The 72,089-nt window shown below is 44.1% G+C and overlaps 2 protein-coding genes across 10 annotated transcripts; both read left to right on the top strand.

The window, feature by feature from the left end:
• Window positions 1-37,276: 37,276 nt before the first annotated feature.
• LOC136539257 (stearoyl-[acyl-carrier-protein] 9-desaturase 1, chloroplastic-like) lies at window positions 37,277-39,003 on the top strand. Its single transcript, XM_066531192.1, has 2 exons — window positions 37,277-37,395; window positions 37,487-39,003. The coding sequence occupies exon 2, from the start codon at window positions 37,545-37,547 to the stop codon at window positions 38,718-38,720; it is 1,176 nt and encodes a 391-aa protein (XP_066387289.1). The 5' UTR covers window positions 37,277-37,395; window positions 37,487-37,544; the 3' UTR covers window positions 38,721-39,003.
• A 1,923-nt stretch (window positions 39,004-40,926) lies between these two features.
• LOC136527128 (uncharacterized) lies at window positions 40,927-46,767 on the top strand. Of its 9 annotated transcripts, none has more exons than XM_066519766.1 (9): window positions 40,927-41,458; window positions 44,514-44,537; window positions 44,653-44,755; window positions 44,835-44,890; window positions 44,977-45,040; window positions 45,200-45,300; window positions 45,385-45,465; window positions 46,205-46,275; window positions 46,406-46,767. In XM_066519766.1, the coding sequence occupies exons 1-7, from the start codon at window positions 41,358-41,360 to the stop codon at window positions 45,440-45,442; spliced, it is 507 nt and encodes a 168-aa protein (XP_066375863.1). In that variant the 5' UTR covers window positions 40,927-41,357; the 3' UTR covers window positions 45,443-45,465; window positions 46,205-46,275; window positions 46,406-46,767. The 9 variants fall into 9 exon arrangements, 5 of the variants coding, with proteins under 5 accessions (XP_066375863.1, XP_066375859.1, XP_066375854.1 ...); XM_066519762.1 differs by having other exon boundaries at window positions 46,165-46,275; XM_066519757.1 differs by having other exon boundaries at window positions 46,156-46,275.
• Window positions 46,768-72,089: the final 25,322 nt, after the last annotated feature.

Here is a 72,089-nt window from a genome sequence, read left to right as displayed (position 1 = left end):
ACCCCCCACACCACGATGACTACCACGGCAACCATGGTCAGAATGACAATTTTGACCGCCGCAACCAGCGCAATGACTCCCATGACCACCGTGATTAACGTAATCAGCGGCATAACCGTCGTGACAATTATAGGGGCAAGCATGCTCGGGAAGACGACGGTGCGGTCAACACCGTTAAAAAAGGTGGCGGACGTCGTAACTACGAAGAAGACTACACCAAAGCATTGAAAGGGCCCTGCTAGCTCCATCCTAAATCAAACCATACCATGGAGAATTGCCATGTTCTCAAGTCTATCTACACGCGTCAACAGGCTCCAGATACATCCGACAAGCCTAACGACATAGGGGAACAGTGCAACGAGGACAACAATGATGAAGACGCAGATCCCTATCACAAGTACATCAAGCCAACCGATCGCGTGCACACCATCATTGGAGGCAAAGTGTCCATCAAGACCAAATGAGAACACAAGCTGCTCGCCCGAGCTTGCTTGAACGTGGCCAACACCGACAACCTCATTACCGATCCATGGCTCCCCCCTTGGTCTCACCATGAGATCTCCTTCAGTAGAAAGGACCAATGGGCCATAATACCTGAACCAGGATGTTTCCCCTGGTCCTCAATCCTTGTATCAACAAGGTTCAGTTCAACAGAGTGTTGATTGATGGCGGTAGCTCCATCAATATACTATTCAAGAATAGTCTACCAGCCCTGAAGATAACCTAGGTGGATCTCAAGCCATACGAGGCATAGTTCTGGGGTGTTCTCCCTAGACAGAGCTCTACACCTCTTGGGTAGATCACGCTACCTATGTAATTTGGTAACCCAGACCACTTTCACACCGACTACATCAACTTCGTGGTCGCTGACTTCGACAGCACCTACCATGCTATCCTTGGTCGACCATCGCTCACCAAGTTCATGGCCATACCTCATTATAGGTATTTGGTGCTCAAGATGCCTACCGAGAAAGGAGTTCTAACTCTTAGGGGCAACGTATACGCAGCTTATACCTACGAGGATGACAGCTTCAAAATAGCAGAGGCTCACGACCTCTCTATTTCGCATGGCTGAGACCATGCTCGACGCCAAGAAGACCTTAGCCGACCACCTAGAGATCCTAGAGCTCGAGGCTCCACGCAAGAACATGAAGTCTAAGGAGCACAAGGTGATCTAGCTAGTCGACGGTGATCCTAGCAAAACAGCCCTTATTGGGGCCAACCTAGATCCCAAATAGGAAGACGTGCTCATCAGGTTCTTGAGGAGCAACATAGATGTGTTCGCATGGAAACCTGCTGACATGCCCGGTGTACCTCGGAACTTGATCGAGCACTCCTTGAATGTCAATGGCAAGTCCAAACCTATCAAGCAGAAGCTACGACGGTTCACTCATGACAAGAAGGAGGCGATTAGGGTAGAAGTTACATAGCTTTTGGCAGCTGGATTTATCAAAGAAGTATATCATCCGGAGTGGTTAGCCAACCCAGTTCTTGTACGCAAAAAGAATAATGAATGGAGAATGTGTGTTGATTACACTGATCTCAATAAACACTACCCTAAGGACCCCTTCGGCTTACCTCGCATAGACGAGGTCATAGATTCAACCGCCGGTTGCGAGCTGCTTTCCTTTCTCGATTGCTACTCTGGTTATCACTAGATCGCTCTCAAAAAGGATGATTAGATCAAGACATCTTTTATCACACCTTTCGGCGCCTACTGCTACACGACCATGTTGTTCGGGCTCAAGAATGCTGGGGCTACCTACCAACGCACCATACAGGCCTGCCTCAAAGACAAGATAAAAGACGACCTCATCGAGGCTTATGTTGATGATGTAGTTGCCAAAACCAAGAAAGCACATACCCTTGTTGACATCCTAGAACGCACCTTTGTAGCCCTTAATACATTCCAATGGAAATTAAACCCAAAGAAGTGCATCTTTGGTGTTCCTTCTGGTATACTACTTGGCAACATCGTCAGTTACGATGGCATATGCCCTAACCCAGAGAAAGTCAAAGCTGTCTTAGACATGAAGCCGCCCAAAAAGGTGAAAGATGTCTAGAAGCTTACCGGATGCATGGCTGCTCTTAGTCATTTCATATCAAGATTAGGAGAAAAAGGACTACTATTTTTCAAGCTGCTCAAAGCATCTGAGAAGTTTGAGTGGTCGGAAAAAGTAGACGCTGCCTTCACATAGCTGAAACAATACCTTACATCACCTTCGGTCCTCACTGCTCCCAGAGAAGATGAAACTCTCCTACTTTACATTGCGGCAACTAATCGGGTGGTCTCCACTGCCATGGTGGTCGAGCACAACGAGCCTGGCCACACCTATAAGGTACAGCGACCAATCTATTTCATCAGTGAGGTACTCAATGAATCCAAGACTAGGTACCCATAGATTCAGAAACTGATCTACGCCATACTGATAACATCCCAAAAGTTGAAACATTACTTCAACGGATATCATGTGGTGGTCATGACCAAGTACTCTCTAGGAGACATTATTCATAACAAGGATGCGAATAGGTGCATCGTCAAATGGACAATGGAGCTATGCCCTTTCTCTTTGGAATTTGCAAGCCATACTACAATCAAGTCTCAGGCACTCGTCCATTTCATCGTTGAGTGGACAGACTTAAGCACACCAGCCTCTTAGGGGCTCGATGAGTATTGGAAGATGTACTTCGATGGCTCTCTCAACATTAACGGCATAGGAGCAGGAGTCCTTTTCGTGTCACCATCCAAGGAGCAGCTCTGGTACGTCCTCAGGATTTATTTCCTAGCATCTAATAACGCCGCCGAGTATGAAGCATGCCTACATGGTTTGCGCATTGCGGTCGAGCTTGGTGTCAAATGTCTCTATGTCTATGGAGACTCAGCTCTGGTCATCAACCAGCTCAACAAGGACTAGGACACGACCAGCGAAAAGATGGATGCATACTGCAAATTGATCAGAAAGCTGGAAGGCAAGTTCTATGGCATTGCGTACACACATGTGGTCTAGGACAAAAATCAAGTAGCAGATGCACTGTCAAAGTTAGGATCATCCTGAGCCAAAGTCCTACATGGCGTATTCGTTCAGGACCTGCTCACGCCTTCCATCAAAGAGGAAGATCCCACGGTCGACAAGCCTCCAGACCAGCTATTGGTGGCTATGGTTTTGGCGTCGAACACCACTGAGCCACCTCCGACCACTAATGAGCCTAACTAGAGAGTACCTTTCATCAAGTACCTGACAGATGGTAGCGGTTACACTGATAGGATGGAAAACGAGCGCCTGATGCGTCGTAGTAAGCAATATATGCTCGTCGATGGCAAATTATGGCGCAAGAACACAAAGGAGGAAATCTTGATGAAGTGTATAACCCAGGAGGATGGCAAACATCTCCTGGACCAAATCCACTCTTGCTCCTGTGGCAACCATGTGGCCTCGAGAACGCTGGTTGGCAAGGCTTTCCGAGCAGGGTTCTATTGGCTGTCAGCGGTAGCCGATGCAGAGAAGCTAGTCCGCCATTGTGAGGGTTGTCAGTTCTTCGCCAAGAGAATCCATGTACTGGCACATGAGATCTAGACAATACCAGCCTCTTAGCCCTTCGCATGCTAGGGACTGGATATGATCGGGCCCTTCAAACCGGCCCCTAGGAAATTTACATGTGTCTTTGTGCTGATCGACAAATTTTCTAAGTGGATAGAGTACATGTGTAACACCTCTAGTGTTTTGACCTAGCACTAAAACTTGACATGTCATCATATGCATTGCAAAGCATTCATAAAGTTGAAAATTTTGAATGCATTCACTAAATAAGCTTTATTTCATAAGTTGTTATTTTATGTGGTGGAATGGGATTCAAACTTTAAATAAAGATCATGACCACAAGGGTCAAATTTCATATGATCATGTGAGGCCATGTGTCATTTGACTCAAATAACCCTAATGGGCCATGTTACTGGTCAAAAATCAAAGTTAAAGTAAAAAGGTAAACAAATCAAATTTTAATTCAAATTCAAATCGTAAAAGTCCTTTTTGCCCCTTTTAACTAATTCAAAATCCATTTGAAATTTGGGGTTGAGGCAAAAAGCAAAGTTGAAGATTATTTTATAAGGATCAACTTTGGTATTCAAAGTTGTTAAAGTTTACATATAAAATTTGGAGTAATTTTGAAATGATTCAAATACTCAAATGCACCCCAAATTCAAATTTCAAAATGGAGGCAAAATTTGAAAATGTTCCTTGAAGCAAAGTTGTAGAGTTTGAAAAGTTGAGCAACTTTCATTTTTGGAGATTTTCAACTTCTTTAGAAAAATTGTGAGTAATTTGCAAAATTAACACAGTGGCAATTCTGTAAATACTTCAAAAATCAAAATCAGCCGAGCGCCACCTCTCTGCTTGTCGCCGGCGCCACGCAGTTGTCACCGCCGATCGATTTGCGCCGCTTGCTCGTGCATTGACACGCAGCAAGCTTCGTGGCGAGCTCGTGCATGAGCTGTCGACACCGGGCGCGTTCTCCCCGGCTATAAATAGGAGCACCACCGCCGTCGCTCTCCGTTTTCCCCTCTGCTCTGCTCTGCCGCTCGCCGTAGCCACCATTGAACCATGTTCGTCGTGCCCAGCTACGCCAATGCGATCGCCTTGGCCTTGCGCTCCTCTTCGGCTTGCTCGCGTCGCTTGTGTTGGCTAGAATCACCCGGCGCAATGCGTTCTTCCCCGAGACCGGCCGGAGCTCCACCACCATCGACCTTGCCGTGGCTAGGATGTTCCAGCCCATCTCCGTCTTCACCAAGCACACCGGTGTGATCATGGTGAGCTCCTGAGCATGATGCTTGCTTCGCTTTAGTCTCTACAGCTTCGTTGCCGAGGTTACACCATGCGTCGTCGTGCCCGCGCTGCCATGGCCGGCGTGGAGCTTCCTCCGGTGTGCCTGCTGCCGTTTTGAGGGCTGGGTTAGATTCACGGCACATTGTAGATCATGTAGGTGCGGTCTGCCTCACCGGAGCATCACCACCTGCGCGTTTTGGCCGACCAGTGATGGCAGCGCCATCGTATGCCTTGTTCGTGTCACTGACAGCGGGGTTGGGTTGTCAGTGAGAAAGAAAGAGAAGAACAGTAAGGTTTTGATATTTTTTGAATTTTGAATAGTGCTGAAACTTTGGGAATTTGTAGGAAAATAATCATAGCTCCAAAAATTCTGAAAAATTGTGTGTAGATTCTGTACATGTTCTAGTATGGTTTAAAAATATGAAACTTGAAATTTGAATAAATTTTTAATGTTCAAATATTCAGTCCATTAATTGATAAATGCAATTTCCATAATTTTTGTAGGCCACTGTATAATTCCAACAATTATGAAATTTGTTTTGGTATACTAATTTGTCATGAGGAAGCTTACATAAAATTTTGAGATCATTTAGAACAAGTTCATTTTTGGGCTTATTTCCAAATTAATTCAAAAATAAATAAAAGCAAACCCTAAATGTTTGATTAGTGTTTGGTCTTGTTTTAATCATGTTTTCTAACTAGTAGGGTTTCAAGATCAGTTTGGTCAAGTTACATGTGTGGTTCTTGATGGTAGAATTGCAAGTTGGTTTTGTTGGCATGCAACTGTACCGTGAAAAATGGTTGTATTCGAAGTGTTGTTATATTTCATGTACCATGACAGCATCGTGTTTACATTATCATCATGATAAAGCATATGTTATCATTTCATGTAGAACCCAAGAGTGAAACAATTCTAGTTGAGCAAGTTTTGGAAGAATCCTCGGTTGTCACGGGATTCGATAATTGCGGTACTGATCCGAAAGCTGAGATCGTCAACGAAGGCAAGCCCCGGTTTATGCATTAACCATTACCTTGCTTACTTTGAAAAGTTTATCACCTATGTTACTTATTGCATTAAGTTGATTTATTCAAATGTTACCTACTTGATGCATTGCCTACCTTGTTAATTGTTTACCATCCATGAAGATGATTTTATTTACAAAGGTGTAGAATGCTTAGTATGCTTTATGGTTGGCTTTCAAAGTAAAAGTTTCGATACAATCAAAGATGGCATACTGGCCAAAGAAAAAAAGAAGATAGAATAAACTAGAGACTAGTCGGGTGACTTATCTTGAATGTTGGGTAATGTTGCCGACTATGTCGCTTAAAGGCCACTCATTGTGGATCTTCTGAACGAGACACTTTGTAGTACTGGTCACATACTCTGGTAAGCCTACTTCGGCTAATCTAATACTAAGACAAATGCCCACGCACTAGGAGTGGAGAGATGGCGGGAGTAGCATGTACCCTCATGGCTAGAATGTGGCTAGATTTGAGGTGTGCTGTGCTCTCGGGTGGCGTGGAGACGGCTTAGTATAGGAGGATCCAGTAGCGAGGTTGATATATGCAAGATTAAGTTCTACATATGTCATGTGATAAGGAATCCCCAGCTAGGACTTGAATCAATTTGAATTGCCGGTGCTTCGGGGATATGGAGACTCAATTCATTACAGAAGCAGTGTAGGACTGGTGAATTACTAAAATTTGAGAAAAGGAATGGAATGAGAATGTTTGGAACATGGGATATGAACACTTAGTTTGAGATAATGAACCAAGAAGACTTAGGGGTAAAACGTGAAAATAGGATGAAGAATAGTAAGCTTTTGGCAAAGAACTTTTGAATCTTGCTACATCCTTACCTTGACCCAACACCTGCATCTCTAAAGTCCTTCACCCCTTATACGTTGGGTTAGTCTTGTTGAGTACTTTTGTACTCAGGGTTTGTTAATCCTTGTTGCAGGTGAGTCGCATGCGCAGGCTTGTTTTGGTCCTTGCGGCATGTCTGTGTTTGAAGTCAATGATGATGAGGAGTGATGAATGGCCTTTGGACAAGGCACTAGTTTGTATGATAAATAAAGTTAATGTAATATTATCCCGCTACTATGGTTGCATGACACTTATGGTATTGTAAGTTTGAAAATAACTAGTTTGTAAACTATGTTATCTTAAGACTTCCACTATCTTTTACTCTGATGTATATATTTGAATAAACTGTTGTAATCTGCAATGTCTATGATTGGGATCCTGTTCGAAAAAGAATCGTGGATGATTCGGGTTTCCCAAGGACACCCGATAGACCTGTTAAGTTGTTGGGAACTCGTATACGCTATCAAAGGTCTGTTGAGACAACGATAGATGCACGTGGGCCTGATTTCTTAGGAGGTTTTGCCATAGCTGGTATCAGAGTAGTTCCCATCTAAGATCATTGTAGGTCACTTTGGAAAACCTTCAAATTGATTTGGATCAAAGAAAGTAAACTTGATATTTTAAAGTTCAAATTTCTTTCTTCTTACCTTTGATCTAGACTCAATCCTATCTTATTTGAAAGTTCATGGCGGATAATATGATTAGGTTTGTCCTATATATTAAAAATCTAGTACTTATGATTATATAAATCTTTTGTACCTAGATTCGTAAGATCGATTCATGCATCATGCTTGAACACCTTGCATAATAATTCCCCTTAAGAAGTGGTTGGGTAAGTAATGTCAATCCCATTCTTGCTAACCTCCGTTATCCTCAAGCTATTCTTATAGTCCTACCCTAAATTCTATAGGCTATGGCAAAGACCAAGGTAACTGCATGCAAGTCCACAGGACCTCATGGAGTCCCTCATCACCAGTTGGCACCACGAAACCATGAGCTTGGTGAAGGAAGTTCCAAGAAACTAAGAGATGAAGGATCTTCAAGCAAACCCGCCAACATCAAGAACCTTAACAAGGAGCTCGATACTCTTCGTCGAGCTCATGCCAAAGATATGACCGACCAACTATCGGTCTAGGGGAGAGTTAGCTGTGGTTACTGGAATATTTACATGTTATACACATATATATATGAAGGTACTTAATTGTGGGTATATCTATCGGGTAGCTATAGATACCGAAGTATATATATCTGGGGATGTATATATGGAGAGTATCTTAGTTTACCGCTTTCATTGTGTGCTTATTTATCTCTTGTGGGGGTGGGCTACAATGAATTTGCCTGCAGGTATGCTAACCACGAATGCGTAGATTGAATGTAGCTGACGACTAGCTATATACCGAGAGAGTACGTGTTATGCCACCGACATAGAACGTGATTGCCACCTTAGGTTGGCAATTTTGTGAGGACGAATAGGACGAGCATGCATCATGATTGTGCTTGTGCATAAATATACTTCCCTCACTTTGTTCTAATACTAAGTAATGTTACTATCTTCCCTGTGTGAAGCTAGCCAAAATACCTTGTCCCATGCTGCTTGAATAACTATGCTTGAAGATAGTGTGTGATTAGCTTTGCCTTGTATGTTTGCTTCTAAAGGAAATAAAAGATAACAGTACCTTATCACCATGTTTTGCATGATATGTGTAGTGGTGTTGCAGTAGGTGACTGCTTGTTATGTGCGAGCTTTGTGCTTAGTAATAGTCGCTTAAGCTAATTAGATTGAGTGTTTCGAAATGCTTGCTTAAGACCATGATGTAGGTGTGGATGCTCGTTATCTAGGTAGTGCCGTAGTTGTCACCCTTGTGTCCTCGGTAAGCATACGAGTGTTGAAGATCACTATCCTAGAACGACGTCCAAGTTTTGATGATCTCATAGTTGTCGTCTCCAATTAAGTTCTCTCTTAGGAGCCTGAGCCTATATACGTGGTTGTTAGCCCTTGAACGTTGCACTACGAAGATCTTTATCTATGCCATTGCTTGACCTCATGCCCAAGCTTAGTTTCCTTGAATGCTTGCATGTTTCATGGTTGCCCCGCTCTAGTGTGGGAGGACCCTGCTCGAAAATCCTTGTTGGACCTTATTGCTCCTTCTCCTACTGATGATCTGGTGCAACGCTAATCGCTATCTACCCTGCTTTGGAACCTTTTTTCTCATAGATCGTGTTATTGCTTTATCAACTAAATCCCTAGTCAGTGCTTTGGCTCTGTCCCTCAAATCTCGTTTCTTTTGTCTCCAACTCTCTCAAGTCTCTGGACATTTATTAGTCTTGATCTCATGTTGCTGCTCGACAAGACCAAATCTTAGGTTAATCATTATCTGGTAATCACTTGGTGTACACAAGGCATATATGGAAATTCAGCAAGAGTCTCCTGCTTAATTGCCTTTGGCAATTAGGCTATGCTCTCTTGTGCTGTGTTTTAATCTTTGGATCCCCTGCTTGTTGACTCCTAACCTTGTGACTACCTTTGTTTGCTATTCCTCCTTCGCATAGTGCTTGCTCATATGCAACCCAATTTGTGCCATGTGAGATTTCTTGTGGGTTGTATGTTTAGTAATGGTGCCACGATTAGCGATCTACGGTGCCACGACGAAACCGAGAGCCCCTAAGGGTGCACACACAAGGTTGTGCTGCTCGGCACGTGTTGGTATAGAGGTTTCTAGTCATGATCCATTGCAGAACTACACCTGTGTGTTATTTTCACATGAGCTCTTCCTTGGTTATCTTTCCTCATCATGGCAAGAGATCTAAATGTTGAACTAGATGCAATAGGACACCCTTCTGAAGTCGTCCAAAGGATAATCTTTGAAGAATAGGTCACTAACAGGAACATAAACAGACTGCAAGAGGTGGTAGACAAGTGACTCTACTTGACGGTCCCGGTAATGACGTCTGTCATCTAGTGAGCAACTTATGTCATTTCCGTAGGATCAGAAAGGTGCACCACACTTAAGGTTGAGCAAGTTATCAATCGGATGATAAATGGACCGGGATATTATGTGCTGTAATAGGTCACCTGGTACTTATGAGTTTCCTGTCCAAGTTTTCAATCTTTAGGTGCATAAGGATCATGTAGACAAACTGACCTTCTTTGGTGTGACCCCTTTCTGCTGACTTCAATGGCGACCATCTGTATGCTTCGACCACAATTTTTATTATCAAGAGTGAAGATTTGGAACCTTTTTAGTGTTGAGGGACAACTGATTAGTTGCCAGTAGGAAAATTAGTCTTCAGTTAGGTAACGACTATTTGGTAACTATGAAGACTAGATCTCACAGAACAATGTTGATCAAGGAAACAACAAACCTGGCCCTACAATGCAAGTGCTACTTCTTCTCCAAATGTGCTATCAAGTCAATTCCATCTTGGACAATCATGTATATAGTGCAAGATGTTGTATCAGCCAAGTGAAGAACTAGAGAAAGCATATCCCTAGTTTCGATCAGCATCATTGTGCCCCTAGGTACCACAAATGGATTTGTTCAAGGCTCTATTGGACGAAGTGCCAGAGAATATTTAGAAATGGTTCCTTATCTATATAGGGATGCCCTCCATGTGGAGTAATGCTTTGCGCCCTGTGAAAATAGCCCACAAGTCTAATGTTTGTGCATCATCGAGTTGGTGTCTAAATCAACGGTTGAGGTTGTTTCCTAAGAGGCATGTAAGGAAAATCCTAGCCTCCATCCTCAGCGAGAAAGCTACCGCTGTCATAAAAAGAGAATTAGGGAGAGTGCAGAACCCACTCCACAATGCGTGAAGCAAAGAAAAAGAAGGGCAGGAAATCTATCAAGGTTTTATGGCACTCCATTAGTTATCTTAAGCCAGTGATTAGTGGCTCAAATCTGGTTGAATTCACACCAAACTTGGTGATCTCATTCCTCTCTTAAGGTACTTCGATGTCTTAAGTTGGTTTGAGGATTGGTTGAGTAAAGCATTGGATTTAAGAAATGTTTTGACAGTTCAGTCCCAAAATTTCAGAACCAAGCAGTTTTGGTAGATGATTTGTTTGGATAGTCGAATGGTGTCCGTTTGAGCTAAAATTTGGCTAGTAGATAAAGGACTCTTGGATATAAATGCCTACCAAAATTTGTGCACAATGGAGCAGTAGTTTACAAGATATGAACTGATTATCGAGAGGTACAGAATCTATGATTTCTCTGCTGACTACTTGCATCCCTCATATTAGTAGGTTGTGTTGTAGCTCAGGTCATGTTGGCAATGTAATGATTGCTAATACTTTAGATGCCCTAGAGAAGACTCCTTGTACCCGTTTGTACCTTGTTCTTGGCCTCTTCTATCAACAATGTTCGAGCAATCGAGGTGTTCTACGAGTCAATTTGTACCATTTAAAATCGGAAGCAATTTGAAAGGTATCAAACAGCAGATTTCAAAATTGTGATTTGGAGATATTGACTGACATTAGAAATGAAGCTCCAATGTCAAAAGTAGTTCCACAAAGATAGTTTTGATATAGTGCAAGTCAACTCAACGTACTGCGCCACTGCACCATGAAGGCAAATTGTGCTCAACCTGCTTAGTAGTGTATTGTTTTTCAGTCGATGTATACTTGCAACTTTCGTTGACCTCCAGGCCTCGCTATCATCCTTCTTCAGCAAGGATTTCTAAGGTGGACTTGTCCTTTGGTACCGTATATGTGTTTTTACCCAAGAGATTGCATTAGATTCAACCCAGATAACTGTGGCCGCTTAGATACGTGGATTCCCTTAAATAATGGTCGTCGAAAATGTTGAGTCAACAGAGTCAGCTATCACATTCACCGCTCACTCAATGGACTCAGGTAATACAGTGTTGTTATCAGAGAAAGAGCACTGCACACTTGGAGCATTATGTAGCTTTCCACCAGTTGACATCTGAGTGATTGCACCACTACAACCAGCTTGGCTTACCCCATCTATGATCACATCCTTTATGAAAAGTTGTGCTCAAGCCACTTTAGTAGAGAACTGCTTTTCAAACCTTAGGAACAAGTATAGCACCGTTGCAAGGAATATCCGTCAACAGACTACGGTCTAGTGCAAAGTCCATAAGGTATGTGCTATATCCACTAAGGAAAATAGAAATTGTGGGAAATTAGTTTGTGCTTCGTAGTACTCTCCGTACCCCAAGAACAAAGTATTGTGTTGTCTTGGGTTTCTCCCAAAGTAACAATGTTTCATGGACGCCAACAAAGGAAATTCTTCAAATAAAACTTATTACGAAGAGCAAGTATCAGAAAGTGTCTTGACCAAATTAGCCTCTCTGATACTCTAAAGCTGTGTAGCCTAATGCTATCACTGAGCTTGGAAAATGGATGACATGTTTCTCTTCCCTTAAAAGTCTTTTGCACCGAATCTCAGGGTGAGATTCCTATAAGGGGGGAGGGCTATAACACCCTAGGTGTTAGGCTTGCATAATTTGACTTGCATTGCATGAGCATGAGCATCAGACATTCATATATAAGCTTTTATATTGGAAACATATGATTGAAACATATGAAACATGCTTTGTTATTTCATGTTTTCTTTGTGTATACTTATGATCATGTATGAATGAGTGCAAGTGGGTCATGTTAGTCACTAAAACACCTTAGCTATGCTTAGGATGGCTAATGGAACATTGTTCATGTAGATCACTTTGCATTATTAAGCTCCTAAGTGATGATATGCATGTTGACCTAGAAAGTAAAATATGTACCCAATGTATAAAGTGCTCGTGTGACCTTAGGAATACATTAAACATGTTTAGAGTGTCATTATGAACAACTTTGGTATACATGGCTAGGGCTAATTTGGTCACTAAGTCATAGTTTAAGTGTAAGTCATCATTTAGATGTAGTATGTTTGACCTAGTTTGAACTATGTCATAGAAACTTTGCATGGATGTGTTCACTAAAGAAAAGTTGTAGTATTTGGTGAGAGGAACAACTTTTATTTTTGGGTCATAGGCTAGTTCAGCTCCTAACATGCTTAAATTTAGCTCACAAAGATCAACTTTTCACTGTTTTCAGCACTTAGCAAATTCTTCCAAGTGTTTAGCATTGACAGTATGACGAGCTCAACTTTGGGCTGTTATATCTTCCTATACATTGAGAATTGGTCTTTGATTTCTAAAACAACTTTGTAGCTGGTAGGTAGATATCCAACTTTGATTAAGGGATTGAATGCTGAATCGCTAGAGTTTAGGAGATTGAATGACTTGAAATCACGTCGTTAGGTCGGTTTTTAGTGGCTGAAGAACACCGCGCATGTGCCGGGTCATGGCCGACCACGGTAGAAACATGCCGCCACATGGCCACCGCGTGGCCATAGCTGGCCGACGCCGGGCCCTCAACGCTGTGCGCTGGCATGCGTTAACTGAGACGCCACGCTGCCCAGTTTAGTCGCTCGCACTCACTCACTCCCTCTCCAGCTCTCGCTCTCTCATCCACCGTGGAACCGCCGAGCACAGCAGCTCGGCTCCGCCGCGTCCCCGCTGCCTCCAGGCTCCCTCGTGTCCCTCCGCGTGCGCTGTGGCAGAACCTCCTAAGTCATAGGGCCCACATGCACCTGTCACTGTCCGACGACCTTTGACATTTTATGCATATGTTTCCATTTAACTTAAAAAGACTGTCGGGTGTCCTCGGGCAACCCCGAATCATCCATGATTTCCGAGCAGGATCACGTTACAGAGTCATTGTAGTATTACAACATTTATTCAAATATCAAAACCAGATTAAAAACAGCGGAAGTCTTACGATAACATAGTTTACAAATCAGTTGTTTCAAACCTTACAAACTAAGTTCGATAATTATTACAAACCATAGTAGTAGTGGAGTGGCATAATAACATAATACAAACACGCAAGTAGATTGCCCTGCCCAAGGGCCACGCATTTACTTATCGTCATCGGATCGAACAAACGTCATGCAACACGGCCCAAAACAGACCTGCTCATGAGGCTCACCTGCAACAAGGGTCAATGAACCCTGAGTACAAAAGTACTCAATAAGACTTAACCAAAATAAAACTGATAGAATTCAGGAATGCCGGTTCATGGGATTCAAGGTATGGCTTTAACAATAATCAAAGTTCTTTTGCGTAAAATCTCTTTAATAAAATTCTTTATATAGAAAACTTCATAAAATCATATACAAAGCTGACACGATCCATGTTGAGATCATGAAATTTCATATCCAACACCTTCACAAGCCTTATTCGAGTTCCAGTTATTAGTACTACGATGATGAACAGAGAAGTGAGTCTCCATAACCGAGGAGCAACGACGATTCGAACCGATTAAAACCCAGCTGGGGATTCTAGACCACACAACATATGCAGGTCCCCGACCTACATATACCAACCTACCCTCGGATCCTCTAAACAAGAACGGGTCCACGCCACTCGAGAATACAGTACTCCACCAATCCAGCCCATTGCCACATGGGTACACGCTATTCCCGCCATCTCTCCACTCCCAGTGCGCGAGTAGCCATTCTCGTAATAGAATCGCCAAGTTCAGGCTTACCAGAGTATGTGGTTAGTACTACAAAGTCTCACCGCACACAGTTCAACAACGGACGTGCCTTAATCGACCCAGGCGGAAAGAACCCGCTCACAAGACCTCCATGTCTTGTGGCTCACACACACCGAGTCCGCTCGGTCTAGATTTATTACTCCACATGCTCATATTTCATGATAACATAAGTAACCAAAGATCCATTTAAAACCTGCAAGTGACAGGTAATCACCTGGCTAAGCATGACTAAGCATATCTAGTCATTTTTGAATTAAAACTAGTAACAAGGTAGATATGGAAAAACAAGGTTGGTAATGCACCAATTAGGTTTCCACTTAACCCCTAATCACTTAATGCAGTAACGGAAAGCAAAAGTGAAATTAATTTGTAAAACACAAGGTAGGGTTGTATGCATCCGAGGCTTGCCTTCGTTGACGGAAAAGTCCGGCTCCTGCGACGTTACACAAGTATTCGATCCGACCTCAATAGACGGATTAACCTCCTCCACAACTTGATTAACTACCACGTGCTCACCTTCGTTCACTACACGTAGTAACAATGCCATGTTTAACATGATGTGAGATACAAAATATGATGCTCGATGATGGATGCCAATTAACAACTAATTAAACATATTCATAAAACTTATTTCAATTGAACTCAAAATTTTTTGTAAAGGTTCATCACATGATAACTAAGTGGCAAAACAATTTTCATAATTTTTGGATAATTAATTAAGCCTAGAAAAATCATGGAAACTTATTTATTAATTAATTGAGCAATTTTTTCACATTCAAAAATTACTAAAAAGTAACATTTAATATTTTTCCTAAATAATATACATCACAGAGAGGTCACACAAAAATTTTCATAATTTTTGGAGCTCTAAATAAATCTACACAAAAATAACAAATTACAACACTATTCAATCATTTCTGAAAAAGGAAAAATTCCATTTTGAACTCACCCGCTCACACAAACAACTCGGAAAGAACCAGGAGTCACACAAACAACTCGGAAAAGAACCTGGAGCTCATACAAACAACTCGGAAAAGAACCTGGAGCTCACAAAAACAACTCGAAAAAGAACCTGGAGCTCATACAAACAACTCGGAAAAGAACCTGGAGCTCACAAAAACAACTCGGAAAAGAACCTGGAGCTCACAAAAACAACTCAGAAAAGAACCTGGAACTCACAAAAACAACTCGGAAAAGAACCTGGAGCTCACAAAAACAACTCGGAAAAGAACCTGGAGCTCACAAAAACAACTCGGAAAAGAACCTGGAGCTCACAAAAACAACTCGGAAAAGAACCTAGAGCTCACAAAAACAACTCGGAAAAGAACCTAGAGCTCACAAAAACAACTCGGAAAAGAACCTGGAGCTCACCCCGAACGCACTGGAGCATAAAGCTAGATCGGAAGAGCAACGGATGAGTGGTTCGACGTGCACAGGAAGCACCAGTAGCTCACCCTAAACTCGATGGAGCAAAGAACAGGGCTGGAGAAGCAACGGTGAAGCATGTCGACGATCCGAGCAACCATGGTGGAGCAAAACGTCGATGGTGGCGGTGCTCCGGCGACTATGGTGGACAAAACAGAGAGCTCTGGCCACGGCGACATGCTCACGACGGCGGTGCTGCCGGCCGCGAGGAAGAAGAGCAACGAACGGGGGTTCCTGGTGAAATCAAGTGACCAAAACTGGCTGGCTGGGTGCGCAAGAATTAGGTGAAGCTAGGACAGGCTTTGCTAGGACGGCAACGACGCTGAATCGACGGTGAAAGCTCGACAGGGCAGCGGCTATGGCGACGGGAGAAAACAGAGGAGAAGGGAAAACGAAGAACGACGACTGCACAGGCTTTATAGGACGGCCAGGAAGCAAAGAGAAGCCACGCAGGGGCCTTTCCCATGCCAGCACAAAGCCAAGGGTGGCCACAGTCATGTCTGGAAGCAGAAGGAAGATCGTAGACGGTGAGTTGGCTTTCGTGGTTACTGTTCATCAGAATTACCAAACTGCCATTCGATTTAAAAATCCAAATTACTCCCAAATTTATGTAACAACTCAAAAATCTCCAAAAATAAAAGTTGTTCCAAATTTAAAGTTCTACAACTTTGCTTTTATAACCATACCCAAATTCGGTTTACATTTTGAAATGCAAATTTGAATTCAAAAAGGGAACATTTAAAGAATCTCGCCTTTTCAAATTACTTCAAATTTTTCTAAACAACTTTGAAAACTCCAAAAACAAACTTTGTATAACTTGACAAGCTCTACACTTTTGCTTTTAGGCTCAACCCCAAAATATGCTTAGATTTTGAAATGAGTTTTTTTAGGGTAGGCTTTAAATACTGAAAAATCAAGGTTTTCTTGAAAATTCAAAATCCAAACCAAATTTTTAACTCAATTCAAACCATACAAGGCAACACTCATAACATAAATGTAAACTTGTTTTAGTGAATGCATATCAAAGTTTTCCATATGACCAAATGCTTTGCAATTCATATGATGACATGTCCTGTTTTAGTATTTAAACACCCGAGGTGTTACAATCCTTCCCCCTAAAAGAAATCTCGTCCCGAGATTCAAAGTCATAGGGTAAGTAATGGAAAAGGAAATGTGTCAGTCCAAAAATATCCAAAATCTGTTCATAAAACAGCTAAGGTTCCTTTACAAACTTGATTGGTAACAACATAGTACACTAACATTATTCTATATTGCTGCAAGAAACTCTGGAAATTTTTCTAACAAGTAATCTTCGGATTCCCAAGTAGCTTCTTCTTCTGAATGTTGATTCCATTGTATTTTGTAGAACTTGATTGTCCTCCTTCGAGTGACACGATCTTTCTGATCTAACACTCGGATAGGATATTCGGAATAAGTTAAATCTGGTTCTAGTTCCACTCCTTCAACTTCAACATTCTGTTCAGGCACTCGGAGACACTTTTTCAATTGAGAAACATGGAACACATCATGCACAGCTGCGAGATGTTCAGGTAATTTCAAGCGATATGCCACTTTTACATACCTCTCCAAAATTTGATATGGTCCAATGTATCAGGGTGCCAACTTTCCTTTAATACCAAAACGGTTAACTCCCTTCATTGGTGATACTTTCAGATATACAAAATCTCCTTTGTTGAATACCAATGGTCTCCGCTGTCTATCCGTATAACTCTTTTGGCGGGACTGGGCTATCTTTAGATTACTCTGTATTTGCCTAACCTTGTCTTCTGTTTCTTTCACAAGGTCAACTCCAAAGAATCTTCTTTCTCCAGGCTCCGACCAACTCAACGATGTTCTGCATCTACGACCATAGAGTGCTTCAAATAGAGCCATTCTAATGCTTTCCTGATAACTATTGTTGTATGAGAACTCGGCCAAAGGTAAGCACTCATCCCACTTATTGGAATAGTTAAGGACACAACACCTTAACATATCTTCAAGTACTTGATTGACTCTTTCAGTCTGTCCATCAGTCTGTGGATGATAAGCTGTACTATACAGAAGTTTGGTACCCAATGAAGAATGCAATTGTTTCCAAAAGTTGGAGACAAACTGTGTACCCCTATCTGACATAATAGTCTTGGGTACTCCATGGAGACTCACAATTCGCTCTAAATACCTCTTGGCATACCGTATAGTAGGATATGTATTCTGGACTGGAAGAAAATGTGCTGATTTGGTTAGTCGATCTACAATAACCCATACTGAATCAAATCCCTTTGATGTCTTGGGTAGACCAACAATAAAATCCATACTTATGTCCTCCCATTTCCAAGATGGAATAGGTAATGGTTGTAATTCACCAGCAGACCTCAAATGTATAGCTTTCACCTTTTGACAAGTATCACACTTTGCTATATATCTAGCAATCTCTATTTTCATTTTAGTCCACCAGAATCTTTGCTTTAAGTCATGGTACATCTTGTTGCTTCCTGGATGGATAGATAACCTAGTAGCATGTGCCTCTTCTAGAATTAACTGCCGCAACTCAGGAACTTTTGGTACCACCAGGCGATCCTTGAACCATAACACATCTTCATCATCTATGCTGAAGCATTCTGCTTTTCCATTCTTGACTCTTTCCTTGATATGAGCTATACCCTTGTTTTCCTTCTGAGCAACAATAACTTGATCTCAAATAGTGGCTTCAACAATTATGTTGGTCAAACTACCTTGTTGAATTACTTCTACATTCAACTTCTCCATTTCTTGACATAGCGTCAAACCCATTGTTCTCACTGCTAGACAATTGCAATAACTTTTGCGACTGAGGGCATCTGCAACCACATTTGCTTTACCCGGGTGATAATGTACTTCCAAGTCATAATCTTTAATCAATTCTAATCATCTTCTTTGTCGCATGTTCAAATCCGATTGAGTAAAGATATACTTTAAACTCTTGTGATCTGTATAAATATGGCACGTATTACCAAGCAGGTAATGCCGCCAAATCTTTAGAGCATGGACAACTGTGGCTAACTCTAGATCATGAGTCGGATAGTGTTCTTCATGTTGCTTAAGTTGCCTGGATGCATAGGCAATGACTCGGCCTTCTTGCATCAACACACATCCAATACCAATACCTGAAGCATCACAATAAAACATCAAATGGCTTCTCGATATCAGGTTGGGCTAATACTGGTGCAGTGGTTAACAGTCTTTTCAAAGTTTGGAAAGCCTCTTCACAATCAGATGACCAGACAAACTTGACTTGGTTCTTTAACAACTCAGTTATGGGCTTTGATACTTTAGAGAATTCTAGAATAAACCGACAGTAATACCCCGCCAATCCAAGAAAACTCCGAACTTGATGAACTATGGTTGGCGGTTTCCAATTAAGCACATCCTTCACTTTGCTAGGATCAACTGCAACTCCTTCGGTTGATAAGACATGTCCAAGAAATTGCACTTCCTTAAGCCAAAAATTACACTTGCTGAACTTGGCATATAATTGATGTTCTCTCAAGCGGGTCAGAACAATTCTGAGATGTTCCACATGTTCTTTCTTATTCTTGGAATATACTAAGATGTCATCAATAAACACCACTACAAACTTGTCTAGCTCAGGCATGAATACTGAATTCATCAGATACATGAAATGAGCTAGAGCATTTGTCAAACCAAAAGACATTACCAAGTATTCATACAATCCATATCTTGTGGTAAATGCCGTTTTGGGAATATTCTCAGACTTAATCTTGATTTGGTGATAGCCTGACCTCAAATCTATCTTGGAGAAAACATTGGCTCCGGCCAGTTGATCAAAAAGCAAATCTATCCGAGGTAAGGGATACTTATTCTTGATAGTCACTTCATTCAACGGGTGATAGTCAACACATAACCTCAGGGTCTCATCTTTCTTTTTCACAAATATTGCCGGACATCCCCAAGGTGACGAACTAGGTTGGATAAACCCCTTATCAATCAATCCTTGCAACTAAGTCTTCAACTCGGCTAATTCCTTAGGTGGCATCCTATAAGCTCTCCGGGAAATCGGAGCTATCCCAGGTTGTAACTCTATGTTAAGCTATACATCCCTATCAGGTGGTAGACCGGGTAAATCTTCAGGAAACACATCCAGAAATTCACACACTACCAGAATATCTCTAATCTCTTTGACAGTAGTTGCACAAATCTTGCCCACTGATCTTCTTAGGGTTGGAAGTTGGATGAGAAGTTGAGAATTACTATCAGGCAAACTTACTCTTAAAGTCCTATTCAAAGCATCTATAACAGCCTTATGCTGATACATCCAATTCATTCCCAAGATTACATCTATATCCTGATCCTTAAGGATAATCATGGTAGTGGGAAAAATATGCCCACCCAGGTTTACGGGTATCTGGTATACCATTTTCTTAGTACACAGACGTCCCCCGGGCGACTGTATAAAGAAACTTTCCTTTGTTGCCCCAATTGAAATTTCATGCTTCACGACAAATGTTCTATTGATGAATGAATGTGATGCGCCAGAATCAAAAAGTATAACTGCAGGGTGATTGGCAACATGAAACATACCCATCATCACTGGCTCCCCTTCTGGAATTTCTCCAGCTTGAATATAGAACACCCGTCCTATCTTCCTCTCATCTTTGCCCTTCTGAACATTCTGATTGGGGTTCTTGTTTGGTGCCTGACCTTGTTGTTGATTGGCAGGGGCCTTCTGATAATTTTGATTAGCCTACCTAGGATATGGACATTCCCTGGAGAAATGACCAGTCCTTCCACAATTATAACATGGATAGTTGTGACCCTGAGACATTGGAGCATTGCTACCAGGAGCATTGGTCGACTGTGAGTTCAGATAGGTTATAGCAGGATGGACATTTGACTGTTGCCCGGCTTGAGACTATGGTGGACGGTAAGGAGGACGATTATGATGTACTGGATGATAAATCACCCTCTGCCTCTTCTGATTTCCCCCAAAAGATCCAGACGGCATACTCTTTTTCTTTTTGAGCTCCTTATGCTGCCGATACTTTGACTCTGAAGCAATTGCAATATTTACTACCTCATGATAAGTGACATTGGTGCAAGTTGTCATCATTGTTTGCAGCTTGGTATTCAAACCTCTCATAAACCACCTCTTCTTCTTGGCATCAGTATTAACATGTTCAGATGCATATTGTGACAGGTGATTGAATCTTCCCACATACTGCATCACTGTTTGATCTCCTTGTTTCAAAGCAAGGAATTCATCTAGCTTCATTGCCATCACTCCTTCAGGGATATAATGGGCTCTGAAGGCAGTACGGAACTTAGCCCAAGTTATTGGAATGCCAGCTGGTTGCATAGCCACTAAGTTTGCCCACCAAGCACTTGCTGCTCCTCTAAGTTGCTGTGCGGCAAACGCAGGTTTCTAATACTCCATGCATGGAATAAGGTCAAATTTCTGCTCCATAGTTCGAAGCCAATCATCAGCCTCCAATGGTTCATCTGCCTTAGTGAACACCGGTGGTCTTGTGTCTGTAAAGTCAATATATGTAGCCTCCTGTCTATTATGGTGACGACCACGGTTTCCTTGCATCTGATTCTGATTACTTAGGGCAATCTCATGAAGCAAACGGGAATTTTCAGCCGTCACATTGACAAGTGCAGTTATAGCATCAGCTAGATTTGTTGGAACTGGTGGTGGATCTGGAATACCATCCTCATCTTGTGAAGTTCCAGGAACATACGAACCCCACGTACGACGCATCTGCTCATAACAAACCAAACTTTATTCACAAGCCTTTATTGAATTGCACAAAAGCTTACTCCAGACATATTACATAGGGTTTACTACTATAAACACCAGACCCTATAAGTACCAAAACAAGATACATAGCTTAACCATAATTAACTATTATACAACTCTACTCTTTTCTGTGATTACTTCAAACTTCAGGCTCGGTATCCATTCCAGAATTATTACCGCCTTCATCATCACTTTCATTGATCATTACTAATTCTTCAGGATCTTCTTCTTCTTCCTCTTCCGATTCGTTATCATTGGCAAGGATGACACCGGGATCCATGGCATCAGCTTGAGGCTCATGATTCGGGTTTAGTAGATTGCTAAGCCTATGAACTTCCTCATGTAGATAGGTATTATGTTCTTCTAAATCTTCTACATAGAATTCTAGCTCATGAGTTCTAGCTCTAGCTACATTTTCCCTATGCCAAGCCTCATTTTGTCCCTCCACCATACGAACTAACATGCTTTCATAGTTCCTGTGTGCGGTGGTGAGACACCTCAATTGATCCTGTAATTCTCCTACCTATATAGCATCCAAAGCCCTATCTCTAGTAGCTTGTGCTAATTCTGCAGAAATTCTCTGTATCTCCGCCTGGGGATCAGGCCTAGAGCTGCTACTACTAGCACCGTCATTCCTAGGGGCAAGTTGGTGATGAGGAACTCCTTTGGGTCCAGTGCACTTAAGGGGCATCATCTTGGTACGAGCCATACTGTAGGAAGCTAATTTAATCCAAGTAAGACCACTTGATCAAAGTCTAAAGAGCAGCTATGATGGATTACATTACTCAAACCAGACTCACTACTCAACTCTAGACTCAGAGGTGAAGGAAGTAACGAGTGAATTAATAATGATGCATGAATCGTTCTTACAAACCAAAAACATCAAAGTTTATAATGCACATAAACAACATTTATTTTTATATAGGGCATAGTAATATTACTACTCCACCACACAAAACCTTTTTAATCAAATACGGAATAGGGAGAAAGAAATAAGATAAGTTAGAAGCAATTTGAACCAAATTATCAAGTTAAATTTAGTCATCCCAAATCAATTTGAAGTTTTTGTAAAACAATACAACAAAAACCTTGTAACGATCGCTCCGATATCATTCTATGGCAGAACCTCCTAAGTTATAGGGCCCACATGCACCTGTCACTGTCCGACGACCTTTGACATTTTATGCATATGTTTCCATTTAACTTAAAAAGACTGTTGGGTGTCCTCGGGGAACCCCAAATCATCCACGATTTCTGAGTAGGATCACATTACAGAGTCATTGCAGTATTACAACATTTATTCAAATATGAAAACCAGATTAAAAACAGCGAAAGTCTTACGATAACATAGTTTACAAACCAGTTGTTTCAAACCTTACAAACTAAGTTCGATAATTATTACAAACCATAGTAGTAGTTGAGTGGCATAATAACATAATACAAACATGCAAGTAGATTGCCCTGCCCAAGGGCCACGCATTTACTTATCGTCATCGGATCGAACAACCGTCATGCAACACGGCCCAAAACAGACCTGCTCATGAGGCTCACCTACAACAAGGGTCAACGAACCCTGAGTACAAAAGTACTCAACAAGATTTAACTGAAATAAAACTGATAGAATTCAGGAATGCTGGTTCATGGGATTCAAGGTATGGCTTTAACAATAATCAAAGTTCTTTTGCGTAAAAGCTCTTTAATAAAATTCTTTATATAGAAAACTTCATAAAATCATATACAAAGCTGACACGATCCATGTTGAGATCATGAAACTTCATATCCAACACCTTCACAAGCCTTATTCGAGTTCTAGTTATTAGTACTATGATGATGAACAGAGAAGTGAGTCTCCATAACCGAGGAGCAACGACGATTCAAACCGATTAAAACCCAACTGGGGATTCCAGACCACACGACATATGCAGGTCCCCGACCTACATATACCAACCTACCCTCAGATCCTCTAAACAAGAATAGGTCCGCGCCACCCGAGAATACAGTACTCCACCAATCCAGCCCATTGCCACGTGGGTACACGCTATTCCCGCCATCTCTCCACTCCCAGTGCACGAGTAGCCATTCTCGTAATAGAATCGCCAAGTTCAGGCTTACCAGAGTATGTGGTTAGTACTACAAAGTCTCACCGCACACAGTTCAACAACGGACGTGCCTTAATCGACCCAAGCGGAAAGAACCCGCTCACAAGACCTCCATGTCTTGTGGCTCACACACACCGAGTCCACCTGGTCTAGATTTATTACTCCACATGCTCATATTTCATGATAACATAAGTAACCAAAGATCCATTTAAAACCTGCAGGTGACAGGTAATCACCTGGCTAAGCATGACTAAGCATATCTAGTCATTTTCGAATTAAAACTGGTAACAAGGTAGATATGGAAAAACAAGGTTGGTAATGCACCAATTAGGTTTCCACTTAACCCCTAATCACTTAATGCAGTAACGGAAAGCAAAAGTGAAATTAATTTGTAAAACACAAGGTAGGGTTGTATGCATTCGGGGCTTGCCTTCGTTGACAGAAAAGTCCAGCTCCTGCGACGTTACACAAGTATTCGATCCAACCTCAACAGACGGATTAACCTCCTCCACAACTTGATTAACTACCACGTGCTCACCTTCGTTCACTACACGTAGTAACAATGCCATGTTTAACATGATGTGAGATACAAAATATGATGCTCGATGATGGATGCCAATTAACAACTAATTAAACATATTCATAAAACTTATTTCAATTGAACTCAAAGTTTTTTGTAAAGGTTCATCACATGATAACTAAGTGGCAAAACAATTTTCATAATTTTTGGATAATTAATTAAGCCTAGAAAAATCATGGAAACTTATGTATTAATTAATTGAGCAATTTTTTTTCACATTCAAAGATTACTGAAAAGTAACATTTAATATTTTTTCTAAATAATATACATCACAGAGAGGTCACACAAAAATTTTCATAATTTTTGGAGCTCTAAATAAATCTACACAAAAATAACAAATTACAGCACTATTCAATCATTTCTGAAAAAGGAAAAATTCCATTTTGAACTCACCCACTCACACAAACAACTCGAAAAGAACCAGGAGTCACACAAACAACTTGGAAAAGAACCTGGAGCTCATACAAACAACTCAGAAAAGAACCTGGAGCTCACAAAAACAACTCGGAAAAGAACCTGGAGCTCATACAAACAACTCGGAAAAGAACCTGGAGCTCACAAAAACAACTCAGAAAAGAACCTGGAGCTCACAAAAACAACTCGGAAAAGAACCTGGAGCTCACAAAAACAACTTGGAAAAGAACCTGGAGCTCACCCCAAATGCACTGGAGCATAAAGTTGGATCGGAAGAGCAACGGATGAGTGGTTCGACGTGCACAGGAAGCACCAGTAGCTCACCCTAAACTCGATGGAGCAAAGAACAGGGCTGGAGAAGCAATGGTGAAGCAGGTCGATGATCCGAGCAACCACGGCGGAGCAAAACGTCGATGGTGGCGGTGCTCCGGCGACTGCGGTGGACAAAACGGAGAGCTCTGGCCATGGCGACACGCTCACAACGGCGGTGCTGCCGGCCGTGAGGAAGAAGAGCAACGAACGGGGGTTCCCGGCGAAATCAAGTGACCAAAACTGGCTAGCTGGGTGCGCAAGAATCAGGTGAAGCTAGGTCAGGCTTTGCTAGGACGGCAATGGCGCTGAATCAAAGGTGAAAGCTCGACAGAGCAGCGGCGATGGCGATGGGAGAAAACAGAGGAGAAGGGAAAACGAAGAACGACGACTGCACAGGCTTTATAGGATGGCCAGGAAGCAAAGAGAAGCCACGCAGGGGCCTTTCCCATGCCAGCACAAAGCCAAGGGCGGCCACAGTCGCGTCTGGAAGCAGAAGGAAGATCATAGACGGTGAGTTGGCTTCCGTGGTTACTGTTCATCAGAATTACCAAACTATCATTCGATTTAAAAATCCAAATTACTCCCAAATTTATGTAACAACTCAAAAATCTCCAAAAATAAAAGTTGTTCCCAATTTAAAGTTCTACAACTTTGCTTTTATAACCATACCCAAATTCGGTCTACATTTTGAAATGCAAATTTGAATTCAAAAAGGGAACATTTAAAGAATCTCGCCTTTTCAAATTACTTCAAATTTTTCTAAACAACTTTGAAAACTCCAAAAACAAACTTTGTATAACTTGACAAGCTCTACACTTTTGCTTTTAGGCTCAACCCCAAAATATGCTTAGATTTTGAAATGAGTTTTTTTAGGGTAGGCTTTAAATACTAAAAAATCAAGGTTTTCTTGAAAATTCAAAATCCAAACCAAATTTTTAACTCAATTCAAACCATACAAGGCAACACTCATAACATAAATGTAAACTTGTTTTAGTGAATGCATATCAAAGTTTTCCATATGACCAAATGCTTTGCAATGCATATGATGACATGTCCTGTTTTAGTATTTAAACACCCGAGGTGTTACATGCGCCACCGGCTCCACTGCCCCCTTCTTAGCCTCGCGCGCCCCTCCCCAGCCTTCCTTCGCCGCCGTAGCGCGCGGCCACTAGTGTCGTGGCCACCGTGAATGCCTGTGTGCGCGGCCAGGCCAATCTGGCCTGCCTTCAGCCTAGATGAGCAGCCCCACGTGTCTGCGCCGGCCCTTGGATGCTCCCCCGCAGCTTCTCCGACGCCGACGACGACCACCGCTGTTGGAATCATGAGCTCTGGCGAGGTGTCCTGCTTCCGGCCGGATGAAGAGAGACCAAGGACCACACTCATGAATATGATGTTCTCCAGGGGGTTAAGTGATGAATCAGTGACTCATATGAATAGTGCAGTAAACGATCTATTTGTCCGGGTTTAATTTGTGGAAATTTCAGGGTCCCTGATGCAAGATTTACTTTCCTTTCTTTTGATTTTTATAGATTTTTGTGCTGAACTTTGAAAATTTATAGTAATTAGTAGAAGAATCGTAAAATAGTAAATGAGGACTTTTTGGAATCCTTATGAAATTATCTATGCAGTAGATCTATAATATGGTATGTTTTAGTTTAAATATTTTGCTGTAAAAATATATCTATGCAGCTAGGTTCTTGATACTTGTCATGTCTTGTCTTTTTCATAACTATAGTTTTTATGCTCAAATAAATGTGAAATTTTTATGTAGTGCTACTAAGGTTATGGTTGATGTCTGGTAAAGATTTAAGGGTTTAGGAATTATATTTTAAGAGTTATAAAAATAGCAAATGCCCTATATTGCTTTGCTCCTACTCTGAATAGTTCTGCATGTTTGAATTAATTGGCTCAGTTAAGTTATGAATCATGACTTGATGAAAATACATGAGTTCTATTACTCTTATTAAGATTTTCAAAAAGCTAAATATCATGATTTTTGGTTAAGTAGATCTTGAGTTATACTTGCTTAAATCTCTGTGGCTGTTTCTGCCCAAACCCAGAGAGGGTTTCCTTGTTCTTACTGTGGGGCCTTCTTAATAGTAGAATTAGCTGTAGGTGTTTACAACAAAGTTGTTTAGAATTTGCTAAGATTTCTAAAAAGTCTAGAACCACGTTTATTGGACATGTATAACTCCATTTGTAGATGTTTGAAGTGGCATATCAGTTTATGTCCATATTTTAGACAGAGATTTATTCATTGGATTAATTGACCTTGCTAACTATAGAATCATCTTAATAGAAGAATAATAAAGTTGTAGGTAACTTTATAAGCTTTTCAAAAAGTTATGATTCATGTTTGTTGGAGGTCTAGAACTCCAGTTATGCTTCTCTGAAGATGCTATCAGTTTTCTATACCACTGTTGTTGGGCTGCATGTGTAGTTTTGCTTGTGTAATTATTTTCGTGGTGTAAATGATGTTTTCTGTGGTTGTAGTGAATACAAAAGTTGTAGCAAATTTCATAATCTTGCTTGTGTTCAAATTGGAAGACCATAGGACTGATAGTTTAGGAGTTACATGACTTTAAATCTTCTGTCAAGTTTTGATTGTATTCGGAGCATATCTGAAAGATGCTAGTGTTTGATCTAGTTAGGATTTGAATCACACCTAGATGATAATAAGAAAGTTGTAGATAACTCACTTAAACATCTTGTGTTAAATGTTCCTGGCATTTGGCCAAATATTTTGTGAGTTATGCCTGTTTAAAGTTGGGTTTCAGAAATGGCTGCTCTCTGTCAATTGTGGACCAGTTTCTGTAAATGAGTATATTTGACTTAGTTAACTTGAGAATCATGCTAAGATGATTAAAGATGAATTGTAGAAAATTCCATAAGCTTTCCAGAATGTCTTGTTTCATGGCTATTGGATTCGTATAACTCTAGTTATGATCCAAACATGAAGCTGTTGTTTCCAGTCCAATAATAGACATATGCTAGTTGTGATTGTTTCCTCCATGTGTTGCTAAGTGTGGCTTATGCCCTTGTTGATGGTCAAGTTATGATACTTGTGACCTTGTTAAACTTGTGTCATGCTTGATGTGCTTGCTCTCTATAGTTAGTTGGGTGAGGTTAGTTAAATAGCTATTGGTGTCTATGTCTTGCATAATCTTGTGTTTGTCTTGAATGTTTATGTATGCATCTTGTGTTACCATTCATACACATGCATCTTGCATCTCATTTAGGTACGCTAGATGAACCACGTGCCGGATGGGATGTTGGAGCCGAACCCGAAGACGGTGTATGGTGGACCTATCTCGAAGATGGAAGGACTGAACGAGTGCTAGGATGGGTGATGCTCACCAAGCAAGTGTCGTCTAACAAACACTGACCTAGTGTTGGTTTCTAGGCAAGCCTCGGAGCATTCTAAGTCTCCCAGTGTTTTACAAAATATTACTCGAGTCTTTTATGATTGATGCATTAGGTTATAAGAGTTGATTGAAACCACTTGATGCATATAATTTCCTTGTCCAAAAATATACCTTTAACCTTGTGTAGGTCTAGGATCGAACTCGTGCTTAGCCATGCTTAGACCGGTAGAAGTCAGGTGATTTCCTGTCACCTGTGAGATATAGGTGGATACCGAAGCATGGTTGGCTATATTTGCTATCATAGAAAAGAACCATGGGATAATGTAAATGGAGACCGGGCGGGATGTTAATAGAGAAGCAACAAGACATGGAGGTCTTGAGTGTGAATCTATCCCTGTCTGTGTTGATTAAGGACCGTACCGTTGTTGGCACTTCTGATAAGATTGAACGCATGCCTATCACTTAGTTGGCCGGATAACTCATTCCGACCATGAAGCCGAGTAGCTCAACTCAGGCCGGGCCCTGTTCTGTTGTGCGCTCCTTGCAGGGAGCCAGACTGAGCCCAAGGGCAGGCTAGGCCTAAACGTCCTGCCATTTGGTGTCCCCAATTGTGCGACGTGGTATGAACCCATGAAATGTGGACCTGAGTTGTACCAAAGGTGACTATTGATCTGGTCTGCCTGGGTTTATGTTAGGAATAAATTCCTGACTGGTTGAAATCAATTCGAATCGCCGTCTCTCCTGGATAGTGAGAAACTTGGCTAGCCCCAATATCGTAGTAATTGCATTATGGAAGTTGATGGTTCGGATAAATATGGAATTACTACACCTGCTATGGTTACTATTGTATGCTTTTAAAATGATATACCACATGTTTGGCACAGGATAGTTGCTAATTTAGAGATGGATAGTTATAAATAACTTGATAACGGAATTATAATTGTATAACCGAGTTAATCGCTTTTTATGCAAAATGTTGTCGAGCTACCTCCACTTAGACAGCCTTGCATACTCCTTGGAGTCAAATTTTATTTCTAGTTTATGACGGGCAAGTCTAGTTGAGTACATTCGAGTACTCAGGGTTTATCCCACCATGTTGCAGGTGAGGTTTTGGCTTGCTGAAGATGGTGGTTAACCGCCGGTGGGCTCGGTAACTCTATATTTACTTCTCATCTACATGCTTTTGTCTGAGGATGTCACTTATGCTAGCAATGTATTTGGAACTTATATTAATGTAATCCTTTGAAAGCAAATGTTGTTTTCACTAATCGATTTTAAAACCCAAACTTATACTATTATTGTGAAACCATTTGTAATATTATTTCCGCTGCAACTCTATGTATGTGATGTGTATTTACTTAATCATGCGATCTTGGATGTGATGTTGATTTACCGAGGTCCTGCGTGACACTCGATGGACTACCGGGTTTATATAAGTGAAAGTATGCGCGTGTCAACGTGTTAGCGGGGATAGCCATATTTGATCTTGTATAAATTGGGTGGTTCTGTCACACTAATTAAGCAACTAAGATGTCGGGCTAGCTAGAGCTCACCTTACCAATTCTAGAAGCAAGGTCACACAAACCTATGCCACTAGTACTTCAAGCAACGAGGGAGCTCATACACATGCTAGTAAGCAAAAGCACAAAGCCACCTAAGCTCACTAGCAATGCTCAATAACAAGGCAACCAATGCCAAATTAGAGAGCATAAATACTTAGCTACACAAACTAATCAATGTGATTAACAAGGTTACACAAACCAAATTAGCCACACAAGGGAGCTACTTCTATGCTACACAAGCAAGAAGGTAACTAGTGAGCTACATAAGGTAACTAATTACAAGAGCAACTACACAAGCACAATGTATATGAAAGTAATCAAAGCTTGTGTAAGGGGATTGCAAACCAACGGGAAGAACAATATTGACAAGGTGATTTTCTCCCAAGGTTTGTGTGCTTGCGAACACGCTACGTCCCCATTGTGTCGACTGCTCACTTGGTGATTCGATGACTAATTGGCATCACCCACCAAGCCCGCATGTCAGGCACCGCAAGAACCTACCCTAAAAGTGAGGGTAGCTCAGTGACACACTCAACTAGAGTTGCTCTTCATGGCTCCTACGGGGCGAGCACAATGCCCTCACAAAGCTCTTCTCCGGAACACTGCACAAGCTTCTTGCGGGCTTCGACGGAGACCACCACCAAGCCATCTAGGAGGTGGCAACCTCCAAGAGTAACAAGCACCACCGGCTTGCAAGACGACTACCTAGTGCCACTTGATGCAACCTCATGATGCAATCGCACTAGAATCGCTCACTCACTCGATCGAAAGAATACTATCAAGCTCAATTGAGTTAGAGGGCTCCCAAGCACTACCACATAAGCTACCAAGGCTCTAGTGTGCTCAACAACCAACCCAAGGCTGAGACACCCTTCTATTTATAGCCCCCACGAAAATAGAGCCATTGTACCCCTTCACTAGGCATAGCTCGGGGTGATCGGACACTCTAGTCAGATCGACCGGACGCACCCAGTCTAGCGTTCGGTCAACGGATGCATGCCACGTGTCGCCTCCGTTCAATCTCAGTCGCTTGATCTCAATGGTCAAGTGATGACCAGATGCAGCACAGTGCCAAGACCGAACACAGGACCCTAGCATCTGGTCACTTCCAGTAAGGTTCTAGACGCGACTAGATGCATCTGGTCACTCCTGACCAGACTCACCCCACGTCCGATCACTCTCCCTCTTCTGTATGTGCCGCCACATCAGCATGACCAGACGCTGAACAGTGTTTGGCCTGCGTCCGGTCATAGGCCGAGAGTACCATCTTCTTTTATAATTGACCGAACGCTGCTCTCTAGAGTCCGGTCACCACATGACTAGCGTCCGGTGCACTCTATGAAACCCTGTCTTTTCTATACAAGGTGCCGGTGGCACCGTCGGACTGTCTGCCGGTGAAGTTTCAAACCCTTGCTCCCAAGTGCTAAACACAATGTGTGTCACCTTTGTGTATGTGTGTTAGCATATTTTTACAAACATTTTCAAGGGTTGGACACTCAATTTGCCACGCCACTTGATCCTAGCGACGATGCAAAGTTAGATCACTCGAGTGGCACTAGATAACTGATATGCAAACAAGTTTGCCTCTCTTGATAGTACGGCCATCTATCCTAAACCTGGTCATAAACTTCTCTACTCACCTATGACCGGTGAAATGAAATGTCCTAGGTTATAACTTTGCCTTGCATATTCCATTCCATCTCCTCCATTGTTGATGCAACACATGCACTAACACAATCAACAATGATATGATCCACTTCATATCATCACATGATCATATTGGTTCATCGATCTTGACTTTACTCGCTTTTCATCGTTGCCTTCGTCCATCGGCGCCAAGTCTTGCTTAAGCTTCACCGCCACGCGGTCCATCGCTCCAAAGTCTCTGACTTGCCCTTCACTCTTGCAACCGGTCCATCAAGATAAGTCTTGTCTTGATCTTCCCCACCTTGATCACATGACTCAATGTCATGTCTCATGTGCAATGAGCTCCTTCATCATCACATGTGTGAGCTTTGCAACATCTCCGAGCCATTTCCACATTCATGGCATATGTTGCTCACACAGATATACCTATGGACTAATCACCTATGTATCTCACATAAACACAAGTAGTCCACCTATGTTGTCACTCAATTACCAAAACCACACAAGGACCTTTCAGATGGTTGGCTCCCAATAGCGGTTGTAGAGGCGGCACGTGGTGAAACTTTGCTGGTAAGTTGGTTGGTGAAGCTCCAAGTCTATGACAATGGGCCCGTGGATCCATGGCCTCTTCATCGTGACCATTAATTGAACTGACTTAGATCAATGCATCCCATTGGTTCTGGAGGGGCTCCCATGGATCAGTGACGTGAGAACGTGCCAAGTTAGCACCAGGTGGGGCTGGGCGGCGCCTAGGTGGCGTCGGGTGACGCTGCCTAGTGGGCCCAAGTGGCCCTGCCACGTCCACTTGCTTCATTGGTTCATGTTTGTCACCATTTTGGTCAAATTTTGCCATATTTCCTGCATACAAATAATTCTACAAGCACAAGTGGAACTAGGTGAAATTTAAACATAATTCTTCACATGTGATGATGATTTACCTCACTTTACCATGCTTTTGGGTGGAATTTTGATGGTCAAAACATGTGTTAGTGACCGTCAACACCAACATGCCCAGGCATGCCAGCGGCGGCTAGCATGCCAAGGCAGGAGCGATCAGGCTCAGCGAGCCAAATAGAGACCACCACATGTACGTAAGGCCACAGGGCAAAAGCATCTTTCCAAGTGGCAAATACATGTAGAGAGACTTAAAAAGGGAAATGTAACACCCCATGTCCAAAATTGCTTATATGGCCCAGCTCCGCACATGGGCCACATGGGCCAACTTTACAACTACTACAGGCTTCTAACGGGTTGGGGTGTTACAGGAAATACACATAATGATAAGAAAATCAAGTGTCTCAAGTTTGAAGGTCTATTTTTGTGAAGTCGACAATACGAATGGCGAAACTGTGAAGCGCAACAATTGGAGTCCCAAATATACAATTTTCTCGTTGATGACAAGGTATTACTGTGTTTTGTGTCTTCCGATATCTTCCAATATCTCGTTCCTGTTGTCTTTCTTCGGCACATCACAGACACAACTATTCTAATAGAGTCGGCTGTGTCTTTTGCTTCCGTATGGGCCATGCTGCGGCCCATTGTCGCTTTCCACCAAGGCTCCCAGACCTCTCTCGAAGCCCTGCCTTCTTTTGCTTCCCCTGCTTCATGCCCAAATCTCGCGACCTGGTTCACTTCTCCTGTTCGGCCAACTGATGTGTTCGATCTGAGTGGGCCCTCTAGCTTTGCCTCTTTTGGAACGATGGCTGCGAGCCGTGGCGATTCTATGATTACCCCCAAAAGTCAGTTATGTTTCTGTTCCTTGGACACTCTTGCCAGGCACGAGCTTGGCCCTTCACCTTCCTTCGCCGTCTCCGTCGGTAAGCACTCCATCTCCGTCTCCTTCGCCTCCAACTTCGCCCTTCCTCAGCCTCCAATTTCTGCTGGTTTTGTCTCTCATAGTGCTGGGGTGGTGTTGGAGAATGAAAACCCTAGTCGGTGCTACAGTGCCACCAGCTCCTTCCCTACCAAAAGCAGCCATGGCCTACAGCTTTGTGGATCCCTCTCCCTTCATGCCACGACACATCCGCTAAATGATGGTTGAAGGTCGACGCTCAATGGCCCATGTTGTGCATGGCCGCACTCAGCGGAATGGCGATGTCGCGATTGCTACAATCACGCCGCTTCCTCGATCAGAGATATCTTGACTGATTTTCTCCACATTCATATGCGTATGGGTACTCAGTGTATTGAGCCCTGTCCCTATATATGGTCAAGCATATGTTTGGTTAAGTTTATTGCAAGATAGGGACATTCTGATCAATTATGGGCCATACAACTTTGGTGGTCTTTAGATTTCTTTTATTGCACGTGATTGGGCTTGGAAGAATCGTGCCCTCACTATGAACCAGGATGTTTGGCTCATGGTGGTAGGCTTTCCAATGGAATTTTGGTCCAAGACAAATATGGAAAAAGTTGTTGACTCTTTTTGGAAAAATGTTAGCCTAGGAAGATGAGTACAATCACATGGCACGTGTTCTTGTCAGAACAAGAGTGGTTAACCTCAAAGATGTTCCCTGGTTTCTCGTGATTTTAGAAGGGCTTGACTTTGAGGGTGACCCTTGGACTGTTCAATGCGAAATTTTGCAGTCTATTCTCCTTGGTGCCAATCCACGTGATGAAGATTTGCCTCCAAAAGATCCAGATGATGTTAACCCACACTTGTTTGATTTCTTTGGTTTTGGTCAACAAGGCCCGGGGCCTCTTGGGCCAGCTCCACCAGTACAAGGCCGGCAGCAGCCAGGTCCAAACTAACAGCAACAAGGCCGACAACTGTAGATCATAACTCTTTATATGAATTTGGAGTTCTGTAGACCTTATAACCTACGACTTTATGGCTGTCAACTTTTTTATTTGAGATCTTTTAGAAGCTTGTATATTCATTTTTAGTTATTATATTTTGAAATTGAAAATTTTCAGTTAAGGCCGTGTTAAATTTGAATTATCAATTACCATCAGCAACTAATTATAAGCATTCCTACAGGCTATAAACCGGGCCATGCATTTCGTTTTTCTTAAAATAAATACGCCACTCATGTTGAGACAACTATTCTTAATTGCACTAAGCTGGCAAAAGTACTTATTCGTCATCGTGCTGACTTGCAAGCGGATAGTTACGAGCAAATTAGCCTCCACGTGAAAAATAGATCGAGCAAGCATGTGTGACAGCTACATATTATGGATCAATGTAGGTACTTATTAGTGATTGAATCTCTATCAGCAAATCAGTTGGTCAATGATCTACTAGTAATTAATATATCATTTCTTAATCATTTTGCCACTAGTTCTGTTTCAATTAGAAAACTAATACTAGTAATTATCTCTACAACACATCTGCATGATATTGTAGTTAATTAATAGATATGTATGGAGCATATCAAGGATATATTCCCAGCCGGCCTTCAATGTCCATGCATGATTCCAAACCAAATCAATGCGCCACTACTAGTAGTGATTTGCACGATTCACAATCAATAATTTTCATTATAACATAATGGAACACCTGAACCAGGCACTTACGGACGCGTGTTTATTAATTAATTTGCCAGAAGATATATATGATTCATTTCAGAGATTGGCAGATAGATATTTAACTATGGACATATGCCCGGGCTTTATTTTTGCATGATCCCGAAACAAATCAAATGGGGACTATCTTAAGTGGTTTGCGGTTGTTTGCGTTGACAGTCGAATGGGCTCACATTGGGCCGACTCTACCACTCTCTTAATTGTAATTTAGGAATAATCTCGTAGAAGTTTGAATTGTAAATGATTCCTAATGTGATAAGACCAGTTCATCCTATATAAATATGAAATATCAAAGTAATTGAGGGGATCCAATTCGATCAAAATCAATCTATATTTATATTTAAACATATCTCTAACTTAGTCCTAACTTTCGAATCCAAAATTTTACTGTTCTACAAACTTGTCGACGGAGATTGTGGGCGCTGTAGGTGGCCTTACTATTCGACACGAGGGTCGGGCCGTCTGCTAGGTCGGACTGGAATTGATCCAAATTAAAAGTAACTCTGCTCTGTGTATTTTCACGTGGACTGCCCGAGTGATCAATGCGTTTATTTTCAGATTTGATTTGAAGACAGGCTGCCGAACCAGCGTCCCCAAGGAAAAGTAATTAAGCATGCTCTTATACAATTACGTGTATATTTTTCGAGTTGTTTAATTTGAAGACAGTTTCTCACAAAGGTTCAACTAACGACGATTATTCAGGCCTTCAGCAAGCTGGCTTAATTAGGCTAGTCAGTTCTATATTCCAGATTTAAAGACTAATGTGTTGGAAACATCATGTACTAGTCTTATCCCTACAAAACTCATTTTACTCATGTAAAACTTTGGTCATATCTCTCTTTATTGATATTATGTAATGTCAATATATTTGCTAAGTTAGTAGCTTATTTAATTCTTATGAAATTTTCACTGAGACTAGATGTCACACGTCCAATCCAGAGCCCACGTGTCGGGCTAAACGGGCCAAGAGAGGCCCGAGACCCAACCCTGGCTCAGCCAGGGGGTGGGCCACCACCGTCCCCAGAATCTCCCCGTATCTTGGGAGATCTAGAATAAAAAGGAACAACAGAATAAAAAATAGCAAATAAATAAAGAATTGTCTAGAAGATAGGTGATGAATAGGGGTATGTTAAGTCCCTGGGAACCAAGGTGTCGACCGACGGAACCCCCCTCACCGATCTCACAGATTGCTCGTGGGCTCAGGCGCTATACCCATTAGGTACACTCACGCGCACCCTCTGGAAGGAGTTAGGAAGAGCCTGATCGAGCACGCATGCGGCCATTGCTCAGGACTCGGGGGCTCGCCTGAGCCCCAGGCTGCCGAGCGATGGCAGCCTGAGCCTGACTCCAACCGAGCCCCGACCCAAGCTAGTGCTCAGATGGCGAACCGACGTCCCGAGCCACGGGCAAAACGTCGGGCATCCAAGGCCTAGCAGGTACGAAGATTCCACAGCGCTTGCCCGTTCAACGAGCGCGATGCTCCGTCGGCCACTCCTTCGTTAGGGTCACACAATCGGCTTGAAACAACATGATAAGCGACATCACCAACTTCAGGGGCAGCGGGCTCCAGGGCCCACTCGTTAGCCCCTCAACCTAGGAAGCCTCGAGAAGGTTCACCCAAGAGAGACGGCGCTGGAGCAGACGACCACTGACGGTCAAGTGCCAAGCAATGGAAGCAGTGTCAGGCGGTAGTTGCAGCTCCACCGACTCCTCCCTATACGACGAAGACGAGGTTCATCCTATGCCGCAGCAGCACCCTCCACCCCGCGCACGTAGACCATAAACTAAAATCCAAACAGACTTGTACCCGACCCTACCCGCAATATAAGGGAGGGCCGGCTCCCGGAGAGGGGTTCGATTCCGAAACCCCAGACAGAACAGTAGCCAACCGAGAGGAACGCTAGCGAGTTCCTCCCTGGCAACCCAGCTATAAGGCCAGTTCCTTACTCACTAGGAATAGCACCATCGCCGACGAGCTATAGGATACTATGGAGCGATTCCCTGCCAAACTCTCAATCTCCTCCTACCGACAAAAAAATTAAAAACAATTACCGTGGCAGTGACATTTTCAAATTTCCCTGTCGCCTCTATCCCGGGCGGTTATTCCCATCCCCGTCGGTATTTTCTATTTTCCTGTTGGCAGGAATTTTCCCTTTTCCAGCAGTGAATACAGCAGCACAGTTCATACGTAGCTTTCACTTTTAAAATAATAGAGAAAGCGGGGAATGCGGATACGGATATGTGTTCTATAAATAGGCACGTGCACCCCCTCAGCGGTTCCCAACCCGTCCGTCTAGCACTACACAACAGCGAAGCTGAGCTTAGAGGTGACACTGCATTGCCGCCTCTCTCATCTACCAGTACGTGCTCGATCGATCTGATCCTTCAGTTTTTGGATTCTACTATTGAAGTGGTACGTTCGAGCTAGCTATATCTATATTTGGTCTGATAATCGATCATTAATTCATTATACTTGCCGCTACCTATACATTCACATTCTCCAGCTAGCTCGTCGTCGGTCGATTGCCCGGCCAGGCTACGCCTAGGAGCCTACGATCGAGGATGGTGATGATGTCGGGACTAGCTGCTGCCTACAGCGTAACAACGACCGGCACCGCGCCGTTATCAGGCTGGAAGACACGGGCACCACCGCCGCGAGTCGCTTTCCAGCTGCGGCGGTGTACGAGTATGACCACGGGCACGGCCACGTGCATGCCCCGCGAGGCGATGACGGCGCCGGAGAAGGCCGACGTGCTGCGGTCGCTGGACGGGTGGGCGGAGTCGAACCTGCTGCCGCTGCTGAAGCCGGTGGACCGGTCGTGGCAGCCGCACGACCTGCTGCCGGACTCGGCGTCGGCGGGGTTCCGCGAGGAGGTGGACGAGCTGCGGGCGCGCGCGCGGGAGATCCCCGACGACTACTACGTCTGCCTGGTGGGCAACATGGTGACGGAGGAGGCCCTCCCCACGTACCACGCCGCCCTCAACAGCTTCGTCGGCTACAACAGCCCCTCCAGCGCCGACGCCTGGGCACGCTGGTCCCGCGGCTGGACCGCCGAGGAGAACCGCCACGGCGACCTCCTGAACCGCTACCTCTACCTGTGCGGCCGCGTCGACATGCACCGCGTGGAGCAGACCATCCACCACCTCATCAACGCCGGGATGCGCCTCGCCGTCGACAAGTGCCCCTACCGGGGCTTCATCTACACGGCGTTCCAGGAGCGCGCCACCGCCATCTCGCACGGCAACACGGCGGCGCGCGCCAAGGCGCTGGGCGACGCCAGTCTGGCCAGGATCTGCGGCGCCATCGCGGGCGACGAGAAGCGGCACGAGGCGGCCTACACCCGGGTGGTGGACGAGCTGTTCGCGCGGACGCCCGACGCCGCCGTGCGCGCGCTCGAGTACATGATGAGGGAGAGGATCCTGATGCCGGCCTACTACATGTTCGACGGGAAGGACCCGGAGCTGTTCCACCACTACGCCGACGTCGCGCAGAGGCTCGGCGTCTACACCACCGCCGACTACGCCGACCTCGTCAAGTTCTTCGTCGACAGGTGGGGCGTCAAGGAGCTCGGCCCCGGCCTCACCGGCGAGGGGAGGCAGGCGCAGGACTACCTCTGCCGGTTGCCGGAGAGGGTGCGCAAGATGGCCGAGCTGGACGCGCGACGGAGACAGCAGCCCCAGCCTCGTCAGGCCCCCTTCTCCTGGGTGTTCGACAGGCAGGTGGAGCTGCAGGCCTGACCTGAACAGTCACCGCTCCCTCTCAGGTCTCAGCAATCCACTGCCACTACAATACAAGCTATTACTCCGCTGCGCCCCCATCCAGCAACTTCGTACTTGTACGGCTGGGGCGACTGCGTATCCGTATTATGAATAATGTATGCCGCACCTGCCGTCCCCCTGTATACTTGTGGCCGTCCATGTACGCTCTACCGCTGGAGTAACTGAGAATCTTTATCGTGCGTGTCAGTCGTCATCATTCAATTCATTTGGTGATGCAGCATGTCAGGAAATTTAAAAGCAACCGGCCCAAATGTCAGAAAGTACGTTCCAACGATCCAAACTCCATTTTTTGCGCATCAACATCAGTCCGGCGGTAGAAATTGAAAATGTAGCACTGGGTCCGACCACCGGAACTCGAAGTCGAATTTCGATGCCTACATTTTTCTCGATGAAAAACACTCAGTTTCTTTTAGGTTGATCACATTTGAACATTTGTTCTGATGGACGTACCTAGTTGAATTAATCCTAGAATAACTAGCACTCATCAGAATTAATGCTCATTATAGACGGATCAAATATGATATCGATCTAATCTAAATAAGAACAAGAACGATCCAATTCCTTATGATAGTACTTGTGTTGGACCTCCTAGTCCCACTGCCTTATCCGTCTCTAAATAAATCAATTTCTAGAATTCGAGCAAATCAAACTATCCTAAGTTGGACTAATTTTATAGAAAAGAGTAACAACATCTACGACATAATATGAGCATATTATGAAAATATATTTGATGATATATCTAATAATACTAATTTGATGTCATAAATCTTGACGGTTTTTTCTAGGAATTCGGTCAAAATTTAAATTTTTTGACTTAAGATAATTCTAGGAATCTATTTATTCAGAGATAGAGAGATTATTATATGTGAACTTAACATAGCTTAACTGGTTGGGTTCCTACTTACGATAAAACATGTCTTCGTGTTCTTGACTTGATATGAGTGTTCGCATATAACATAACCAAGCCGGTGTAAACTAGATTCTAAAGTGGTTCTTTTTCACTTGGAATTCACTACACCATAACACCGCTTCACCGTCAGACATCTGACGCTAAAAATTATACTTAGTGATGGATGATCTGACGCTAAAGATAACTCAGAGACCATCTGACGCTAAATCATGATTTAGCGATTTAGTATCTATCGCTATAGGTATTCATATTTAGCGTTGAACCGTCTATCGCTAAACATATGTATACCGTCCCTCTGTCTGTCGCTAAAAAATAAGTGGGCCCCACCTAGCTCGAGCGCGCCACTTAGATTGAGCTCCCGCGCTCAGCTTACATCGACCTCGCGCGCATATTTTAGCCGGCCCACGTGTACAATTAAAAAGAGGTGTACCGTCGATATGTTTGTCGCCAAAAAGAAGTGACCCCCACCTAGCTCGCACACCCCCGCTTACATAGGCCCAACCATCTCAGTGCCACACTTGGTGTTGTCGTAGATTAACACTAGTAGCAAGTGCGGATGCGTAGAATTTAATATTAATATTAATATTAAAAAAGATGAAGGGCGGGCCTGGTGCAAGCAGTAGAGTCTTACCGCCTGTGACCGGAAGGTCCCGAGTTCGAGTCGCGGTCTCCTCACATTGCACAGGTGAGGATAAGGTTTGCCACTGACACTCTTCCCCAAACCCCGCACAGAGCGGGAGCTCTCTGCACTGGGTACGCCCTTTATTAACATAAAAAAGATCCAACGCCGGGCTCAAACGCGGGATCTCGAAGACCACAAGTAGCAGACAAATCACTAGGCTATGATCACATTATGTTACTTGTTGCAGTTTCTTTTTTATCAATTAAAGTTTATTGCCGATATACTGAAAAAAGCCAATGAGGGCTTGAACCGGGGGCGCGCAGACCCAAAGAAGCAGCCTTAAACTAACTCCTCGAAAAATCATAAACAACATTGTTGATGTAGTCGAGTTTATGTGCAACCCATAAAATTGAAGTATCGCGTTAATCTTGCAAATGCAATTGTGAACATTATTAACTTTACTTAAAATAAAAAAAGAAAAAAGTTAAATATGAAAGTGCTATTACGTCCGGTAACTTTAGCTTGGGCCAGGAGTTCAAGATCGGACGTAATTTTCGCAGGCCCGTCTAGCACCAAACGTTTCCTTCACCATGGATCCAACCATAGATGGTTCGCATAGCTTGTGTGCAGCATGCCATCCATAACCCTAACTCCTCTTCGCTCTCACACCCGCACCCGCCTCAGCTCCACCACAGCCGCCGCCCCCAACTCTCTTCTTCCACAGAACTGGCAGCACACGTCCACCCCTCTTCCTCTCACCACCTCTCTTCTCCAGATCGGGAGTAGTCTCCCCATGACTGGCGCGGCACGCGTCCGACCATGGGCAGACGCCGGCCCCGGGCACCACCGCTCACCATCCCTCCCCGGTGGCCGCCCCGGGCACCGCCGCCCCTTCCTGTGAGGCCGGAGTCGAGCTCGACGGTGGAGATCCGGCGCGGCGCATCCTCCGTGGTGTCGTCCTGGGACACACACGAGGCCCATTGTGACGTTAGTACAGCCTCCTCATTCAGAGCAGCCAGCTGGATCCATGGCGCCGGATTCATGGTGAGGAGGGGCCAGATTCATGCTGGGACACTGGATCTCGCTGCTCCTCACCTACGCCCACGCCCGTGCCGCACAGGAGGACCTCCCCAATCGCAATGACAGTATGGTAGTGCCGTCAAGGTTCTCTTGCTCACTCTATCCCTTTAGCTAAGATTGATTGATTTTTTTCTGGTGTATGCATTCATGATGATTGTACTTGCTGGAGGGTTGCTTTGTTGCTTAAACAGTTAAACATGACCTGATTTTAAGAGTGTGTTGAAGATTGATTTTTTTATATAAAAGTGTTGAAGATTGTTTTGCCTACTATCCACGTGAAGCAGAGAAAATCTTTGTTCCAAAGGCCTTTAGCAAGGTGAGACAGGACTGAACTGACAAGATTTTTTTATACATGCTGCATTGCAGCAATTCTCGAGTATTGGGCTCATCAGTAGGCAAGTAATTGCTATATATGATACATCATACATGCCTACAACAGTTCAAGCCAATGAGTGTTAGGAAAATCCTAAAAATGGGTTTTAAGCCAATTTGCCATATGGTTGCCCTAAGAATTTTGGGGGAATTTAACATCAGTTCAATTAGACGCTTGCTGCTTGTAGATCCCCATCTGTGCTGTTGAATGCAGCTAACTATAATACTAATGATGCTCTTATTTTTATGATATCTTATATTGGGTTGATAAACTAATAATCGCATTAAATACAATTGTTTTAGCCAGTAATTTGCTTGCAGCAAATAAGGAGTAAACTAGAAACCTTAATAACATTGATCGGTATGTTTATTCCTAAATAACATCAGCCATGCCATACTATGTGTTTGTATATATTGATTAATTTGAGATGCATTCTATGCAATTTATTCGAAGATCCTGTCCACATACATGTATATAGGCCTGCTAGAGCTGCCATTTTCAAAGTTCTGTTCTGCTATTTGTGATGGCCTGCACCAGCTGATATGCTGTTGCAGATCCACAAAACCCTAAATCCCTATGCTTCACACCCGTCGATGCGCCACGACCCGCTCCCTCTTCTAATCTGCACTGGAGTTTGAGGGATTGATTCCATTCGTAAAAAATAGGTGCTTGCCCCTAATCTCCATCCCCGTATCCCTATAGTCTAAGCATTAGATAGACCTTGTTTTTCATACTTGGATTCCCTTCTAATTTAATTCTAGATTCTTGTCCTTCCACAAATTGTTTTTTGTGATATATTGCAAAATTACATTTGAAGAAATACGCTAAATGTTCCTTAAAGGCATTCAGTGCATGGAATACTCTTTTTCTTTTCCTGCCTGGTATATGAGATTGTCTAAAATTGGAGTCACAATTTTTTTTCACATATTTCATATTTTTAATCTTGTGATCACCGTTCTTCCGTGTAGCAAAGCAAATACTGACAGGACATGCAATACTCAGATCTAGGCTATGCAAGCTAGCAACAAGGTTTTTTTTCCTTCAATCCATTTACTATAAATGGATTTTTGGTAGTTGTGTTCATGGTACATGAAGATATGATCCCTTTCTGTTCATGGTACAAATCCATTTCCAATTCTTTGTATTTTCCATATTTAACTGCGCTGAGAAAAGTGTGAGCTTAGATTCAGTTACACCAATCCATTTCTGATTCTTTGTATTTCCAGATTTAACTATGTTGACAACAGTCTGAACTTAGATTTAGTTACACCAATTTATCTAGGCACAAATATGGAAACATGTTAGCTAAACTTAAATGATACTGTGTGGTTCAGATAATAGTTTGATTTTCTATTTGTCTCATCAGGGGAGAATGTAAGGCAATCTATACTCATCCAATATTAGTTCTCATTATGGTGACCGATTTCTGTAAGTAGTCCTTTTAGGGAAGCATCATCATCCCTTCAATGAGTGTGCCTGCCAGATTACTCTGCTTCTATTTCCTTTTGTTCTCTCCTTTGATGTTGATTTCTAACCTGTACCTGGTTACTAGACTTTACATGTTTTCCTTTCATGAATAGGTAGCTTCTGCTGCTGCATATAACAATGATGGTTCTACTCTTAAAGTTCAGCTTTATCAACTAACATTACATTCCAACTGGGAGATCCAATATCATAGGGGCTGGGTACACATAATGATAGAGGCTGTAGCTATGGATATTTAGTTTACAACTGAACTTTTCTCTTGGTTTTCTATGTCAACTCTGCATTTTCGTGGGATTTATCTTATTGATTAGTTAAGTTCCATTCCAGAGATCCATTGTCTGCTTCAAGGGATAGCTCTATTTCCTCTGTTTACAGGTCTGCAGATATAAGGTTACAACATTTTTGTTATTCTTTGCATTACATTGAAGTTTGATGGCTGGATCATGGTCTGCTTGTGCCGATCGATTTCTATTTTCTCTTCTTCCTCACCTCAATGAATCCGTGCACATCAGGTTAGCACTCAGCATCCATGTGAGTTGTGGTGAACAATCATTCACCTTAGGACCTCTAGCTCCTTGAGGTTTATGTTTAACCATCCTGTAATACTGCTAGAGATCCTCTAATACAAATAGGTAATATGTATTGGTACTGCATAGAAGGTTAGCACTATGCATGATTTTTTTTCGCAGGAGCTCTGAAAAAAAGGCTAACATACTTTCTTAAAAATGCATATGTACTTGCATAAAAAGCCTGCGTAAAGTAACACTAGGGTTTGAAGGACACGCTACTGTCTCTACACACATTCGAATATTTTGAAACTCGATTAAAATCTTGCCCATATTGATATCATGTACACATAAAGGGAAATCTTTCCCTAGGTTTTCACATTGCTGTGAGATCGGTGCTATGTCAGGCAAAGTGCCACTTCTGGCTGCACTGTAAAATTGAGTCCATCAGATAAATTTCAACTGTGCTCTGATGTACCACAGAAATACTGTTTGCATTCATTTGCATGTCTACTCCTGTAATTGGCTTGGTTCCTTTGGGTTACAGGTACAAGGCTATCAGCTACAAAATATTTTTAGTAGAGCATGTGACCAATTTGAGGATTTCACTATGGTTCACTTATGCTATCTTATTCTTATGATTCATTAGTTGTGATTCTAATCTGGATGCATGAAAAATATGCTCATTTAATACCTCCTCTTTATTTGTCGTTTGATTTACACACTTCTCCATTTGTTGACAACCATCTGCACCGTATTTACAACTTGCTGACAGAACATTAGAAGAGGCACCTACCACGTAGGTAACCATGGCAGCTAGCTAATGTTCTTATGTTCGTGACTAAATGTAGTTATCCTTCCACATCTAACAAACGTGACATCGGTGTGTTCCTATATTTTACCAAAAAAAACAGAACACATCAACATTATGAACCCAGTGGTTTCCCTGTGCAACACCCCGCTGCAGATACCCAGGAAGTATTAACCGTTGTCAGCACAAGTGCTCTTAACATTTTGGTGCGCCCACCTTATTTGTATCATTTAGATTTATTTGCATTTCACTATACTAACATACATCTTCATCCTACTATCGTAGACACCACCTCCGAGTATTAATCTCGAACAAACACCCCAAAAGGACATTGTCGCTGAGTAGGACAACCTCTGATCAAATCTAAATGTCCTCCATGCTTTTATGTAGGCCTTCATAACATATTTATACACTTTTGAATTTATAGCTTCTTCCCAGAGAAGCAATCTGTCCAAAGGTCCCACTTCCACAGTGCAGCAACAGATAAAGAGGTTAGTAACCGTTGTGGTGTAAATTTTACCTTTTTTATTTTTGTTCTCATAGTATCTACAAATTTGGTGCTCCCGCAATATATCGGATAATTCTGTGTTATTTTCATATATGCATTTCAAGTCCTGAACTAATGTACATGTTTAAATTTGCTATGTCAGGTGCAGACCAAAACACCAACTGAAGCATCTAACACAAACCTGGTTCCCAGTGATGGTCCAACTGAGAATGCAGACCCACCATTACAGAACCAAGCAAAAAAGTAAGCACACAGACATTGCGCTTACATATATACATAGATTTCCAAGCTATGTCCTCATCCTGATATATGTCCTAAACAATGCAGGCCAAGACTTGGGAGTTCCAAACCTGAAACACAGACCGCCAATTGCAAAGCTCAGTAACTACATATCTACTTTTGCAACAGGTCAGCACATACATATACCGTTATAAATACACTCTGACTATACCTGTTATCACATAAATATTTTCCCATGTGCCCTCAAAGTCCTATTTTCAATAGTGATTGTTCTTATCTCATATTATCCCACACACACCGCTCAGAAAAACATTGTAGTTTCGGACAACTGGTATATAATACAGACATAGATTTATGTCAGAATTTAGCCTCCCATTCACGTTATAAATGTATTTCCAAAATAACTCCAACTTTTGCCTCTCCAATCAGGTACTCCCGCTGAACAAAGTGTTTGCTGCATCATTTTGTGACGTACACAGCACTATGCTCCATAGATTTAGCATGAATGGTCATCCTAGATCATGTGGACTCTGTTTGCCTGTAGAAAGCCCAGCGCGATCCTGATCAAGAATTCTGCTGTACCATGTAGCAATGAACCTCCTGTTAGGCCTCTTGTTTGTGTATTATATAGGCCATGTACTCTCAACTGTATTACTTTAGCTACAAGTAAAACAAGTAGTACCATCAGTACCATGTGTAATATAAATATGCATAAGCTCTTTGGAAACATCAGCATGTGTAATATACATATATATGTGTAGGCGCGCGCCATTCACTAGTGATTATTTGGCATGAAATATTTTGCCACATTGTATACTCTCAATTGTTCACAGCTAACAGTAATACTGCCTTTGCAAGACAATCTAGTATATAAGCTAAGTCATTCATTTTATGGAGAGAACAAAAGGCTGTTGTTTGCTGGAGAAAGGGTGATGACACATGTTTGAAAGAAAGAAATCTTCCTGTGCATCCACCAAGGTAAATTAGTTGCAATCACATATATATATGTTTTTTAACTAAAAGTTCTGAGTGCTAGGTAATGAGACTTAGATAATTGGTGTGTTTATTTCTTATTAGTATTAAATTCTGACACCATGTTTTTTTGTAGGTTTCAGCAGCCTTTCTAAATCCATCAAGAAGTACAGTTTATATGAACAAGGCCATGCAACTGTCTTCAAAGTTTTGTATTACCAGGTGACCACTGATAGTTCACATCATGTCTTTAATTCAGTAGTAGCACATTGGTTTTTGCAGGTCTGTAGGTGGATCAAGTTCCTTTTTACTTAGTTTCAGCAATATCTAGGCTTAGTGCTAGTGGTAGCACTATTTTAAATCCACACAACCTAATGTATCAGCTTGAGTATGTATCTAGAGGAAATAAATGAGATGGTGAGCTTATCTATATGAGCTACTGTAAACTTTTGATCAAATTTGTGAAGCTGCTTGTATTTATTGAAGTTAGAGTCCTTGTTGTGTGATGATGAATGAACTTTGTGAAGCTCAGTGTGACATTCTTAACAACTGTTGATAGTTTAGCTTTTTATTTTTTTTAACTATTTAAAACTATCTCATTGGACCATCTATCCTTGAAGCTAAATGTACCATCACATAGTCTGTCGATAAAAGTGGTAACCGATTATCTATCGCTAAAGAGTAGCAGCGGGCTGACAATCGCTATAAATATTTAGGGCAGTAGACTGTCTGTCACTAAAAGTACTGTCTGACGCTAAAGATTTTTAGCGATAAGATTTACAGCGTCTGCAGAAGTCTGTCTCTATAACTTTTTAGCGTTAGATTGTCTGTCGCTATAGCCGCTTTTAGCGTCAGACCGTCCATCGCTAATCTTGGTGTTGTGGTGTAATGATTATGAATCCCACATGAAAGCTACTCTATCTTCCTCTCTATTGATAGGTGGGCCCCACCTCTTTTCTTCTATTTTCCCTCCCTTATCTCTCACCACCTTTGTGTCCCGGTGTTGGGATCGCAAGTGAAACGCCCGACACGGTGAGCAAACTAGAAAGGGCTTGTTGCTAGAGAAGATGGGTCTAGATTCTCAAATTATTGCTCCTAATAATTCATGCAATGAGCCTAAAATAGCAACTATTAATTTTGAAGATGGTCAAAACATGTCTTCTATTGGTTCTGATTTATATGCGAGGGGCTGAAACAATCTACTATCCAATTTGGTTCTTTCTTTGTTTCTCTAAAGAATGATATGTTTGGAAGAGAGTGTGTACATGATGCAAACAAGATACGTGAATTTAGTGTTAAACTATAGGCACATTAGAAAAGGTAGTGATTGATTATGGGATCAAGGACATATTGAGTTCAAGTATGACTAGAACAGGGAGATCTTACCTCAATTTCATGCCACCTTCTTCCATGATGTGCTTGAGGATTGTTTTCCATTGGATGACAAAGGGGTTCACTACAAGGTGGACTTCACTACTTTTACTTGTATCATTGGGTTTCGGAGAGGAGATAGGTATGCAAATGTGATCTAGAATGAGATCATGGTGAAGACTAAGGATGTTCTCTATGCATATGAGGACATGAAGCTTACTGATGATGGTAGGACTATCTCTTTGAAGTCCTATTATTATGTGATGAACAACCTTTTCATGGAAACCATCAACCCTAAGGCCGGAGACTCAAATCAGCAAAACAAGTATACAAATAACTTGTTAAGGATGGACCCTAGAAGTGAAGCATTTTCAACTAGTAGGTTCAATTGGATTGAGTTGAGCACATGCCATGATGACGCAAGGAACAGGTTGCCCCATGCACCATATGTACGATGATTTTTATTGAGACGGTGTCTGGCTTGATCTTCAATAAGGACGTGGAGCACCGGCCCTACAAGCTCAATCATCTTGCACAGTGATCACAAGAAGAGGGACATAGGCTTTATGGTAGCAGCTCAAGGAGTTTCAGTAGCCCCCACTTCAGCTCGACCTAGCCATGGTGGCTCCAACAATGCGACACAACAGTAGGCCATCTACCTCCCACTCTAGGTCTAGGGAAGCAAGTTGAAGAGTTTGCTGAAGAACATGTTCGCCATGTGTTCTTATGCAGCCACGATAGCTATGTGGGGAGAAAGGACATCAGTGACATCAAAAGGCAACTTGGGTTCAAGGTTCATGAGCCACTTCCACCTCTAGTATTTCCACCCTACTCAAATTCTAGTGAGCAGAAGCAGGAGGATAGTGCATTAGCTGTCATGCCTAGTTTTAAGAACAAAACTGAGAGCAAAACCATATGTGTGTCTAGGATGTCAAATCACACATATAGCAGTAAATTACAATGGTATAAAAAGACAATGCTTTATGTTGATATTTCTTAACATCACCTTAATACTAAGTTGTCATCCTTATCAATGATACCAGAAATGCGTTGTTGGTAATTATTGAGAACACTTGTAAATGTATATAAATATATTAAGTAATCCACAAGCGCATAGATAATATACCATTGTGCGAATATTCTCAGTGCTTGGAGCAGAGAATTCTCGCAGAGTCTTTTCAGCCATAGCTTTCGAAACTAGTGTTGAGCATCCTCTTGATTGGGTTGATTCTGATTGATAGAGATTGTTGGTTAATCACAACCAATCCTACAATACCCTATATAAGATATGAACAAAAACAAACAAGGGTAAGCCTGCTAAAGCAGAGGTATAAAGTTATGATCTCGTCTATAAGTATTTATTTGATCAATTCTCATAGCCTTGTGCCCCTCCTTGGCAACGGCGCCAGAAATGCTTGTTGATATTTCTTAGCATCACCTTAATACTAAGTTGTCATCCCTAGAAAGGATGCCATAAATGCGTTGTTGGTAATTATTGAGAACACTTGTATATATATATATTAAGTAATCCGCAAGCGCACAGATAATATACCATTATAGCATTTCACTCGGGAGTATACTTGGTATCGTTATTTATATTTTATCCACAGGGAGGAGCGATGGGATTGGCACAGAGATATTGTCAAATATGTATACTTATGACAAGATCATTAACTCTCATGCTATAGCAGGGGTAAGTCAAATGATAAATAAATGATAAGTGTAAGACATTGATAGTATTCTAGAGATATAAATAGATACTCATAAATGTAGTATGGCTAGGCAGGAGATTAGTTAAGAGCAAAATATTCCTAAGTCATTCCTTATTTACTAAGTCTTTTGTACACCCAAGTATATACACTCTCATCTATAGCATAATTAATGTGGTAGAACCGCCCGAGATAACGCACTTACGGAGGCGCTCATCTTCCACTGACACTAAGCACCCCGAGAGCGAGCTACATCGGGCGGGTTCCATCGGGCACACCCTAAGGGAGAGCCCAAAAGATCCACATTTCCCCTAATGATCTAATAATGAGAACGAGTTACAAACTTAGTCCATTTCATACATCCAGAGTTCTCAGAAATATATTATTACAGTACCAAATTTAGAGTACAGAATATTAAACAGCGGAATGAAAATAACCGGCAAGTAAACATCTATCGGTAATAAGCAAGGATCTGTCTGTGCCCACCAAAAGAATCCTTCATGCAATGGCTATGTCTCAAGCAGCACCTGCAATAGGGGTAAATAAACCATGAGTACACAATGTACTCGCAAGACTTATCAGACTAGTGGAATACTTTCCCGACTCCAAGGAATATGATAAGCTTTATGGTTTGCTAGTTTCCTTTTTGGCAGAAAGCAATACTAATAGTGAATCCTTATGTAGTTAATATTAGCAGTCATGATTAATTTATTATCTAGCCATTCTATGTAAGCACCTGTTCTAATTTCATGGAAGGGTTTAGCAAATAGTTCCATTTCACCATCTTTCATCCTTCAGTTCTTACTACGATGCTAGAGTTAAGACAAGTCATACCAACACGACGGTGATTTGCAAATCAATGTGCCCAGCTTGGTACCCCAAAACACACGCCCTGCTTGTATCCTAGGCACAAGTAGGACCAGCTCACCACTCTCCTATCAAGGGGTCCAGGTCCCCATCCAAACTTAGACTCCAAGCCCTTGCTTCTGAGTCCCGGACTCATTGCGGTGCTTAGACCTCCACCATCCCTGCCTTCAATCAGTTGGTCTAGAAAGAGCCAGAACCCATGACAAGAGAGCAACAAGCCTTCCCTGCGCCCATACCCAAGTATGTGCTCAGGATAATAAATCTGTGACTTGCCTAGCATTCATTGCAATGGCCGGTCCTTACCTAACACAGACAGGGAAAAAGTGTAACCAAGCTATACCCTGTTGGCCACAGGACACAACCTCTTACACCCACTAACACCCAAACCATATCCCTGCCCGATCTCCATTTTCCTTTCCAACATTTTCTCATGAGTGATCATAATTTTCACCTATTGTGAGTAACGGCAGGTTACTCACGCTACCAAAATCCTAAGCATAGCAGCTACTCGACCTATACTAGTAAGACTCATAGGTAAGTATATTTATGCATGTAGTTTCCATAAAATGCCTAACACATAAATGCACATCATATATATGTTCAATGATCATTCAAAAATAGGGGTTATACACCGGGTCTTGCCTTGGGCAGGTGGTGTATCAACAAAGTCAGCAACAAACGGCTCTGGGGCTCCCTTCTGTATGAGAATCTCCTCCTCGTACTCCTCAATAAACTCCTCATAGTCCTATTCATCCGTAGGCATGAGCTCTACCAACTCGTTATCTACATGCATGAAATGATGATGCAACACTTAGTAAAACGGCAATAGCAACTCTTAAAATACGAATACACCTGTTAAGCTACTAAACTAGCTCTACTGGCTAAGACGCTATGTCACTCATCATTCCCACTAAACAGGTATGAAACATTTCATGTATTAACTTAGCAACTAAAGGAATCCCTATTCTTAATATCGATTTACTCTATATACGATGAAACAAGGAGTACTAGCTATTCTATTTATCAACCTACTCTAGGGCTACAAAAATTACAGTGAGCACATAATAATCTAATGAGCCTACTATAAAAATTTTATGGCTAAAGCTATCACCAATTTACCACAAAAATTCCTACAAATATTAAGCTAAATAATACTAAGCTTTCTAAAGTGAATTTATGAATCTGTCTGTCGGTGTTTTGGACCGGCGGGCCCTCAACCAACTAGTAGAAATGTACTGCGTGCTCCTGTGGGGGTATTAACCCCTATACCCTTATGGCTAGGCTTGGGCCAGCCCAGATTAGGGGGTTCGGTCCACTAGAAGACGACGCGTGGCCCGGCCAACCTGTTCAGAATCCCGCGCAAGGAGTCAAGGCAGATTTGGAGATCAAGCAAGATCCTGGTCGGTTAGAATAGAAATCCTTATCCGGCCACCTATGGCAATTGTAACTGGCTAGGATTAGTTTCCAAATCTGTAACCCTACCCCCCGGACTATATAAGGTGGGTAGGGGACCCCTCTAAAAAACATCTCTCATTGACATACAACAATACAATCAGACGCATGACATAGGTATTACACCTTCTCGGCGGTCGAACCTGGATAAAACCGCATGTCTGTCTTGTGTCACCATCTTGTTTGTGGCTTGCGCATCTGTCTGTCGACAATCTACTACCTTGGGCATACCCCTAGGTAGACTGCCGACCATATTTTGTCGACAATGGCGCGCTAGGTAGGGGGTGTGCGTACTGCTCTCCAAGTGAACAAGATGGTCATCATCCCTGGCTCCATGGCTACGCCGAACGGCCTCACGTTCACCGTCGGCCAGATCACCTGGACCACTGGCTCCAATGACTTCATCGCCATGACCACAGAGGAGGCGCGGATTCAATCTGCATTGACCACTGCTTCACCTGCATCGGCTATGGCTCCAACCATGATGGGTATGGCTCCGACCATGGTGGATCTGGCTCCGACCACGGTGGATCTGGCTCCGACCATGGTGGATCTAGCTCTGACCATGGTGGATCTAGCTCCGACTATGCCCACATCATCTCCAGCCACGTCGACAACCCATCGTTCGCTTCCTCGCTACAAAGGGAAGCAGATCGACAACACCGACCTGCTCGACTCCATCGATCAGGTTGGCACCAAACTTGCTAAAACCCTAGCTCTGGTAAGTTCAATTCAAAGTCAACCTAATGAGCAGGTAACCGCTACCCACAACAGATCTATCCAACCAGCTCGGGCCAGTCGTCCTGCACGTCTCGGTATGGATCTCGTGGTCACATCTACTCCTAAAGGGTGCTCCGCTCATCGCCGGCCAGCCTCTGCGATGGGTCTCTGGCTCTCTGAGTACGAAGCCTCGATGAAGAACTACCAGGCCCAGCCCTATGGCCTGCACAATTTCATCAACATGGTCCGGATTGAGGATTATCAAGAAGGATCTATCCACAGAGTCCAAGAGGGTGGCTCCAGCTCCTCATCTAGCATTGCATCTAATGCCTCCATCCACATCGAGCTCTAGCATCATGACGACGAAGGCGTTGAATATGATCTGGATATCCCAGACCATAGCCTGGGGTTCCCACAATTCCCGTCTTTCCCACCAAGGCGAGGGGACTTGATCAATGTTGTCAGTAATGACGAACCACCGATAGTTGGTGAAACAGAACAAGAAAGGCTTGCACGCGAAGCACGCAACATTGACCGGTTTAATCACCGACAAATCAAAGCTAAGGCAGAAGAGGAGGCACGACGCATAAGGGTCTAGCCACGTGACCTCAATAATGCCTTCGACAGGGTGGGGGACAAATAGGTCTTCAGGACTCCAAGCACCAACGTAGCTGTTGCTATGGCGACAATGCAACGACTACCCAATACCCTAGAAACCTAGGCAGTTCGTGATGATATACAAGCTTATCTGACGGCTGCTATGGCTCAGACCGTAGAGATTGTAAATCAAGCCTGGGCTCCATCCATCTCAGTCAAGTCAAGCCACAGCCACCAGTACTCAAGTCGCTCATAGCTACTCAACCAACGTGGCTCGTGCAACGATGACCCCTCAGACAACCGTCAAGGCAAAAACGGTGGCCATGAAGGTGGTCGGGACGACAACCGCTGCAACTTCCAGGACAACAACCACCAAGACAACCGTGACAATCACCGTGATATCCGCGGTCGTAGGGTTAACCAGGGTGGCAACCGGGATCGCCGTGATGGCAATAACGATCTCCGCCATTACCTTGGAGAACACGATCTGCGCGATTGCATCAACCAGAGAGCCCACGATCGTGCATCCCACGAAAGCCATCGCCGTATGGAATACGATACTACCCATGGCCCTTCGGGTTTGAAGCAGTTTACTTCTCACCTTCACCAAGTCATATGGCCCAAGAACTTCAAACTTGAGAAGCTTTAGAAGTACGACGGCAAGGAGAACCCCGAGTTATGGGTTATGCTCTATGAAACCACGTGTAGATCAGCCATGGCTGACGAGCACGTCATGTCTAATTACTTCCCAATCGCCGTCGGCCATGCAGGCCACCAATGGCTGGTCAGCTTGCCGACAAACTACTTCAATTCTTGGCAGGAGCTCAAGCAAGCTTTCATCGACAACTTCATTGCTACTTGCGAGCAACCGGGAAACAAATATGATCTGCAGCGGATTCAAGATCGGAAAGATGAGCCACTGCGCGAGTATGTCCGGTGTTTCTCGGAGATGCGCATCAAGGCCCCGTCAATCTCCGACAACGAGGCAATCGAGGCTTTCATCACTGGCCTTCGCTTCCATGATGCCCTAAGGGACAAGCTCCTCTGTAAGAGACCTGAATCAGTCATAGCGCTCCTGGCCACTACTAAGAAATATGCGGACACCAACGACGCTAAAAAGATAATTATCAAAGAAGCAGCAAGGGTTCCATGCTCTGACTAGCCCCCACACCATGACGACTACTGCGGCAACCATGGTCAAAATGACAATTTTGACCGCCGCAACCAGCGCAATGACTCCCGCGACCACCGCGATCAACGTAATCAGCAGCGTAACCATCGTGACAATTACAGGGGCAAGCATGCTCGGGAAGACAACGGCGCGGTCAACACCATTAAAAAAGGTGGCGGACGTCGTAACAACGAAGAAGACTACACCAAAGCATTGAAAGGGCCCTGCCAGCTCCATCCCAAATCAAACCATACCATGGAGAATTGCCGCGTTCTCAAGTCTATCTACACGCGTTAATAGGCTCCGGATACATCCGACAAGCCTAACGACATAGGGGAACAGTGCAACGAGGACAACAATGATGAAGACGCAGATCCCGTCACAAGTACGTCAAGCCAACCGATTGCGTGCACACCATCATTGGAGGCAAAGTGTCCATCAAGACCAAATGAGAATGCAAGCTGCTCGCCCACGCTTGCTTGAACATGGCCAACATCGACAACCTCATTACCGATCCGCGGCTCCCCCCTTGGTCTCACCGCAAGATCTCCTTCAGCAGAAAGGATCAATGGGCCACAATACCTGAACTAGGATGTTTTCCCCTGGTCCTCAATCCTTGTATCAACAAGGTTCAGTTCAACAGAGTGTTGATTGATGGCGGTAGCTCCATCGATATACTGTTCAAGAATAGTCTACCAGCCCTGAAGATAACCTAGGTGGATCTCAAGCCATACGAGGCATAGTTCTGGGGTGTTCTCCCCAGACAGAGCTCTACACCTCTTGGGCAGATCACGCTACCTGTGCAATTTGGTAACCCGGACCACTTCCGCACCGACTACATCAACTTTGTGGTCGCTGACTTCGACAGCACCTACCATGCTATCCTTGGTTGACCATCGCTCACCAAGTTCATGGCCATACCTCATTATAGGTATTTGGTGCTCAAGATGCCTACCGAGAAAGGAGTTCTAACTCTTAGGGGCAACGTATACGCAGCTTATACCTACGATGATGACAGCTTCAAAATAGCAGAGGCTCACGACCTCTCTATTTTGCATGGCTGAGACCATGCTCGATGCCAAGAAGACCTTAGCCGACTACCTAGAGATCCCAGAGCTCGAGGCTCCACGCAAGAACATGAAGTCTAAGGAGCACAAGGTGATCCAGCTGGTCGACGGTGATCCCAGCAAAATGGCCCTTATCGGGGCCAACCTGGATCCCAAATAGGAAGACGTGCTCGTCAGGTTCTTGAGGAGCAACATGGATGTGTTCGCATGGAAACCTACTGACATGCCCGGTGTACCTCGGAACTTGATCGAGCACTCCTTGAATGTCAATGGCAAGGCCAAACCTATCAAGCAAAAGCTACGACGGTTTGCTCGTGACAAGAAGGAGGTGATTAGGGTAGAAGTTACACAGCTTTTGGCAGCCGGATTTATCAAAGAAGTGTATCATCCGGAGTGGTTAGCCAACCCGGTTCTTGTACGCAAAAAGAATAATGAATGGAGAATGCGCGTTGATTACATTGATCTCAATAAACACTACCCTAAGGACCCCTTCGGCTTACCTCGCATAGACGAGGTCGTAGATTCAACCGCTGGTTGCGAGCTGCTTTCCTTTCTTGATTGCTACTCTGGTTATCACCAGATCGCTCTCAAAAAGGACAATCAGATCAAGACATCTTTTATCATGCCTTTCGGCGCCTACTGCTACATGACCATGTCGTTCGGGCTCAAGAATGCCGGGGCTACCTACCAACGCGCCATATGGGCCTGCCTCAAAGATGAGATAAAAGACGACCTTGTCGAAGCTTATGTTGATGATGTAGTTGTCAAAACCAAGAAAGCACATACCCTTGTTGACAACCTAGAACACACCTTTGTAGCCCTTAATACATTCCAATGGAAATTAAACCCAAAGAAGTGCATCTTTGGTGTTCCTTCTGGTATACTGCTTGGCAACATCGTCAGTTACGATGGCATATGCCCTAACCTAGAGAAAGTCAAAGCTGTCTTAGACATGAAGCTGCCCAAAAAGGTGAAAGATGTCTAGAAGCTTACCGGATGCATGGCTGCTCTTAGTCATTTCATATCAAGATTAGGAGAAAAAGGACTACTATTTTTCAAGCTGCTTAAAGCATCCGAGAAGTTTGAGTGGTCGGAAAAAGCAGACGCTGCCTTCACACAGCTAAAACAATACCTTACATCACCTTCGGTCCTCACTGCTCCTAGAGAAGATGAAACTCTCCTACTTTACATTGCGGCAACTAATCGGGTGGTCTCCACTGCCATGGTGGTCGAGCGCAATGAGCCTAGCCACACCTACAAGGTACAGCGACCAATCTATTTCATCAGTGAGGTACTCAATGAATCCAAGACTAGGTACCCATAGATTCAGAAACTGATCTACACCATACTGATAACATCCCGAAAGTTGAAACATTACTTCGACAGATATCGTGTGGTGGTCATGACCGAGTACTCTCTGGGAGACATTATTCATAACAAGGATGCGAACGGGTGCATCGTCAAATGGGCAATGGAGCTATGCCCATTCTCTTTGGAATTTGTAAGCCATACTACAATCAAGTCTCAGGCACTCGTCCATTTCATCGTTGAGTGGACAGACTTAAGCACACCAGCCTCTTAGGGGCCCGATGAGTATTGGAAGATGTACTTCAATGGCTCTCTCAACATTGATGGCGCAAGAGCAGGAGTCCTTTTCGTGTCACCATCTAAGGAGCAGCTCCGGTACGTCCTCAGGATTTATTTCCCAGCATCTAATAACGCTGCCGAGTATGAAGCATGCCTACATGGTTTGTGCATTGCGGTCGAGCTCGGTGTCAAATGTCTCTATGTCTATGGAGACTCAGCACTGGTCATCAACTAGCTCAACAAGGACTGGGACATGACCAGCGAAAAGATGGATGCATACTGCAAATTGATTAGAAAGCTGGAAGGCAAGTTCTACGGCATCGAGTACACACATGTGGTCTAGGACAAAAATCAAGTAGCAGATGCACTGTCAAAGTTAGGATCATCCCGAGCCAAAGTCCCACATGGCGTATTCGTTCAGGACCTGTTCATGCCATCCATCAAAGAGGAAGATCCCACGGTCGACAAGCCTCCAGACCAGCTATTGGTGGCTACAGTTCTGGCGTCGAACACCACCGAGCCACCTCCGACCACTAATGAGCCTGACTAGAGAGTACCTTTCATCAAGTACCTGACAGATGGTAGCGGTTACACCGATAGGATTGAAAACGAGCGCCTGATGCGTTGTAGTAAGCAATATCTTCTCGTCGATGGCAAATTATGGCGCAAGAACGCAAATGAGGAAATCTTGATGAAGTGTATAACCCAGGAGGATGGCAAACATCTCTTGGACCAAATCCACTCTTGCTCCTATGGCAACCACGTGGCCTCGAGAACGCTGGTTGGCAAGGCTTTCCAAGCAGGGTTCTATTGGCCGTCAGCGGTAGCCGATGCAGAGAAGCTAGTCCGCCATTGTGAGGGTTGTCAGTTCTTCGCCAAGAGAATCCACGTACTGGCACATGAGATCTAGACAATACCAGCCTCTTGGCCCTTCGAATGCTGGGGACTAGATATGATCGGGCCCTTCAAACCGGCCCCTAGGAAATTTACATGTGTCTTTGTGCTGATCGACAAATTTTCTAAGTGGATAGAGTACATGTGTAACACCTCTGGTGTTTTGACCTAGCACTAAAACTTGACATGTCATCATATGCATTGCAAAGCATTCATAAAGTAGAAAATTTTGAATGCATTCACTAAATAAGCTTTATTTCATAAGTTGTTATTTTATGTGGTGGAATGGGATTCAAACTTTAAATAAAGATCATGACCACAAGGGTCAAATTTCATGTGATCATGTGAGGCCATGTGTCATTTGACTCAAATAACCCTAATGGGCCATGTTACTAGTCAAAAATCAAAGTTAAAGTAAAAAGGTAAACAAATTAAATTTTAATTCAAATTCAAATCGTAAAAGTCCTTTTTGCCCCTTTTGACTAATTCAAAATCCATTTGAAATTTGGGGTTGAGGCAAAAAGCAAAGTTGAAGATTATTTTATAAGGATCAACTTTGGTATTCAAAGTTGTTAAAGTTTACATATAAAATTTGGAGTAATTTTGAAATGATTCAAATACTCAAATGCACCCCAAATTCAAATTTCAAAATGGAGGCAGAATTTGAAAATGTTCCTTGAAGCAAAGTTGTAGAGTTTGAAAAGTTGAGCAACTTTCATTTTTGGAGATTTTCAACTTCTTTAGAAAAATTGTGAGTAATTTGCAAAATTAACACAGTGGCAATTCTGTAAATACTTCAAAAATCAAAATCAGCCGAGCGCCACCTCTCTACTTGTCGTGGGTGCCACGCAGTTGTCGCCGCCGATCGATTTGCGCCGCTTCCACATGCATTGACACGTAGCAAGCTCCGTGGCGAGCTCGTGCATGAGCTGTCGACGCCGGGCGCGTTCTCCCCGGCTATAAATAGGAGCACCGCCGCCGTCGCTCTCCGTTTTCCCCTCTGCTCTGCTCCGCCACTCGCCGTAGCCACCATCGAACCACGTCCGTTGTGCCCAGCTACGCCAACGCGATCGCCTTGGCCTTGCGCTCCTCTTCGGCTTGCTCGCGTCGCTTGTGTTGGCTAGAATCGCCCGGCGCAACGCGTTCTTCCCCAAGACCGGTCGGAGCTCCGCCACCATCGACCTCACCGTGGCTAGGATGTTCCAGCCCGTCTCCATCTTCACCAAGCACACCGACGTGATCGTGGTGAGCTCCTGAGCATGATGCTCGCTTGGCTTTAGTCTCTACTGCTTCGTTGCCGGGGTTACATCGTGCGTCGTCGTGCCCGCGCCACCATGGCCAGCGTGGAGCTTCCTCTGGTGTGCCTGCTACCGTTTTGAGGGCTAGGTTAGATTCGCGGCACATTATAGATTATGTAGGTGCGGTCTGCCTAGCCGGAGCATCACCGCCGGCGTGTTTTGGGCGACCGTTGATGGCAGCGCCATCGTATGCCTTGTTTGTGTCACTGACAGCGGGGTTGGGTTGTCAGTGAGAAAGAAAGAGAAGAACAGTAAGGTTTTGATATTTTCTGAATTTTGAATAGTGCTGAAAGTTTGGGAATTTCTAGGAAAATAATCATAGCTCCAAAAATTCTGAAAAATTGTGTGTAGCTTCTATACATGTTCTAGTATGGTTTAAAAATATGAAACTTGAAATTTGAATAAACTTTTAATGTTCAAATATTCAGTCCATTAATTGATAAATGCAATTTCCATGATTTTTGTAGGCCACTGTATAATTCCAAAAATTATGAAATTTGTTTTGGTATACTAATTTGTCATGAGGAAGCTTACATAAAATTTTGAGGTCATTTAGAACAAGTTCATTTTTGGGCTTATTTCCAAATTAATTCAAAAATAAATAAAAGCAAACCCTAAATGTTTGATTAGTGTTTGGTCTTGTTTTAATCATGTTTTGTGACTAGTAGGGTTTCAAGATCAGTTTGGTCAAGTTACATGTGTGGTTCTTGACGGTAGAATTGCAAGTTGGTTTTGTTGGCCTGCAACTGTACCGTGAAAAACGGTTGTATTCGAAGTGTTGTTATATTTCATGTACCATGACAGCATCATGTTTACATTATCATCATGATAAAGCATATGTTATCATTTCGTGTAGAACCCGAGAGTCAAACGATTCTAGTTGAGCAAGTTCTGGAAGAATCCCCGGTTGTCACGGGATTCGATAATTGTGGTACTGATCCGGAAGCTGAGATCATCAACGAAGGCAAGCCTCGGTTTATGCATTAACCATTACCTTGCTTACTTTGGAAAGTTTATCACCTATGTTACTTATTGCATTAAGTTGATTTATTCAAATGTTACCTACTTGATGCATTGCCTACCTTGTTAATTGTTTACCATCCATGAAGATGATTTTATTTACAAAGGTGTAGAATGCTTAGTATGCTTTATGGTAGGCTTTCAAAGTAAAAGTTTTGATACAATCAAAGATGGCATACTAGCCAAAGAAAGAAAGAAGATAGAATAAACTAGAGACTAGTCGGGTGACTTATCTTGAATGTTGGGTAATGTTGCCGACTATGTCGCTTAAAGGCCACTCATTGTGGATCTTCTGAACGAGACACTTTGTAGTACTGGTCACATACTCCGGTAAGCCTACTTCGGCTAATCCAATACTAAGACGAATGCCCACGCACTGGGAGTGGAGAGATGGTGGGAGTAGCATGTACCCTCGTGGCTGGAATGTGGCCGGATTTGAGGTGTGCGGTGCTCTCGGGTGGCGTGGAGACGGCTTAGTATAGGAGGATCCAGTAGCGAGGTTGATATATGCAAGATTAAGTTCTACATATGTCGTGTGATAAGGAATCCCCAGCTAGGACTTGAATCAATTCGAATTGCCGGTGCTCCGAGGATATGGAGACTCAATTCATTATAGAAGCAATATAGGACTGGTGAATTACTAAAATTTGAGAAAAGGAATGGAATGAGAATGTTTGGAACATGGGATATGAACACTTAGTTTGAGATAATGAACCAAGAAGACTTAGGGGTAAAACATGAAAATAGGATGAAGAATAGTAAGCTTTTGGCAAAGAACTTTTGAATCTTGCTACATCCTTACCTTGACCCAACACCTGCATCTCTAAAGTCCTTCACCCCTTATACGTCGGGTTAGTCTTGTTGAGTACTTTTGTACTCAGGGTTTGTTAACCCTTGTTGTAGGTGAGTCGCATGCGCAGGCTTGTTTTGGTCCTTGCTGCATGTCTGTGTTTGAAGTCAATGATGATGAGGAGTGATGAATGGCCTTTGGACAAGGCGCTAGTTTGTATGATAAATAAAGTTAATATAATATTATCCCACTACTATGGTTGTATGACACTTATGGTATTGTAAGTTTGAAAATAACTGGTTTGTAAACTATGTTATCTTAAGACTTCCGCTATCTTTTACTCTAATGTATATATTTGAATAAACTGTTGTAATCTGCAATGTCTGTGATTGGGATCCTGTTCGAAAAAGAATCGTGGATGATTTGGGTTTCCCGAGGACACCCAACAGACCTGTTAAGTTGTTGGGAACTCGTGTACGCTATCAAAGGTCTGTTGAGACAACGATAGATGCACGTGGGCCTGATTTCTTAGGAGGTTCTGCCACAGCTGGTATCATAGCAGTTCCCATCTAAGATCATTGTAGGTCACTTTGGAAAACCTTCAAATTGATTTGGATCAAAGAAAGTAAACTTGATATTTTAAAGTTCAAATTTCTTTCTTCTTACCTTTGATCTAGACTCAATCCTATCTTATTTGAAAGTTCATGGCGGATAATATGATTAGGTTTGTCCTATGTTTTAAAAATCTAGTACTTATGATTATATAAATCTTTTGTACCTAGATTCGTAAGATCGATTCATGCATCATGCTTGAACACCTTGCATAATAATTCCCCTTAAGAAGTGGTTGGGTAAGTAATGTCAATCCCATTCTTGCTAACCTCCGTTATCCTCAAGCTATTCTTATAGTCCTACCCTAAATTCTATAGGCTATGGCAAAGACCAAGGTAACTACATGCAAGTCCATAGGACCTCATGGAGTCCCTCATCACCAGTTGGCACCACAAAACCATGAGCTTGGTGAAGGAAGTTCCAAGAAACTAGGAGATGAAGGATCTTCAAGCAAACCCGCCAACATCAAGAACCTTAACAAGGAGCTCGACACTCTTCATCGAGCTCATGCCAAAGATGATTGAGAGCTCGGAGTAGTAATAGTTCCTTTACTGCTTTCCTAGTAAACTAGGGTTGTCTTGTGGGATACAAGACATGTAATTTAAATAAGTAACCCTTTGTAGCATGAAACCTTTTAACTGCTTTCAATAAATAATAATGTAAGTAAACATGTTTCTCTAACAGATGCCTCATCCTATCACCCGAGCTGGTGCTAGTGGCTCGCATGACGATGATGAGTACCCAAATCCTCCACCAATGCCTTTGACTATGGCAGATGCAGTAGCCACACTCATCAATGCAACAACAGAGAATGCTAGGTTGTTAAGGGAATTGGCGCAGAACCAACAGGCACCATACCCTAATCGTGGCCGCCGTAATAATGGAAATGATGAGTCAACCTATGTTGATTTTACTGACACACGTCCGCCTATGTTCTCTAAGGCAGAAGAGCCTTTAGAAGCCGACGATTGGCTTAGGACAATAGAGCAAAAGTTTGAGCTGATTCACTGTACCGAGATTTAGAAACCAAGGTTTGTGGCATAGCAACTCCGAGGAGCTACTGGTGCCTGGTGGGCAAATTTGGTAGTAGTACAGCCCGCTGGTCACCAAATCACCTAGAGGGAGTTTAAGGATGCCTTCAGGGCACACTATATTCCAGATGGTGTAATGACCATGAAGTTAGAAGAGTTCTTGGCTCTTAAGCAAGGGGAGCACCCGGTGATGCATTATGATGGGCGCTTCAATCACCTATCGCAGTATGCTATAGAGTATGTGAATACTGATAGGAAGAAGAAGAATCATTTTCTTAGAGGCCTAAACACTAAACTTTAGACCATGATGGCAACTTGTGGTAATGCAACTTATCATGAGACAATCAACATTGCTATCGCTTCAGAGGAGAATTACTGTCGACACAAGGAGGCGAAGAAAAAAAAAATATCTGCTTCTGGATCGTCGAGTGGAAAGCATCAAAAGATAGTCTACCATCCTCAGAATCATGGCCGTGCACCATTCCGCCCACAACAAGGCCAAGGTAGGTAGCAAATCTTTATTCGCCCTGCAACTAATACGCCTTATCCTCATCAAGCACCGCAGCAGCAAAATAATACAAATAATGCAAACCGCAATGCTACTCCCCAGAATCACAATTATCCATGCTATAATTGTGGTAAACCCGGACACTTTTCCCGAGAATGTCTGTATCCCAGGAAGAATAATCTTGATGCACCCAAAGCCCCTATTACTCAAGCTCAGAATCAGTACAAGGGCAATGCTCAGAATAGTCAGAAGGGTTAGGCTGAGAAGAAAACTGGAAGGGTCTTCTATACTTAGGTGGAATCTATTCCAGAAGGAGAACCAGTAATGATGGGTATGTTTCCCATTGCTAAGCATCCTGCAATTACCTTATTTGATTCTGGTGCATCCCATACATTCATCAATCGTACATTTGTTGTGCAGCATGGGATAGCTATTGGGGAAACAAAAGAACCATATCATATACAGTCGCCCAGGGGATGAATTTGTACAAGGGAGGTAGTTTAGCATGTACCTATTGATTTGGGAGGTTATGAGTTCCCTACCAATATGCTGATATTAAAGGATTAAGATATAGATGTGATCCTTGGTATGAACTGGTTAACCCAACATGGGGCTATCATAGATGTCCTGCATAGAACCATAAGGGTAAATGCACCTGACAGCAAAACCCAACTTCTCATCCAACTTCCCTTTCCTAAGAGTACAGTGGAAACAGTCTGTGCAACTATTGTTGAAGAAGCCGAGAAAATTTTAGTGGTATGTGAGTTTACGGATGTCTTTCCTAATGATCTACCTAGTCTGCCACCAGATCGAGATGTAGAGTTTAGAATTGATCTGAAACCAGGAACAGCACCAGTGTCTAGAAGGGCATATAGGATGCCACCTAAAGAACTAGCAGAATTAAAAATGCAACAACAAGAGTTGTTAGACAAGGGTTTCATTCAACCTAGTTCATCACCTTGGGGATGCCCTGCTATCTTCGTGTAGAAGAAGGACCAAACCTGTAACACCCTGGTGTTACATTGTAATGTTTTGCTGAAACGTTTCGTAAGCATCTGGATTTTTGTGCATGTGTGTTTGACATGAGGTGTAACTCGATGTTCGGCACTTAGAAACGTTCGTACGGAACATGAGTCCGTGGGTACGTTTCATGTATTACTGGTAATCGCAGTGCTTCCGGGATCTAAAAGGGCTAAAAGAACGTGTAGCTAACGGCGATAAAACTAGGTGGTCGGACAAGGTTAGCTGGCTAGTACCTCGAGTAGGCTGGGTTTGGATTCCGACGCGGGATCGGTTGTTTCAACGTCGTTTTCATATGTTTCAGAAACGGCCGACGATGCCATGTTTGGCAAACTCTGTGGAACGATTGGCTTAAGAAGTAGCGCGATGTAATGACTGCGATCGGTAGTTTGATGAACCGGCTTGTGCATCGAGCAATTAGTTTAGCGTTTGGGACATGGCGTACTCATTTTCTAGCTGCTTTAAAAGTCGTGCACGTCCCCTGTCTCGGCTCTGGGCACTGGTCACCACCCGGTCGGCTTGCCAGCGCGCTTGTGCCGCGCGGGCCTGAGCCACTGCCGCGCTCGGCTGAGCTCGCGGCGCCGTTCGCGCGCATGCCCCGCGTGTCCTGACCATCTGCCTCGCTGCTGCCCGCCTGTGCGCTCTGCCTCGCTGCTGCTCGCCTCGCCTACCGACGCGTCGCGCTCGGTCCGCCACCCGTGCTCTGCCTGCCTTGCCCTGCCCCCGCTGTGGCCGTGGTCGGGTGGGGTCCCGCGTCCGCGTCGCTAGCGGCTGCGCTCGGCACCGCTCGGTTGACCCTTGGCCGTTTGCGCGTTTTGAAAACTGCCACTGCGCTGTCGCCTCGGCGTCGCGTCCACCGTGTCCTGGCCTGGCGCCGGCCGCAGACGTGCCATGCCGGGGCTCGTCGTTTGCTGCTGCGACCGTGCGGACGGCTGTCGGGAGCACGCCCTGGGGTTCCCCTTGGCCAAGCACGGCTGTACCTTGCGTTGACGCCCGTAGACGAGCCATGCCGAGCCGTGCGTTCCTCTGTCTCCGCTGTCCCCTTGCCGCCGTCGCGTTTCTTTCCAATTGACCGCTGCGGTTGCACCACGTTTCAATTGGTCTTGCCCGCAGCTCCGTTGGGCAGCCGGTAACCTTTCCCGCCCCTCGTATCAGCCTGTAGCTCTGTCCTGTGTGCCAATTTCGAAGGACCGAGCTCTCGGGCCATTAAGACCCGAAGCGCTGCGCCGCCGGCTTTCTTCACCACCAAAGCAGCTCGGTCAAATTCCTCGCACCACTAGCCCCCCCTTTCGTCGGTTGTCACCATGCTCGCCCTATCCTAAACCCTACCGCCGTAGTGCATCCCGTGGCGCGGCCGTGCCATTGCCAGTGCTCTGCTGCACTCATCGCGCGCACGTGGCCGGCTTGGCCTGAGCCACCTCCGATCACTTCTTCACGTCTTCCAGTTCCGTGGTGAGTCGCTGGTACTCGTCCATTCCTTGTTTTGTCCCGGCCGTGCTGTTGTTCACCGGAACGGCATCGCCGCCCTTGCAGGCTGCCTCCCGCCGTGGTTCGTGCACGCTGCGACGTCTCGGCGCCTGTGTCTTCGCCCGGTGGTTTGCGTTCGCACGTAGGTGAGCATCGGCCCTTTATTTTAGCATGGAGAGGGCCGGGGTGGCCGACGTAGGCGTCCAGTGCCGCGCCGTCGCGCCGGTGCGTGCTCTGGATGGCCAGGGACCTCCTCGTGGTGAAGAAGATGAAGTGGGAGGGTGCTGGTGTAAAGCGGTAGACTAGCGAAATAGTACCGGAAAGCCCGTTGCAAATGCCGAGTTCGTCGGGGGTGTTCTTGCTTATTTACCGCGCGCGCAGGCTTTCCCCTTCGCGGGCCGTTGGCCATCTGGGCCGCGCCTCCGCGTGGGCCGCGCGCCTGGCTGCTGTCGCGCGCGGGCGGGATGGCGAGTTGGGTCGGGCCGCGCGTCGTGGGCCGGTCAGGGAGGTTTCGTTTTCTCCATTTCATTGTATTAGAAATTGTTTATCTATTTAGGTTATGAATTGAACTTCAATAATTAGTAGTAAATTGCATGATTGTCCAAAAATAGCGAAACAAAGTTTGTTAGGTTCACAAAAATATCGACTACCTGTTAGTACAGTTGGTTCCCCATTAGTGGTTAGGATGGTTGGCCCATAAGCTTGAAGTAGAGGGCTTAGCGGTATATCGATCTTTAATTGCAAGATTTGTTGTGGTAAACCGACGATAGCTTTAGCTTTGAAATCGTTACCGTAGGTTCCTTAGGCATTTATATCCTTGCTGTAAAAATGGTAATCGTCGAACGAGTCGTTTAATGACGTAGTTAGTATCCTTGCTTTATCGTAAACTGGCATTAGGGATATGAATATCCGTGGTCATCGTAAGAATGTAGGACACGTTCATACTTGTTAGTAGTACTGGTATGTAACTTAGACTTTAGTGGGTAGACCTTACTTAGTAATGTAATAGAGGTACTTTTGCATTGAGAATTTCTGTTGCCATATTGTAATCATTGCATCGTCATTTCATGTAGATCACGAACAGGTAGACTTCGTACCCGTCGGTGATCCGGAGTATGACGAGGTGATCGAGGAGTACGAGGAGGAGCTTTTCACATCGGAAGGAGACCAGGAGCCTGTTGGTACTGACTTTGCTGACTCGGCACCTGCCCAAGGCAAGCCCCGGTGCATAACCCCTATTTTTAAATGGTCACTGAATATATTTATATGATATGCATTTACGTTACAGGCATTTTATGAAACTACATGCATAGATATATCCACCATGAGTCCTACTAGTACAGGTCGAGTAGTTGCTATGCTCAGGATGTCGGTAGCGTGAGTAACCTGACGTTACTCGCAAATAGGTGATTACACTATGATATCATGATGAAATAATGGAAAGGAAAATGGTGACCGGACAGGGATGTGGATTTGGGTACTGGTGGGTGTGAGGGGTTGTGTCCTGCGGCCAACAGGGCATCGCCCGGTTACACTTTTTCCCTGTCTGTGTCGATTAAGGACCGGTCGTTGCATATGACTCTAGGCAAGTCACAGATTATTGTCCCGAGCACATACTTGGGTATGGGCGCAGGGAAGACTTGCTGCTCTCTTATCGCGAATCCGGCTCTTTCCGGACCGACTGATGGGAAGAGGAGGTGGTGGAGGTCCTTGCGCCGCACTGAGTCCGGGATTCAGAGGCGGGGGCTTGGAGTCCAAGTTTGGACGGGGACCTGGACACCCGGGACAGGAGAGTGGTGGGTTAGTCCTGCTTGTGCCTTGGGTACAAGCGAGGCGTGTGTCTTCGGGGCACCCAGCTGGGCACATTGATTCGCGAATCGCCTGGGTTATCCGGTACGGCTTGTCTGCGGTTTAGCACCGTAGTAAGAACTGGAAGTGGAAAAGGAGAAGAAACAGTATCGATTGCTCAACTCTTGCTTGAAAGTAGCACAGGTGCTTATATAGATTGACTAGATAAAAACTTAATACGGCTGATAATAATAACATATCAATAAGGACTCACTATTAGTACTGCTTTTGGCTAAGAGAAAAACCAGCAACCATAAAGCCTAGCATATTCCTTGGAGTCGGGAAAGTATTCCCACTATCGGATAAGTCTTGCGAGTACATTGTGTACTCAGGGTTTATTTGCCCCTGTTGCAGGTGTTGCTTGAGGAGTACCTTGTGTGGAGGATTCTTCTGGTGGGCTCAGACGAAATCCTCGTTATCTTATCGCTAGATGTTACCTTTTTAATATTCCGCTGTTTATTATTCCAAACTCTGTATTTGGTATTGTAATAATGTACTTTTCAGAAACTCTAATGTATGAGATGGACCTGTGTTGTAACTCGTTTTCATTATTGGATCCTTGGGGAAAAATGTGGATCTTTCGGGCTCTCCCTCGGGGTGTGTCCGACGGATACCGCTCGCGGTAGCGGCTTTCGGGGTGCTTAGTGTCTGGTGGAAGACGAGCGCCACCGTAAGTACGCTATTCCGGGTGGTTCTGCCACAGTTGGTACCAGAGCCAATAATGGTCATGAGTTCCTCACTCTTTTACAAAACTAAAAGTTTGACCAACAAAAGTTTTGCGAAAAGTAGGATGCGATTAAGTTAAGTTGTATAAGTATAAGCCCTAGCTATATGGTGTATCTAGGATAGCGGCACTGGTTTTATCTAATCAGCTTTCTGCAGGTACACTGACTTACGTCGCGTAAGAAATCGCTTAGTATACGGAAAGTGAGTGTGCGATGTGCCGAACAGGTTACGAACGCCGCTATATTCCGGCTTGAGTGAACGTATAGGTCGAAGCATGCATCATATAATAGCATCTTACTTGCACTAGGAATTCCCCTTCACGCATAATGAAAGTAGTAAATGGGTAGGACTAACTTGATGAATACTTTAATAAAATGTGCTGTCATCTCTTTAATCCCTAGATTCTAATCGGATAATCAGAAGGGTGTCCTAATGGAAGGTTCGTCTCTCTTACAGATGAATCTGAGGTCCGGACTGTGGGAGCACCAGTTCGGGAGCGGCCAACGAGGGCCATGGTGATAGTGCTCGGGCTTTTGAGCGTGACAACGAGGGAGCTCGGGAGGTTCCACCTTTGGTTCCTCATCCTTTCCCACCGCCACCACCGCCTCCGCCGCTGTCCGCCGCGGAGGTCATGGTGGAGTTGTTGGCTGCTCGTCGTGAGTCAGCTGCTGCTCGACAGGAAACTGCTCGTGCCTTGGAGATTATGGCACAGGCCGTCGCGGGTCTCGCCCGTGGAGGCCCCGGAGGCAACGGTGGGAATGGGGGTGGTGCTCGCCGTCCTGAGGGGCAGTCCTCTTATCAGGACTTCCTCAAGACTCACCCGCCCACAGTTCACGCCGTCGGATGATCCGTTGGAGGCGGAGCACTGGCTTCGCACGCTGGAGCAGAAGTTTCGGCTGCTCGGAGTGGCCAACGAGCAGAAGGTGCACTTTGCGTCCCAGCAGCTTTTGGGGTCCGCAGGTGCCTGGTGGGAGACTTTCCTGGCCGCGGAGCTGCCGGATCACCCGGCAACGTGGCAGGAGTTCTCCGCCGCCTTCCGCGAGTTCTTCATACCTGCTGGCGTTATCCATCAGAAGGTGACCGAGTTCATGGAGTTGCGTCAGGGAAGCAGGACGGTAATGGAGTATGTGAATCAAGTTCAACCACTTGGCTCAGTATGCTGGTAGTCAGGTGGACACGGATGACAAGAAGAAGGATCGTTTCTTTCGTGGTCTCACTCCTGCTCTACAGGAGAAACTGTACCTGGGGAACTATCAGACCTTTGGGGCTCTGATGAACGCCGCCATTGCTCTTGAGGGTTTTCAGCGGGCATCTCAGGCGGATTGGAAGCGGAGGAGGGTGGCAGCTGGATCCTCCAGCCACCCTCATACTCAGAAGGTGCAAATTGTGAGGCGGGGGTCCTATCAACCATCCGGCGGGCCTCCGTTCCGGTCACCCCAGCAGACCTCACAGACTTCCGCTACCCAGTACAAGGCACCTCAGCAGCAGGTGCAGCCCCAGCAGACTCAGGGACAGCAGGTCCCACCTCGTCAGGGATTCGGGAACAAGCCTGGCGCTTGTTTCAAGTGTGGCAAGGAGGGCCACTATGCCAGGGAGTGTCCTCAGCAGCAGATAGCTCAGCCGTCTCAGCCGTCTGCAAATTCTAGGCTGGTTAAGAGGACTTTCATCAAGAGGAAGGTGCCCAGCAGATCCGGTCAGGTGCACTTCACGGATGCTCAGCAGGTTGTGCATCAGGAGACAGTTATGGCTGGTATGTTTACCATCGAATCCCATCCAGCTTTGGTGTTGTTTGATTCTGGTGCATCGCATTCCTTTATGAGCATGGGGTTTGTAGAGCGGCACAATTTATCACTTGTGGCTATACCGTATGCCTATAAGATCCGTACTGCGGGTTCTCAGATGTTCATCAACACCCGTACGGATACCGTAAGTTTGGTATTAGCCACCCACACTTACCGTCTACAGTTCATGATAATGCCTGGGCAAGGCATTGATGTTATTCTTGGGATGAACTGGTTGCGGGTGTATGGGGTAGTACTGGATATGAAGAGAAGAAGTGTAGAGTTACGGCTTCCGTCTTCTGAGGATAGGATGTCTCTCATCATACCCTCGGAACCGGTCTTACCTGTTGCTGCCCATGCTGAAGCCGTTCCTGATCTTACCTCCATTCCAATAGTATGTGAGTTCCCAGATGTTTTCCCTGAAGATCTTCCTGGACTGCCGCCGGACCGTGAGGTAGAATTCTCCATTGAGCTTGAGCCTGGTACTGCTCCTATCTCTAGGCGTCCGTACCGCATGGCCCCAAGAGAACTAGCAGAAATGAAGAAGCAACTGGAGGAGTTGATGGACAAGGGTTTCATCCGTCCAAGTTCTTCACCATGGGGTTGCCCAGCGATTTTCGTGAAGAAGAAGGATGGTACACTGCGGATGTGTGTGGATTACCGCCCTCTCAATGCGGTAACAGTTAAGAACAAGTATCCCTTGCCCCGCATTAGATACTTTGTTTGATCAGTTAGCTGGTGCCATGGTGTTCTCGAAGATAGATCCTCCGGATCAGGGCTACCATCAGATCAAGATCAGGCCACAGGATATACCTAGGACAGCTTTCTCTACTAGGTATGGACTTTATGAATACCTAGTGAATGTCTTTCGGCCTCACCAATGCCCCGGCTTTCTTCATGTACCTAATGAACTCAGTCTTCATGCCGGAGTTGGATAAGTTTGTGGTAGTGTTCATTGATGACATTTTGATCTACTCCAAGAATGAGGAAGATCATACCTGTCACCTCCGGATAGTCCTGACTCGACTTAGAGAGCACCAGCTGTATGCTAAATTCAGCAAGTGCGAGTTTTGGCTAGATCGAGTGCAGTTTTTGGGACATGTGTTGACACCTGAGGGCGTTTCTGTAGATCCCAGCAAGGTGCAAGATGTGTTAGATTGGAAGTCTCCTAGGTCTGTGCACCAGATCCGTCAGTTCCTTGGGCTAGCTAGATACTATCGACGTTTCATCCCTGATTTCTCCAAGATAGCCCAGCCCATGACTAAGCTGCTCCAGAAAGAAGCTAAGTTTGTTTGGAGTCCAGCTTGTGAAGAAGCTTTTCAGTCCCTGAAGACTTTTCTGACCACTGCTCCTGTGTTGGCTCAACCTGATATCGAGAGGCCCTTTGATGTTTACTGTGATGCCTCGAAGACGGGATTGGGGTGTGTACTTATGCAAGAAGGGCGTGTGATAGCTTATGCTTCTCGCCAACTGAAGAAGCACGAGGTGAACTACCCTACCCACGATTTAGAGCTAGCTGCTGTAGTTCACTCTCTGAAGATTTGGAGGCATTACTTGTTAGGCAACAAAGTGCATATCTTCACGGACCACAAGAGCCTTAAGTATATTTTCACTCAGTCTGAGTTAAACATGAGACAAAGGAGATGGTTAGAGTTGATTCAAGGATTATGATTTAGGAAGTTCACTATCATCCCAGGAAAAGCCAATGTGGTGGCTGATGCTTTGAGTCGTAAGTCGCATCAGGTTGAGGAAATACCCTTGTCACTCCACCACACTGAGGTGCTGGCTCAGATTGCCTTGACCTCAGAATTGCTGGAGCAAATTATTCGGGAGCAGAAGGAAGACCCCGAGGAGATTCCTCACATCAAGAAGTTACTAGCAGAAGGGCGTGGACCTCATTTTAGCATTGATGAGCAGGGAGTCGTGAGATACAAGGATAGACTAGTAGTTCCATCCAATGAAGAGCTGAAAAGGAAGATTTTGCAAGAAGGCCATCATTCCAAGCTGTCTATCCACCCTGGTAGCAACAAAATGTACCATGATCTACGTCAACTGTACTGGTGGTCTTATATGAAGCAAGATATCACCCAGTTTGTTGCAGAGTGTGACACTTGTGGTAGAATCAAGGCAGATCATATGCGTACTCCTGGATATCTGCAGCCCTTGCCCATTCCTGTTTGGAAATGGGAGGATATTTCCCTGGATTTCATTGTGGGTTTACCCCGCACCTCCTCTGGTTTTGATTCTATTTGGGTCATCGTGGACCGTCTCACCAAGTCTGCCC

The sequence above is a fragment of the Miscanthus floridulus genome, chromosome 2 (genome assembly GCF_019320115.1).
Source record: "Miscanthus floridulus cultivar M001 chromosome 2, ASM1932011v1, whole genome shotgun sequence".
NCBI lineage: Eukaryota > Viridiplantae > Streptophyta > Magnoliopsida > Poales > Poaceae > Miscanthus > Miscanthus floridulus.
Note: the sequence above shows the minus strand (reverse complement) of the source record. Positions and strands in the feature narration are given on the sequence as shown.

Coding starts and splice junctions, on each gene's coding strand:
- LOC136539257 (XM_066531192.1), top strand. CDS start 37,545: ATGGTGATGATGTCGGGACTAGCTGCTGCCTACAGCGTAACAACGACC.
- LOC136527128 (XM_066519766.1), top strand. CDS start 41,358: ATGCTGGGACACTGGATCTCGCTGCTCCTCACCTACGCCCACGCCCGT. Junction 41,459..44,513: donor AGTATGGTAGTGCCGTCAAG/GTTCTCTTGCTC, acceptor ACTTGCTGACAG/AACATTAGAAGAGGCACCTA. Junction 44,891..44,976: donor CAAAAGGACATTGTCGCTGA/GTAGGACAACCT, acceptor TTGAATTTATAG/CTTCTTCCCAGAGAAGCAAT.